Consider the following 72,089-nt stretch of genomic DNA (forward strand, 5'->3'; position numbering starts at 1 on the left):
CATTGATGAGATTTAATGGTGTTTTATTGTATGAATTGGGCCTGTGAGGCCATGCAGGGGTAGCTATGACTTTCCACTGATGTTTTATATCCAATTATCTTCATGCTGAGTGGAGGGAGGAATGGCAAACATGAGCTAAATGGTGCATTTCATATGTGGTCAAACCCACTTCTAACCTCAGGCTGAGCCTGAGTTGGGTTGTTACTTTCTTACACACAAGGGCAGAGAAAAGACTGCAGTCGTTTTAGTCTGTAAGAATAGGTGTATGTATTTTAAAACTTTTCTGAAAAAATGCTCCCACACTTATAAATCACAAGTGTCTTTTTTCTCTTTTTTTCCACGTTTTGTCTGATGCCCACAGATATTTTTCTTAACCACTTATTTTTATCTGAATGGTTTAAAACGGCTTTACTCGAACAAGCCAGTAGTATTTCTAGCATGTAGTACATATATGTTGTGCAAAAGTGATCGAAAATGATTTAAGCGCCCATGAAAAAAAAAATCTTGGTTGTAATTCACATCTGTGTTGGAGCAGAATTAATAGAGCTTCCATGGCATAATCGCTGGATTTATGACTACCTCTTCCCCTCAGTGATGATCAAGGTCACATCTGCATGTCTGACAACCATCAGTGTGTTCGATCTGTCTCTGTTCACTTCAGCACAGGCCCTATGACATAGACAGAAAAATATGTGTGCAAACAACAATAATGTGATTCAAGTACATATGGAGAACATAGGTAGGCTATTATGTCTTGACAAAAAGCTATTTAAGTAGCAGAAGAAAATAAATATTTTAGGACAGAAATAACGAGCAAATAAACAGACTAGACGGAATGATACCATTAGAGAAGAGAAAAATACTCGCGGATAGATTAAATGAATATAAGCAAAATAAGCTGTCTCAAGGCTCTCAAGGCCATATTCCCAACATGAAAAGTTAATAGCTATGAATTTTTCCTCTGTTTAATTTCTCAATACTTTTCAGTTTAATAAAACACAAAGAACTGCAGTGGGATGGAAGAAAATACATTTCCACTTAGAAAAGGCAATAACCTGAGAAAATAACCATTTTCAATTAAGCTAGGGTTCTGAAGAAACAAAGGATTTATGATGGTGTTCTCCTCAATTGTTTCAAGCATGACAATTATCTGCCAAACACTTGAGACTGCATTCAACTATTGCAAATCACACTTAATTGCTATGCATTGTATGTGTACAAACAGTGTAATCTGTGACTTACAGGTGTCAAGACTTTGTTTCCATTTATTTCAAAGCTTTATTTAAAGAACCAAATAATGAGTTTTATATGGATGTATAAATATTAGAAAATGAGCTGTCAAATATATTTTTTTTAACATTATGTGGAAGATTAAGACTCACTGACACTCACTCACAAAAGTACCAAAGTGTTAGAATAAAGTACTAAGATTTCAACTGTATTGACAGCCACAGGCAGTTTCAACTAAAGGAAGATACGCCTGTGGATTTTTCCCTGTGATTGCATACATACCTGTTCACTTAGGCGTCAGCACTCTGCTTACACTTTTGGCATTATGTTTGCTTTCGCAACACTTTTTTTTTTTGGTCATATACTGCTGTGACTGTCTCTACGTTCTCTTTTATCTGTAAACACATAAAAAAGGTTTACCTCTACCCAAGAACTATGTATAGATTCCTCCTGAGGGGAATTTATTATCATAAATTCCCACTGCCTGCTAGGCTTAATTTAGGGCGTCCTTTAGGGGAATGACAAGATCAGAGACTATTTTGGTGCATACGTTTGCTATCACAGAGTTAAACTCCACACATGATGATCATCTTGCAAGGAATTTATAGCTCAGTGGGTGATTGACTTAAAGTCTGTTGAAAAGAAAATTAGAGAGATAAAAATTAAAAATGTAATAATTGCATTACAAGCTAACTATAGTTCATGTGTTTGTTTAAATACCATTTAAATGTTTAAGGAACATTGTTCAGTTGTTCTTATCTAAAAATATTATCTCATTACATTACTTTTACTCACAGAAGTTTTCCACAGTCGTTTTAAAGTTTTTACTATTGAAAGTATTTATTGTTCTATGACAAATTGGGAAAATAATAAACAAACAAGCACACAAAAAATGGTAGGTATGGCAGATTTTTTTTCTATTAGATAAAAGACCTGAGTAACTACAGTTGAGTAACCACTAACTAGAGTTAATAGCTAAGAAAAAGGAAGCACATTCACTACAAACAAGTTATGCTATTGCTGTCACTGAAATACTGTTTCACTTAAGCCTATCAGCTAGCACTGGCCCACAATATGCAATGCTGAAAGGGTTATTCTTTCTTCATTTACATCTTTAACATCACAGGTATTTTCTTCTTCTCCTTAAGTTAGCTATAGCATTTTAGAGTCCCGTAAATGGTTGGTTTTAGAAGTGTGAGGCATTCCAAGACAATATGAGTACTTGTGCCAAGGAATAACTGTCATGCTGTATCAGGGGACTCTAGTGGCTGCATGGGTTTGTGATCTGATGAGATGGACTGCTTGTCATGTTTCTGCCAGATATTGAAAGAAATTGCCTGCTTGGGTAATAGAGCAACTGAACAGACAGAAGAGAAATAAAAAAAATGATGAAGTGAAACGCAAATGCCTCATCACGTCTTACTGCCACACACAGTCCTGATTATATCCAGCTGCATAGGAACACGTAGTTTACCAAGGCTTAGACTTTTAGAGGACACAAACTAAAAGTTTCAATCGAAGAGGGCTTTTGAAGGATTTAACAAGACTCTACATTCGCTTTTATGATGCAAATCAAAATCCTAACAATGATCATAAATGCTCCATAAAGAGTTAAGTTGACATAGAAGTTTGTGTCTAATCACTTTTTATCTTGTTACTATATGCAATTCTATTATATCATTGTAGTAATGGTTCAGTAGCCTAACATACTAGCAGATCTTTATTATTTGATGGTTTCATGTTATTACTTAATTAATACTGTTGTTTACAACATTTATATGCTTTTCATTTAATAAGCGTATTTTTTATTTCAATCTTGTTACCTTGTATTGTCTGTTTTTTTTACATAAGCAGTTAAATAGTGAAATGTGCATAATATTGATCTGTACATGAGAGATAAAATTATTGATGCACTTCCAAAAAAGAAGTGCCTGAAAATACTTCCCTTTTTTCTTTCATCATTTATTGATGAAAGTGGATAAAAGTGGAGAATATAAAAATATAAAATTCCTTCTTGTCACCCATAACCCCCTGAGACACACATAATTATATCACTTCAGAGTACGCAGGCCAAATACAAAGATAAAATAAGTCTATATACTTAGATAAATAAGCATGCAAGCTAAAATTATTCATGTTTTCTTGAGAGAAAATGAGTGATTTACTGTGCTTTTTGCGTTGATGCATTTACAGATGATGAATAGTTTAGTAAGTAATTCAGTCTCCTAATGAAATGCAGCTATTTGAGTATATTCAAATTGTTTTTTGTTTAATTGTTTCCTGAAATTGTTCTTCTCGGTTCATCATTGATCATCATGTAATGAACTGTGCAGTCTAGTCAAGTCACTCTGTCTAATTATTTATTAAAATTTGATGGAATTTTCACAACATCCCTAAGCAGCATATGCTGCCACGGAGACGAGAAGAAACATATTTGTTATTGGCGACTAAAAGAAATTATGATTGTGAATGGATCTGAATAATGAACTTTTAATTTGCATAAGTACTTCAGAGACTTCAGTCATCTATCTAAAACGCAGTTTGTAAGTCACAATACATGGAACTCAATGATAATTGCGAGAACACATGTCAATAAACATATTTAAAAATTCACAATTCAACAGAGATAGACAAGTATTTGCATATATAGCAATGGTTTTACAACTCTTTACATTTATTAATACTGCCTGCACCTTTAAGACATTTTAAGTCTTCACATAGCTTGCTCTTTTTAAGTAAAACTATTCAGGCAGTGATCTTTGTCAAACCTGTTAAACCTGAAGACACACCCTTCTTGTTCATTTCACTGAGGTAGACAATAACACCAGCAACTCCGCTTTTCATAAGATGGTGTGAGTATCTGTAAGGGTGAAGGTGCCTATCATCAGCAGTCCTTTAAGGAAAGTCTACTCTACAAAGAGAGATTAGAACCGACAGCGAGGTGACTCTGAAAGCAAAGGGTAAGACCATTACTCTTTTTCTCTACTCTTAATGGCCTCCTCTCACTTCCTTTCCAAGTTGCTTTCATGGGTGAGGAGGGTGATGGAATTTCATTACTTATGACTGAAATCCAAAGGAGTTTTGAAAGCCGGGTGAGATGGAAAGGTGCATTCAAAATGCCAGTATACCCTCCAGATGCCAGCAATCTAATTTACTGTCAGTGTTAATAAATGGGTAGCCACTGGATGGCACAGATAAGTTGTTACTTCACCATCAGGGTTATCACTTAATATCTGATAATGTCTTTGGGGAGCAATTGTATCCGACAGTTGAAACAGGGGGCCTCAACTCCTGGCAGGAGAGATGATCATCAGTGTGGAAAGATTGTTAATCTGTCAAATCAATGTGACTTCACTCAATAAAGTGTTCGTAAAGAGACTTAAGTTTAGACTGTAGTGTTAATGATTCACATTTGTGAAAAATGATCTCTCTTTAATGAAATGGGACACTTCTATGCATAATATGTTCAGCTCTCTGTTGTTTACTGACTAGACATATATCATTACACCGATTCAGGCAGTGTCCTGTCTGTAGACATTGATGTCACATTTACACTGAACCAAAATGTTTCTTTGTACGTTACTGGATTTTCTTTTAGAGCATATAATGTCTTGTGCAGTTCCAAGGAAGAAGCAATATTATCTGCATAATTGAAAGCATTCCTGCAAAACAATGTAAGACGCAGATGATAAAGAAATGAAACCCAGCACTGGCAAAGAAACACATTTGAGTCATGGCACACAGTGAAGCAGTGAAATCTTAACAAACACGACAAAGTGTAATAACAGCATTATGACGCTGGATGCTGGCTGTTGTTATTGTAAACAAAGCTCGTATTGTAAAGCCTGAGAGTGTGGGAGTCGCCACATAATTATTATTTTTTGAGGCGACTGAGGTCCTTCAGCATCTGCCAGAAAATGCTCAGGATTTTCTACGAGTCTGTTGTGGCCAGTGCGATCCTCTATGCTGTTGCATGCTGGGGGAGCAGGCTGAGGGTCGCAGATGCCAACAGACTCGATAAACTGATTCGTAAGGCCAATAATGTTGTGGGGATGGAGCTGGACTCCCTCAAGGTGGTGTCGGAGAGGCGGATGCTGTCCAAGATAAAGACAATGTTGGATAACACCTCCCACCTACTCCATGACATGCTGGTCAGTCACAGGAGCACATTCAGTGAGAGACTGAGATTACCGAAAAGCACCACTGAACGACACAGGAAATCTTTCCTGCCTGTGGCCATCTCCCTGTACAACGCATCCACTTAACACACTGGTTACTGCTACAACTACATGTTTCTTTTCCAGCTATTTATTTATGAGTGACTTATGTATGTATGTATATATATGTATATATTGTACTATTCTTAGTTAGCGTACTGTCTGTCATGTCTTAATGTTGGTTTATAATGGAGCACTGTAACAAAAAAAAATTTCCCCCAGGGATCAATAAAGTATTCTGATTCTGATTCTGATAATGCGCCCCATATAATTCCCTGTGGAAATTCTGCTATAATGAAGCTACACACGGCGTATTACATTTCTGCCATTTCCTTCACAGATCTAAACCATCAGCTCTCAAGTCATTGGACTAAGCTCAACTTTTGTCAGAACAAACACTCACAATGGGAAGAGGTGAAAGTGAAGTGTGGGAGGAAAACCCTGACGATGTTAAGCAAACTCAACCCAAAAAACACACACCCACAAAGAGTAAAAGCACAGAGAAATCGGGGAGTAGCTGTCCCGCGTGCTGCTTGAAGACAAGGAACTGCCTGATGAGCCCAGAGTGTGGCAGGGCACTTCAGATCTCCCGTGTTGTTGCTATGTGTGGAATGTGTCTCCGCATGTTTATTGTAAGTCCAAACTTCAGAAACAGCAAGCAGCTATGATACAGCATATAACTGGTTGGGTGCGCTGATGCTTGAATGGGAAAATAATTTCCTGCTTAGATGAGTATAATCATTGCTAACACAAATATATAACCCTGACATTTAGAGGGTGAATACATTTCATTTGTCTTTTTCTGCACATTGCAATTGAAATACAAGCCAAGTGGAAAAAAATCCACAGAAAACAAAATGATTATTTATGGAAAATTGTCTTCTTTTTCCTAATTTTTCATTATTATTTTCTTTCTTTCTTTTTTTATTTTGAAATTGCAGAGATGAACCTTGGACGACACGACCAACCTGGAATATATTATTATTATTAAATCTCCTCCAGCACTTTGCATGAAAATCATGCCATTACTCAAAGAAGATAAAAATGAAGTAACATATGAGAAAACATGTAAATAAGACCAACACTAATTATTAGTAGTCAATCAGTGGAAACACTGAGGTAAAGTGAATGTTACCTTATTATAAAGTTAAACTTTTTTAAAAAAACTTTAACACTGAAGCCTCTCGTAATAAAATCATGTTTGCTTAATCAGAATGCTACAGTATTTAGTCAAAGCAGTTGTATATTTATTTTTGAAAAAAATTTCATTAATGTAAAAAATAATTATAGTAAATAAACTGGCACATCTAAGTAGTATCTTATCTAGGTTTCTGCTGATGAAAAATGTTAACTAAAGCTTTTAGTAACATCCCTGTAATGACAACACAAGTGTGTCACCTGTACCAGTGCTAATAATAAAAGCATTTAATTATTTAAATACTTTATACTGTCAACGCCCTCACTTGAAGCCTGTTGGGAAATAACCAGACTAAGGAGGTATCTTCACATATTAACAAAAGACAGCTATGCCATTACTCATGCTTGTGAGTCAGACCCTTTCATGGCGTGCTATTGACGTCATGGAAAAGCCATTGAAGATTTTATGTCAATAACATTGGCAACTAGATGGTGGAGAGTTTTATAAATAGCATTTTTACAAAACTATCACGAGCCAATTCCAGTACTTTTTGGGAAGGAAAAAAATCCAGGTTGCTGGTTGCACAAAACTACTACCTCTTCCTTTTCAACAAGATTTCAGGCTCACCTGATCACTGCAAGGTTTAGTTGACCTTGTTGTGAAAAACCTAGTGGGAGATTCTGTGACACGGTTAAAAATAAAAATTGGCCACCATTAAAAGAAAAAGAGAATGACCTTTCTTGTCAAATAGGGCAAGTGAAACACACACCCCCTTTGCTCTCTGTTGCTTTACTTTTGACTCAACTGCTCATGTACCTGTGTGTGCACGTTTGATAGGGTTAAATTGCTTGCTGTGGCTTACTTGGCTTGATGTAGCTGCAAAATGTTGGTTGCATCTATATACAAAGCAGCTTAGCTACCTTGCAGGCTCATTGTTCTTACTGAAACAAGCTGTTCAGTCTAACTGCAAATATTTGGGGAATGTGGTTCTCCTCAATGTTGCCTTTTATAGATGGAACATCTTTCTTTTATTATTAGGCAAGCTAAAAAATCCTAATTTATCCTGGATTGTTGACAAAAGACTCCTCTTTGACGTAGGGCGAAAGAACATGTTGGTCCTATTATTGTTGGTTACAAAAAAGGCAGTTGTTTTGCACTCCCTTCCCCAGGAAAGCCAAATAAATTGAAATGGATTTGTTCGATATCCAAAAAAAATCACCTTCAATAAAGTTTGCCTAAATAGCTAGCTGATTTTCTGAGTCTAAAATGGCATACAGGTTGAGCTGTTGTGCTCACAACCAGACCACAGTAAGAAAATGCCCTGTCTTTCCAACAAATCCAAGAGTAGAAAATACTGTAAGGGACCTTATTTGTTTGTTTAGCCAAATCCAATGAGACAGTGTTTACCTTTATACCCCTTTATCTACATTTTCATACCTCTTTATTTCAAACTTTGAGCCTCCACCATTGTAAAAGTATCTATTTGAAAAAAGTGCATTAAAAATATGATAGATCTACTTTAAAGAGGATATGTGGCTACCCTACATATCAGCAATAGCAGAGGGTAAAAGATGTTAGAGCCTTATACTGAAATGCATGGTAGTGAGGAGGGTTGGTAATGGATATTGTTTTCTTTTTTAAACTGAGAATACATTGTACAGTAAATGGAGTTTATTAATAATTTTCTCAGAACATAAAATAAAGTCAGATAATGACAGCTGGGATAGGCTCCAGCGCCCCCCGCGACCCTGAACAGGATAAGCGGACGCGAATGGATGGATGGATGGATGGATGGATAAAATAAAGTCATTCTCACCCAAGTTGAAGGGAAGCGCTGGGGTGGAGATTCTGAGATTTTGGCGCTTTTTGTATGTGGAGTTCTGCTGAGTCAGTTAATAAAGTTGGAGTGAGACACTGAGACCTCTTCTGTCGTCTTTACATACCTCCACAATAGCACTATTTCTGCTGCTAACCTACAATCATTGAGGAATGATCATTTTGTTTGACTCTTTTTTTTTTTTTTCACAAATTACTATTATTCTCACACCACAAAATATTTGAAAAAACCCCAACAAAAATAAAAAAATAAATAACACGTATTGTATCCAAAAATGTACCAAATTTAATACAAAAATGAAAGTCGAGCTTACAGTCAGAAACGTGAAGGCAGTCAAATTCAGTAAACTCAAAGGAGTCAACAGGCAGATGGTGCACCTGAAAACCGGCAGAAGATGTTCATGAACAAGAGCAAACAAGAAATGGAAAAACAAGTGGAGAACGCAAATTATCTGGCTGCATATCAAGACAGCAAGAGTTCAGCAACAGGCTAAGAGGTAGCAGCTGGGTAAGCACTTACTGTATCTAGTAGATCAGGTGGTTGGCAAATCACTCTATTTTTTGAGTACTGGACAAATGAGCAATGTGCAATCTGCTGTGACAGAAATGAGTATGCATTTTTATTAGTTTTTTAAAGTTTGATTGTGATTTAAGGGAGATGAAATGAGCCAGAAAAGGACACAATATGTGATGAAAGCAAAATTTACCTTTATTATCAGGTGTCATGACCAATAAGACAAACACAATCTGCTCCTGTCAATCATTTCAGTGACCATGTGAGCTGTATTTATTACTTGCAGCCCTGTAGGTCAGCTGCAGATTCCAAATGCATCACATGTACATTATAGCAATGCTAATCAATAAAAAGGCAGAACATATTTTGTTATGCATGATAAAATATGTGTATGGATATTTATGTGTGTGTATATATGTATGTATGTATATATATATCATTCTGCCCTTATTGGGAAGCTCTGCTTTTCCTTTCCAGTTGAAAGCTGAATTAGACTGAACTATATAGAGTAATAATGGATAAGCCACCAGGAAAGTAACTGTGAAAATATAAAAACAAAAAGATATTTTGTCATTATGTGTGTGACATTAGTGGGTGGTTTTCTAGACTATCACTGTCAGCGCTCCAAAGAGCTCATCCTTGTAGCAGTGTCATTTCAAACACCACAGCTGACTGAGCCTGACTATGAACTCCAGAACCCTGGATGAAGCCCACTAAGATCAGCTCATACTTCTTCAGTTATGCCTCACATGGAAGCTTGAATACTGACAATAAATCATCTTTCTTTCTGCTTTGTATGAAGTGTCAGTGAGTACTTAATATCTTTTATGAACAGAAACACTACAGAGAACCCAAAACATTCATATTTGGCAACTTGCAACCAATTTATGAAAAGGTCTTTGACCACCACTGACTGCTAGAAATAGTCTACAGATCCTCTACCCTCCTCTATTATCATTCTTTACTGTAGTTCTGTTGCCATTTCATCTTTTTACTCCTCAGCAAACTCTTGCATCCTTCTTTTGCCGCATCTCGTCTGTGCCGAGTGCCACTGTGTCAGCGTAGGCATCACAATACAGGGGTGACATTTCAAGCCGACAGATTAGGGCCGCTCTCCAATTAATTTTGCTTTCCTTTGCCTGTTAAATACACAATCAAGCAAAGGCAAAATGTCAGTGAAACAAACGAGGTGCCGCCATGTGGCTGACAATTACCGCCAAGCACCTCAGAAATGCCAATATGTTAAAGTGGGAGCAGTGTGTGAGATGAATGGGGACAAACGGCAATCTTTGAGATGCCTTGTTGTTCCAACATCACTAAAACAGGCATGTCAGCGCTGCCAATGTTATCTGATCTAGTGACAGACAACATGTAGATGCAAAGGTCAAATTTCCTCAAAGTTTTTATCCGATTATATGTTACATAGCCACTAATATCTTTATTAATCCAAATTATTTGTAGAATTAAATGAAGGACTGCTGGTTGAAGAGAGGGAACTCGATGCATGGCGATTCAGAAAACAAAAATAAAATAGCTGAATACCAAATTGTTATTATTATCCAAATTATTATGAAAGTTATTAAAGCTTTAAATTGCATTTTTGTACATTTTACTTTACTAACTGCTCAAACAGGATTATTATTATCAGTGGTAGTAGTAGTATACTAGGCAGCACAGTGCTATCGTACAATGGCACTCAGATGTTCCTTGCTAATCACGTTAGCTAGTAGTCCGTGATAATGGTTGTTTATTACTGCCTAACTCTTTCCTCTAATTCATCATTTTTGAAAGTGGCATGAACATAAAACTTGGGATTTAAAAGGCTTTCTAAGAGGATTTCATGCAGCCTAAGATACTTCTTCAGAAAACTGTCTGTACTTACCCTCTCAGATAGGTGTACAACTTAGAGACTGGAGTATTACTTGAATATTAGATTGACAGTTTATATTCTGAACAACAGCGTATAAACCCTACAGGACAATATTTTTTAATATAATACTGCCCAATATGTTTTGGTTAGACTTATTCCCTCAATACTGCAGGTCAAATACTCACCACTGTGTTACAGGCAAGCACAGACATAGAAAACCTTACTGATATACACATGAGTAAGCCTTGCCAATTTGTTAAAAATAAATTCAGAATAGGTATAAAAAAGAGAAAAAAATACATTGTTTTTGGGAGCATAGCACTGTAATGTTGTCCACAGATGACCCTTTGTGGAGGAGAGTGGACTACGCTGAAGGAGAATCAAATCTACTACAATGAGAGCCAACCCACGTCGGGGCTGATCAGGATTTCAAGCTGTTCCTGTTGGATAGTGATTCATTATGAGCACACTAAGTCCATCTGTTGATTCTGCTCTAAGCCATGGATGTCTCTCTGCTACATATCTCATAGGGCTAAATGTGCCAAACCTGGGTGAAACGCACCCACCTGTCTCCTCCCACCCAAGAGAGGAATGGTGGAAAACCAGTCCTGTGTACTGCTAGAGGGCTACATTGTGTTTGTCAGGTTGAGGAAACAGAAATCCTCCTCGCTTTTCCAAGTTAGTTTAATCACCACCTTTTGCCAAAATGCACAGCAGGCCCAGCCTTTGATTGACTTGGCCCACAGTCAGCTAAATGCAATTTGTTGCATAAATGCTAAATCGATGGGTCCTTACACCAATAGAATGACACGGCAGTGTTACATGATAGTAGAGTCAAGGTTCTTCACAGCTTATGGTCATGGAGAGATGCCAAGATTCTGAAATGATTCCGAAATGCAAAATCTCTGAAATTCTTGCAAAAAAGCCCCCAAAACGCATCTATTTTATTTCTAGCTCATCTTGCAATTGAAAGCCTACATGAATATGTTTTCACAGACAAGAAATACCTGCTCACTTGGCACTTACTGACAAGGTCCATCTCTCACTGAATGAATACTGATTATATCATATTATAAAAGATCTTCTGATGATTAGACATCTCTCAGACCCACTGAGAGATGTCCGGTCACCTTATTCATCCACAGGGTAACAATTCATATATTCCCAGATACCTTGAACAATAAGACTCTGGGCATGTCTTTTTTTACCCTGAACTTTTTTTTCTCTTCCCCTTTTACTGACACCAAGAAGATGAAAGGGGGAAAAGTGATAAAAATGTTTGACTACGCACTGTTTGTGTGTGTGTGTGTTGCACTACTGTTTGTGTACGTTGTAGAAAGTGGGGGAGATGAGAGAGACCAGGACAGGGAAAGAGAATGAGACAGAGAAAGAGATGAGATTTGTGATCTCATCTGTTCACCCGGGGCCTCTCTCCAGAGCAGCCTTTTACTGTCGTCAATCATCTCCATGGAGACATCTTAAAAGTCTGATGGATGGGAGGCTTTGATGCATTTCAAACATGGCTCTGATACACGTTGGAGAGAATGTGGATGGAAGCCACTCACCTTGCGTTGGGCTTGATTACACCCCCAAGCAATAGAAAGAGTTGGGCCTCTAGTTAAAGTGCAGTAGTGTTACAGGTCACTCACAACAATAACAACTGCCAAGAATATACATGAGTGTTTTTTCCTTTTCTTATACCTGCAGTTCACATAAACAGGTAGAAATCTGCCAGCTTGGATAAAATAATGAGTACAGAGAGGAGAAATTCCTAGTGATTACACATAAATTACTGCATGTGTTGCTGGGTAGTCATCACATTACATGAAGTTTTCTTTAATAGAGTATTAGCATGGACTTTGACTTAGAAAGAAACAGTTTTAAATGTCACAGCCATGGTTCATGGTTATTCCACAAACTATTTTTTTTCAGATAATAAGACAGTCTTAAACATGTTATGTATATTGTTACCTTCAAACAAAGAGGATTGCTTGAGAAATACAGTGGAATTAATTATTATTGTAAAGGATTAGCCAATATTATGGTATTAGTATGAGCTTACTGCCACTGTAAAATTAAAATAAAAAATGCAAAATGTTAAGATATTAATATTTTATTTCTGGCAGATACATACATACATTTATTTCCAGATTAGTACCCCAGTACTCTCACATTCAGCTACATGAATGCCAATGTAATATTGCTCATGTATAACCACAGTGATTTTTAGTTGAAATTTCTTTGTAATTAAGTGGTAATATCTTGTTGTTGTTGTTGTTGTTTATATAATTCCCTCATTGTTTCCATCTTAATTTCTTACTATTAGCACATTATTATTCAACTAATAGTAAAATGCTGCTGAAATCAATTAATATGCTTAGACCATACCACTTATCCAGAAAGCATGCACAGCTTCAGGGAAGTATGAGCATTAATATATTTAAATGGAAACCCTCGAAACAGAGATCTTTGCTGTATTTTTCTTTCTTTTTCTTTCTTTTTTTTTTAAATACTTTTGCAATTTGGAAGTTTTATGTCTTTATGCTAAGCTAAGCTGGGTTAATATTATTGGGATTTGTACAGCAGCATCAATTTTCTGCTCTAACTTTTGGGAATGTGCATATTTCCCATTATGTCTCTTTAATGGATTTAGACTGAGTACGAGTTAATTGTAAAGAATCAGTTAATGCAGTAAGGTCTGTAGGTGCAGGACAGATATGAATCCGTTATCCTTTAACGAGGCAGGAGTTTAAATGAGGTTAAATAATAATAAAGTTTAGGATTTCTCTATTTCATGTAGGTAACTGTGTGTACTGCCATATAAGCAATTGTTCATCTGCAGTTGGGTCTTTATTTTATTTCAAGAGTCAATTTAAACCATACAATTATGTAGATTTTTAATTATTATACTTGAGTAGGAAACAGAGCTGTAAGTCTAAAAAAAGTAAGTCTATATTACTGTTCTTGAGTGATAGACTTTAATGTAATATACTGCAGTGGGATATACACACCAACAAAATGGACATGTGATGAAAAAAATCTATATTCTATAGGAAACACAGATGGTTTTCTGCTTGGCAGATACTACTGGTAGATGCCCTTGTCTGTTTCTCAAGAACAAGGTCTCTGTGCCTTGCATTCTCCCTTCCAGCAAACAAACAAAGCTGATGTAATCCTCAGCTTCCTTAAAGCCTGATAAGAGGGAGTCAGGGTCAGTAGGACAAAACAGAAGAAATACATTTGGTGTATCATTAGTGTCTCTCAGGCTCTGCGCAGGATTAGCTGGGCTGCTTTCATTGCAGTTTTACCGCCAAGACCAACTTAGTACTGAACTTTGTTCCTCACCCAAAGGATGTGGAAGTAGAATTCAATATGCTCTCACCTGTTTTTCTGAGATTTTGCAGGAAGTTCAAGTCTTTTGGCTTGCAGCCTTCACAGCACTTACTTTGTCAGCATAATTTACGGCCATTAGAACTGGTAACATAACAGTCCTTCCGAGTTTAACTCCAGAAAAAAAAATGCTTTCACTTATACCTAAGGAGGAAAAAAGACAGCAATGACGTCCCAAAGAGCATTCGGGGCTGTAGCAATACACTGTAGACATTTTAAAGTGTAGGATAAAAAAAAAACAAAAAACAACTTACCTCCTTTCTTGTTTTCACTCTTTGTTCTCAAAAATAGATGGCTGTCATTGATGGTGGTAGATTGCTGCTTTTTCTGAGTCTGTCAGTCACAGAAAGAAAGTTTTAGTCAGCTCCAAAGATGACATTTTACACCTGTAACTTCAGGTATAAAACTGCATGATGATTCTTAAATGATATCTCTTTATCACCTATTCAGGTTGTAAATCGTGTTTTTAAAAAGTAACTAAGTAATTAATTACTTTTGAAAATAAGTAATCAGTAAAGTAACGGGATTACTTTTTGGGAAAAGTTACTTGAAAAAAGTAATCAGTAATTAATTACTGATTACTTTTTTCAAGTAACTTGACCAACACTGGTCGGTAGTGCTCAGAATTATTGGGTGCTTTTATTCGAAAACAGACGAACAGAGTATTTTACTCACTCTAGAGATTTAGCCTCTTTCGTTTTTTTAGTCTAAGTCAGGGGTCGGCAACCTGCGGCTCTTTAGTCCTTATAGTGCGGCTCCCCGTGGTTTGGGAAAATAAATTAGAAGTATTTAGCTGAAGTGTATTTTATTTATGTTAGTTCTTCTTTTTTTTTAAACTTGTACTTCTAAATTGGAAGATTATTGTGATATTGAAATATAAAAATAAAATTATATTATATTATTTTCTCATCGCTCAAAATAAGCGTCACACTCGCGGAAGCCCGTGTACCCACCAAAACGCCGTGCATTTATCGAGACTTTCAACCCCAGGTAGGCCAATTATGGATCTTCGGATCCACATTATGTCAGCGGCTATTCTCCACTGTGAACTATGTTAAAAACAAACACCGCTCACGCCTCACAGATGACAGCTTATAGTCCTGCGTAAAGATGAAAGTGACTTTGTACAGCCCCGATTTGCAGACACTGTGCGCATATGGGATATGCGCAGCGGTTCAGGAACAGAAGTCCCATTGTAAACATATCACAACAGACCCGACAATGTTTGCATGAACAAGCTTTTCTGCGTCTCTTTATTGACCACTTTTCACACACGGTTGCTGTACGCATAGCCGGCTGTAGCTTTTCAGCTCACAGCCCGACACACACCAACACAACAGCATAGATAGCACAGACGTTAAGGCGGCGAGGCGTGATTGCGGGTGCCGCTCAGGTGTGTCCGACTCCCATACAGCGGCACTGCAGACCACACCCCGCCACACACATTAACCTGGTAAAATACATATTTAGACAGAATTTTGCAAATATCTATTTTTCATTTTTTAGCAGCATAGTGCTTTTTTTCCAATTATTTTTTTAAAAAGTCAGGTCAAGGCTCCAAAAGCCCAAAGGCGATATAAGGGTGGCGGCTCACAACAGTTTTTGTTTGCTGGATCATTTTAGTTCAGCTGGGTGTCTTTCCTTTTGTTATATTTCTTTAAGAGTTCAAAATGTGTTAATTACATAAATAAAATGTAACTTTCTCTGTAGCACTTCATGGATTTCATAAGCAACACACCTTAGTTGTTCACACAAAGCATAAAGGTAAAAAACAATATATACAGTGTTATCTTCATTTTAGATGTCAAAAAGTATTTGCGGCTCCCAGTGTTTTCTTTTGCGTGGAAACCAGGTCCAAATGGCTCTTTTGGTGTTAAAGGTTGCCGACCCCTGGTCTAAGTAGACTAATAAATGTTTAAGTGTCTCATTTTGTATCTTGTGTAATTTATTCTTTATGAAAAGTTCTAAAATTTAATGGGGAATCTTTTTTAAAAATATTCTAAAAAAGATTTTGGAAAAGGATAAAAGAATCTTGTAAACACTCCTGTCCCAGCTTGTTGAAAGAATCACATCAATTGGGAATAGTTATAACCGCAGCCAAGGTTATTGCTTCTTCAGAACATCATTTGTTACTGTATTTTGTGAGACTTTTCGTATGGCAGTATAACGACATTATGTAACTGTGAAGCTAAAAATAAAGATATCACCAAATAAGTGGAGCTATCCTATGCCATTAAGTCGTATGCTGTGACACACTAAAATATTTTCAGCAATTGCGAGAACAGTCTTACATCCGTCATATTTTTATTGTTGCGAACAATTGAGAAACTATGTTAGTTGTTCGTGATAAAAGTATAAGAACTTTGAAACCACTGGAAAACTCTTCTTGGAGCTTAGTCACAATCTTCCTCATGGTGTTTTCTATTTTAAATCCACCTTTTGGACATATGTCAGTACTTTAAAGTAGGCCAAAGTTACATTTTTATTCTTGGACTCAATTTGCAGACTATTAGGGGAAAAAAACATTATTTATCTTATAGTGGGCTTTGCAGCCCCTCAGTTCATCCCAGTGTCTAAAATTTGCTTTTCCTTTTATTTTTTGCTTCCTTAAGGGTCTCCTCCCTAAATTGGTCCAATGTCCATACTACTAACGGTCTCTGACTTTGTCTTCATATGTCATGCTTGTGCTTTTTACATCCTGTGCAGCTGTATGTACGCGGGGAGGGGGGGGGGGGTAAGAAGAAGGGATGACCCTGATGAAGGCCACAAGCCGAAATGCGTTGGTCAATTATTAAAGTTGTTCATCTTCCCTCAAGTGTTGCTGGAGTTCCTGCATTGTGAAAAGAGAGTGGTTAGCCTGGTATTCGGGTTAATGTAAAGCAGGTTTTCCAACAAGTTTCTGAAGAGGAGGGAGGAGACAGATGAACACAAGGCAGAAAGAACTCAAATGACAAGTAATTGCACAAGAGGCCTGGACTATGCTACCACACAACCTGGCAAAGACTGGATGTGAGAGCAGTTTGGATGGATTACAGGATCACCAGCCAGAGACTTCCAAGACAACTACTAGGCATCACCAAAGAAGCAGTTAGTCACACCCACACCCACATTCACACAGGGAAGAGAAAGAGAGAAGGCAAATCCACACCTGGAGGACAAGGGGTAACTATCACAGGTACAGGTAGAACTATTCACAGTGACATCACCAATACAAATAAGATGTACAAGTAAGTTAACATGTACAACACATTGACGCATTAAGTAATATACAAATAGAATGAACCAATCAATTAACGTCATTTATTACAGCAGTGACTATCCCTCCATGCCAGGCCTGCTTGTTTTGCATGCCACCTATGTTTTTCCAAGCCACAACACACCTCAAAACGTTCATGCTGTCTGACTCGTTTTCAGTCTTCATTAGCATCTGTCAAATGCAGCATGTCTCTTGTATACTTCACTCTCACAGGATGTTATTTGTGTGTCCATTATGGAGAGCCAGGTCGTGCTGCAGTGACCTCTGCAATATATTTTACAGAAAGCTCTAGTGGCCTTCAGCCCTCTACTCCGGCTGGAACATGCTGTGGTGCGACAGATGTCACATTAAGCAACGCATCCACATGCCATCAGCCTGCTTCCAAAATCCTGCCACTGTCACTTTGCAATGGCCTTTCCACTGGACACGTACTGGGCTGTATCTGTAGATCTGTGCGTGAGCATTAACCAGTTAGGCAAGGGTCTCCGAGGCTTAGGCCATCAGAGTCATATTGGACGTGTGCACATGTTTACACTTAAACACACACAAGGGCTCTCTAAAGTATCTCTCTGAAGTGCTGATATTTTCTTTCATCCCATCCAGACTGAAATGATCCGTGCATGCTTTTGGACATAATGGCGGGGTAATTTTGTTTCAGTGCTGTTATGTTTCATCTGAGAGCTACTACACATTATGCAATTAGGTTTTATTACAAAACAATAAAGCTATGCTTTGCTAAAACCACAGAGACCTCGGAGAGACAGATTTAAAAACCACTTTTCTCTTGGCTGACCAAAATACATTTTCAGTGCAATATCCTCAAAAATTATTTTTCATTTCAGTCAAACCTCATTTTTGTATCCATTATGTTATTTAAGTCAAAGATGAAATATCCTGCAGCTTGTGACACTTGACCAAATATTCTGAGAAACATCTGCCACGAAGCCCGTAGCAAGCTTTAGAGCTGAACCTGTAAAGATGGCAGTAGGAATATCTTCAGACCACTCCGTCTTTCTTTAGAAGTGCAGGGATTACAAAAGCTGTTGAAAACTGAAGAAAAAAAATCTCTGTGGATACTAATTACTTTGAAACATACAGCAATAGACGAGAGAAGACCACACAAAAGCAGAGGAATGATATTGATTTTCTCTGGCTTGCCAGCAAGTCACACATCAACCGACACAGTTATTCCAGAAGTTTTTATTTACTATCGCATCAGTGTCTCAGATGCTCTTCCCAACCTTTGTATAGTTTCCTCTGCACTTGCACACAAGCAAAAGTAACTGTTGCAGGCAAACAAACTTTAAAGGTTTTTTTTCCTTTCACCTTTAGAGCAGTGGTGTTCCATATGAAGTTTAATTTACCGCTTTATTTTTCATATATTTTGACCTCAGGTCCATCAATACCATAACCACATGATCATATCACTGTTTATGGATTACCAAAAAGAGCCTTTTAACAGTTAAAGTTAGAGGTTAACAGCTACAGCAAAACATATTTTGTGCATCTTAGATCTCTCTTAGATTTTATTTTTGTGTGTGTGTGTTGAATAAGGAGTGTTTTCATCAAGTTTTACATGTCAGTAACATCCAGACGTGCATTATTATTATTAGCTGAGAGACAGGCTAACGCCCAGAGCCACAACGCAGTGTGATTATGCTTGCCCCTGCAGTTCAAAACAGATGCTCTTCACCAGCACTGGCAGCATGAAAGAGCCCGAGGCAGGCAGCTATTTTGGGTAAATTAGTAAAGACAACAGTTGTTCCCCAGGTTGATGCTGCCACGCTGAGGTGTGGTGCAAGGCGACAGAGTGGAAAACACAGACTCAACCTGGGCAGAGCAACCCTGCGGGCGTTTGTCATTTGGAGGGACTCCAGCCGACAGGTGGCTGCTGTGGTCGACTGCTCCCCATGCACCTTATCCAGGTAATTAGCCATTCAGCTCAGGAACGCAGGAGAAGAGGGCAGTCATTGACAGAGACAGGTATAATGAAGACGGGGTTACTGTGGAGACATTATTTTTGTACACTTCATATTTGTGCATGCTGCCTCCTGTTCGACTAGCAGCCTCTGGATTTTACTTCATACAACACCATCTTTTACTGTCAGAAACCAGTTGCATGTTGCAGGTAAATTCCATAATACCCCTGACTTTCCATGTCCCAAGAGCTAGTTTTAACAGCTGGGGAGTGCAATGGCAGGTCATCCAGCCTTGACTGATGCCCAATGCACGTTGCCCTACAGCACCTCCTGCAGGTTGTGAGCCCATGATGCCTATTCGGGCTGACTAGGTCTCTCTCAAGCTTCCTCCTTGGGCCTGCCTTCAGGGTTGGGTGGCAGTAACCCTGAGTCAGGCAGGGTAAACTGGTCTCTTAGTCATATCTTCATGGGGGTTTTGTGACTCACTCATTATTTCACCCCTCATTTAAGACCAATGGGACACCCTACTAGGGCCAAAAGCCCCTTATAATTATGGAATTATGGGAATTATGGAATTTACCCTTACTGTGGTAAATTCTTCTACCACAGTAAAGGTGGCCATTGATCATGGATGCAAGCAGTGGCAATGGGCTTCCTCTGTAGCTGGCGTGGTTGGGCCTTCAGTCATTTGGGAAGGAACTCAGAGTGGAGCCACAACTCCTCAATGAAAGGAACCAGTTAAGGTGGTTCAGGAAACTGATTCTAATACCTCCTGAGTGAAGTGCTGTCAAGAGGAGAAATTATATCTTTCAGCTGGCTTGGGAATGCCTTGGTGCTTCTCCAGAGGAACTGGAAAAGCAGATGGATGGCTGAACTATCTGTTTCTACAATTGGATTCAATAATAGAATTCAAAATTGTAAATAATTACACTTTTGGCATACTATGCAAAACAACATGATCAGTGTAACAGAGTTGTAATAATACCTGACACTGCCTCCACAGGAACTGTAGTGACAGCAGTATGCTAGTAGAGCTCCTGCTGCTCCTGGGCTCTGTCTGTGCTTATACAGAAGGCATTCGTGCACAGTATTGAGTTTCTGGCCAAGCACGACGTGCAATTCACAAAAAGAGACATCAAGCAAAAATATATGCTTTAACTTACATTTATGGCAACACACAGAATATAATGATTTGTAACCGTTTTAAAAATTGCAACATACTGTACACCCTTTCTGTCACTGCTAACTGTATTTTCCCCTGTTTGTCTTTCAGCAAGATTATGGAACAACTATCAGGCTGAATTTGGTAAGTATTTTATTCTGTACTTTCAAGGAGAAAACACTTCTCAGTGCTCAGCTGATGGGCATCTTTCTCCTCGTAGTACAAGGGCAACAGCCAACTCCAGTTCATTATAAGCTTGATTACTTATTATGCTATTGTGCTCATATTTAGCATCATATACTAATTATATCTAATTGGCCAGTCAAACCCCAGTAACCCCTCCAGTGCTACATGAAACCATTGACCTCTACAAACAAGCATTAAGAACCTGTAGTGGTAATGGGTAGCCATTTTCCACAGCATTGTTCTAATAATGATTTCTCTATGCCCTTTTAGGGGTCTGAAGTTTTGTGACTAGGTCTTTTTTGAGAAGCACAATATGGTTGGTAGTTCACTGTTTGAGTATTCGCCACACAGTCAGAGTTGAACGTTCTATAAATGACCCAGTGGATAGTTGTGGTTGAGTCAGCTTTGAGGGGCAGTAAATGGGGAAAAGGAACTATGTAAATGGAAACCTGGCTGGTGGTGCTCTGTTGGGAAATCAGGTGGCCATTTGAATATTCAACCCCAGGGCCAGCGCTCTAATTCCTTTCCACTCAACATGCCACACAAGGAGAAAGGAAGTGACAAAATGGCAAGGAGTGCAGAGACAAGAATTTGCATTTTAATGTGCCTGTCGGAATCACTTTGGATAAGAGCTGGGAGTATGAGAAACCACATAACCCCAAGGGTCGCCACCATACAACCTATAATAGCCGACACCCAGAAAACAACATCCTGCATAAGAGGAAGTTGTTGCTAAACAGGAAAGGGGCTTGAGAGAGGAGTGTAAATTTAGATTTTTAAGATGGATAAAGAGCTATGTAGGTTGAAGAAAGATGGTCAAATATATTTTTGGAAAGAAAAGTTTCTGAATATGTCCTGTCATCAGCAACAAACACACAAACAACTCTTCTGGTGGTAAACGTTGTCATTAATTGCCGTGACAGTTAAATTCTGAAGATTGCCTTCCTGAAGGACAAGTGAATTTATCACATCTGGATAAACAACCAACTGTCTAAGCAACAACTGCAAGGACAGCAGCTAAAGCGTTCAAACACATAATTATTCTTTTCTATTTGTACTTAAAGCTATAGAAATATTTTAATTCCCCAGCTCAGCAACAATGAAGAAGCAGTTTTTTTTTCCATCTCCACAATACTAACAGAGGAAAACTACAATGTGACTGAAGAAGTTATTCTTAAAAGCGGTGCCACTCTCTTAATGTCCTCAATCACATTGTCAGCTGGCAGAAGGTGAGGTACGTATTGAACGCCTTGATTAAATCAGTTCAATTTTATCCCGTCGTTAGAGAGTGTATCTTTCCACATATCGATGGGTGTGTGTCATGCCCTGGCAGACGCAAGGACACTGAGTGAGTGGCACTCACACCTCCGCTGTCACAGATTGTCAGAGAGCAGACAGCAAGGCAGCAAGGCCAGACATCAGGATGCTATTGAGAAACCAGAGTCATCCTAGAGCAATGCATCGTTGAGGCTGATTCACCTCAGTGTTGAAACTATCTGTCTGCTCAAGGTCCTCTTTACAGTATAGATTAATGATATTCTCTACTTGGAAAACCAAATAGCCACCTCTAACTTTGTCTGTCAATAGCCTGAAAATGTAATAAATACATTTTCTTTAATTATATCAACCCTGAAATGATGAATTCTTTGGACTTTTTGCTTTCACAAAAATGACAAGACAAGGAACAAAGGGAAACTGAGGGCTTAAATACCAGGCTAATGATGATGATAGGAGACCAGTGAGTACACAGCTGAACTTAATCTAACTAATCACACACAGGAAGTGGAACAGGACAAAAATGCACACACATCAAGGCTAACATAATAAAAAAAGGAAACATGAACATGTACAAACTGAAAGGCCCTGGAGAAAAAAAACCCCACAACATTACCTGTGAAGTTTTTTGCATGTAATGGTGGACATGTGACAGTTTGTGCTGACAACGTAATGATGTTTATTGCAACATATGAAGTGCTTAGAACCGCTGATCAGATCGACAAAGCGTATTTCTGGAGTATAATGTTATTTGTTGTTGGATGCGCTTTTTACGCAATTTTTGCAAACCCATTGGTCGAAGGAAACCACAGCGTGGGACAAACTGGATGAATGATATGCAAGTAAAACTCCTTGTTTTTCATATGCAAAAAGACAAATTCTTGCTCTAGCTCATTTGGTTGCAATTCAATCAGTATTTTAAAAATAGTTCGGCAAATAGGATCGCGGGCTCTCCCATCAGCTTTTACGGGTTAAAAGGAACATTTAAGATAGGCTCAGTATTAGGTCCGATGTACTTCTAATCCCAGCAAAATGTCCTTAGTGAAAATGCCTGAGGCACAGTTATGTGTAGATATAAGTGGAGTCCATCTTCAACATCATTTGTCCATTATACCCACTATCCCTCGTCTGCAGATGTCCAAACCATCTCAGCCTTGCCTGTCTAACTTAATCACCAAATTGTTCAAACCAACACTTTACTATACTCCCTTCTAATCCTGTCCCTTCTTGTATCAACAAGAATCTTTAGCTCTTCAACTTTGCTACCTCCAACTCCACCTCCCGTCTTCTCCTGTCTGTTTGTCACCATCTTGGCAACTATCTTGAAAAAAACAGGAAAAAAAATAAACAGACACATTTTCCAGTCTATAAGTGAGAAAATGGGAAAGTGTCAGAATTTGGCAAATAAGCAGATGTATTTAAGAACCACTTAAAACAAATAACTAGATTCTGTGGGTAATAGTTAATGAGTCTGAGAGATTTTGCCATGTTTCAGTGGCATCTTGCTGTGGAATATTTTAGAAAACAGTCATTAACTGATGTTGGACAATAATAGAATATGAGCTTAACTGACTATAATTTCTAGTGCCAAATAGTGAGGGCAGGAGCTTTTAATCATCTAGCCGAGTAATCATGTTCCAAGTTGTGACACATGCCAGTCTACATGGCTACCACAAAATGAGAAGTGAAAACTGCTAATCAGCAAAAGCAATAATTTGGCTAGTGCAGAATCGCTCTTTAAACTTGGCGGCACCTTAAAAGCTGTAATCCTGTAATGATGAAAACATTTACTTCAAGGTGTGTCAGTATGGTTGTCATAAATACAGATGACAGGTAGAGTGCAACAAAGCACACTTCAGCTCACACCCAGTTCCACCCATAAATGACTCTCTGTGTGATGATAAATACAACAATCATATATCACTCAAAAATAGACATTTATTGTAATACAAATGTCTGCCAAGTCATAAACGTTGGATGGTAATCGCTCGTTTTTGTCTGTCCCTCTACACTGCCATGCTCCACTTAACTGACAGCCTTTTGTTTCATCTTTCACCATGTTATATCCCGAGCCTGTTCCAACCACAATTAATACATGTGCTTCCATTAAATGGAGGCTCTAATTTTATCTTTTACCTTTTGGGTGTTTTAAAGGCACTGCGATGGTGACTCATTGCAACAGTTCTGGTCCCTGTGCCCTTCACAGCAACCTCCTTTTCCATTCTAAAAACTGACATTTTGTCAACTTGTTTGCTTTCCCATTAGGAGTAGATGAGAGTTTCGACCAGTTTGGGTCTCTGCATTCAACACATAGTTGTCCAGCACAGGTTAGCAGGAGGATAGCCTCCAGCAAAAAGAGGAGAAATGATGCTCCCGGCTATTCCTGCGTTAAAGTCTTTTCGTCATGTGTCTATCTCTCTGTCTCATGTGTCTGTGTTATCTGTGCAACAGACCTGTCCAGTGTTTATTCTGTTCTCACCCTATGACAGCATGGAGAGGTTAAAGACACCCACGACACCGTGCTGCTGACAAAGCATCTTTTGCAGCAGTCTTTGTGCACAATCAACAAAGGTTACTTGTAGTAATATCCCTAGTTGAGCTAAATTTTTCAAAAGGAGCAGGAAATATAAAAGAGTAAGGAAGAATTGTTTGCAACTAAAGTCATTCAGGTGAGATCAGTCAAAACAGAGTCATTGCAATAATACAGTAACCAACATGAACTGCAAAGCCAGCATCAAATCCTGCAGGGTTTTACTGTTTTTTCCAGGACTTTGCTTCCAACATGTCCACAACTTTTCTAACTTTCCTTTGTTTTTTCTTCTCCCCGATTTCCCATTCACTCCATTTTCTACACATCCAATATCTTTCATAATTGTCATTTAGCCTCTCAGTCAGTCTGGCTTGCTCTCTCAGGGCCTCCCTTGTTCACTAAATGCTATACCATTCTGTTGTAATCTGACCCAGCCTTCCATGCCATTATTGCACCAGCTCTCCCAGATCCGGTCCTAATGCAATTGCAAAAGCTTTTCCACTTTCACTGTTTCCCCATTTTTACTTAATAAACCCCGTCTCATTGTTTTTGGGCCGCAAACAGAATTTCAATTCAATTTAATTCATGCTACTGCTCTGGGTTTTGCAGAAACAACATCGTTCTTGCTTTACCACTTTTTGCAAAGTGTCGTTTGTCAGACGCTGCAAATAGGCACATAGAATTTGAAGAATTGAAGATGATAAAATGAGATTTTGGAGAAAAAAAATGAGAAATGATGTTTTTAAATTTCATTTCTGTAATATGACATTTACATGGATTCCAATAACAATTTCAGTGTAACTGTTTATGACAGGGTTGGAGCTCAGACCTTAGCTGTTATTGACAAATGGTGGAACCAAAAGGATTAAACTTAGGTCCTTATATGTGATAACGGTCTTTTTTTATTTATGGTTTGTTTTGCTTTATAGCTATAGAAAATGACCAAAAGAGGAACAGTCAACATAATTAGAGCAGGCAAATCAATGCACAAAACTTCCAACTTTCTCTTCTCTCCATCAGGTCTTGTGCGCTGGGCCAGTGGGGACACTTAATTCAGCCTGCAGTCAGAGGAGATGAACCCACACTGTGTTCTTGAACATTCATTTCCTCGAGGGAAACAGTTCCTGTAGGCTTAACATGCAGCTGATGACTCCCTTGATTACCTGCAGCTCTTTCCACTTCCGTCTTGTTGTTGTCCTGCACTCTCTCTCACTCTCATTGGTTTCCATCCTCATTTGACCCTATTGATTTATCCCGCTCATTCTCCTTTTCGTATGTATTTGCACAGCTAATCTGCAGTGCAGCTTTGACCTATTGTCCAAACAATGAAGTGGAAACGAGCTGCAATAGCTGAATGAAAAGCATGGCAATTGTGTTTCAATTGTTCTACGTTAGCGAAAGCATCCATGTCAAAAGGTTAGCCAACCAAAATGCTCGCAGGCCTGTAGACAGCAACACAAAACACTAAGAAAGAAAAATCAGTATTTAGATATTTATTCTGTATAGGTTAGTTTACAAAAATTAAAGAAGGTTTGTAATGTTTGGATGAAGATTGATCCATAAATATCTAATCACTAGCTCTAGTAACCCTGAGCTGTTACATCTAAACACAAAAGCTCTGTTTCTTTTGTGGGTTTTCATTCTTCTAGTTTGGTCCACCTGAAGCCACACTGGAGAGGACACTGAAAACAACATTCAAAATGAATAAGACTCTGGAGTTTTTATTTGATTTTTTTTTTTTGCTCGTCAGAGAAGGGTAGCTTTTTTCAGCTGTGGTAATAAAATGAAAAATACTTCTGTAAGCTTCTGTAAGGGAAATTTTTCCTTAGGTGGGCTTACTAAGGGTCTGGTAGAGATCACTTGACAGAGTCACTCACTAGAGGTGCCTCACAGTTATAATATAAGAATTTAATGATTTAGTGTTCATCTCCTGGTGCCACAGAGCTATAGACATCCAGTTTTGTAAAAGCTTTGGAGAAAGGCCTTGCATAGTCAACATGCCTTCACTGAGTTGTAATCATTTTTTTTTTACTTTTACTTTTATTGTCACCATGCATGCAATGTCTTGTATTCAAAATGAATATATGGAATGTATCTAAGTAGCAGCAAACATGATTAGCTTGTACTATTATCCGTGTTATTGGAATGACTTTGCAGTGACAAATGGTAGCGATTCACTCTATTTTCCAACAACTATAGGAATATTATCATTGAACTGGAGTGTCAAGGCTGTGTGATGAGAAGCACACCTTAGGACTCAGACTTAAATGTTTTAATGCAAATGGGTTTGCTTGTGTGAATGATGGTAAGTTCTTGCGGAAGAAAACTAGCAGGTGATACAAAGACAATGAAACTGTTAGTTTGGAGTGAATGGAGCAGACACGGAGAGATTGGAACATGAGGAGGGTCTTGCACAAGGAGAAGGTGGAGTTACAACTTGGTGACATCTTTACACAAGAACCAAGTGCTAGGAATTAGTCCTGACTGCACTAGTGATGAAACAACCTGCAATGGCGTGAGTGGCAGGACTTGGGTTGATATAGAGTAGTTAGATGATTGAGTTGGGGGTGATTAGTCGATTGAGACCAATCAGGCAGTCAAGTGTGCTATCCAGAGAACGATGCCCAAGAGTGTACACAAACACAGACAGAACCCAAGAGGCAAGGCAGGCCAGTAAGGCAGGCATAGGAATTATGACAAAACCTCCACTACATGCTATTTCTTTTTTTGTTTTACTCCAACAATCTGATAAGACAGTTGTTCTTGTAATATTAGACATTTACTAAAAATGATTCATTCATCCTCATGTGAATTCGAAGCAAATTCAGCATAGCCAAGCTCTCTTTGTGTTAGCTGGCTTGACAAAACTGAACACCTGGGTCAAAGATAACAAGTATCAAGACAGTGTTTAACAGTTTTTTCTGTTAACCAAAGTGTCTGCTTCAAGCTCTGTGTACTTTCACACAAAGGAGGCCATTTGACAGGTCATCAAGTCTTCTAAGCAAAATGAATCAACTGAGCACTGCCAGCTGCTATCAGAAACACTATCAGGGCAATGAGTGAAAGAGGACTTATTATATTAAAATGTTTGTATTACCTCCCAGTCCATTCTCAGTGCTGTTGTTTATATGTGCCGTTGTCGTTTTAGATTTAAAGTACATGCACTTAAACATTAAAGATTTCAACCACTGCAAACATGCCCTATGCAGTCCTCTAAAATCCCACTTGTGTGTCGCATAATGTGGATGACGCTGTGTATCAGTTGAATACTGACTGGTTGACAAGTGTGCCAGAACAGGGAAGGGTGCAACAGTGGTGTTCACTGGGAATGAAGGAAACATCAAAATTAAAAAAAGTATAGTACAAAAAGTACAAAAAGGGGCCTCCGTGGAGACTTTTCACAGTTTTTAACATCAGTTTCACTTCAGCACTTTATATGTTAGAACTGTTTAAGAGTAGCCCACAAAGTGGTTGTACCGCATATTTTTTGAACTTGCTCACATCTGATAAGACTCACAAGTTATTATAAGACACCATTTGAATTGTATTTTCACTTACAGCCTAGTTCCAGTTTCATTTACTGATCGGTTAGATTAGGATTGGGCAAGATGTTAATCCCACATGCTGAACTATGCGATCAGTGCATTTGAGTATAATGCAAATGTAATGGAAATGAGCCTGACAAAGCAACCATGAGATAAGTTAAATTTTGTGAATAAAACACAAGCAGACAAGAAAATATGTGAAACTATCAGGTTGCCATGAGAGTCATATTTTGTAGTATCATTATTAAGAACTCTCCAGAGAAAAACTCCCAAGAGAAAGTTTCAAGTGGGTGCTGGAGATATGAAACAAAGTATCCCATCCCTACTCATGTCTATTACTTTCTCTTCATCCGTATTACACAAAAGGCAGATGAAAATGGCATGCCATGGAGACCCAACATTTGACAGTAGCAGTTTTATTGTCATTCTCATTATCATAAATCATTTGAACATGTTGGCAAAACTAAACCAATAATTAGTTGTGCTTGGCAGGGAAATGTCCACTTGGCTGCAGGGGATGCTCATTTGTGACTTTGGCACATGGCTTGCAGTTAAATTGTTTGTCTAATACTCTCAAAGAATTACTCCCCATGTAAGTCCAACCTGCATGTCTGGACCGCTCCCAGTTTGAAACACAGTTTTAAACACAGAACATTTTCCCACCTTAATTCAGATGCTGTGACAATGTTTAGGAATGAAATCTTGGCTATTACACCGTCTCTGAGCAGCACTGTTTGCAGAAAAAGACCTATAACTGTGCTTTTAATACCTCAGCCAGACCATTAATTTCACTCCCAGTAAAATAAATGTTCCAAAATAGTCCCAGCTATAAAATTCTAGCACCGTTTACATATCTTCTTTAGCTAATGTGAGACACAGTTCAGATCAGAACTCAATGCTCTGAGACATGCCTGCATGGATCATTACAAACTTCTTTTTCTTTTTGTCAGCATCATTATGATGACATGCTCTTGTGTAGCAAACAATTCTAATTTGAGACCACTGGGGGGAAAAAAATCCTTATGAGTTGCACTAGCATTTATTTTTATATAAACAGCAGATTATATGGCTTCTTGCAGGTGTTGTGGTATGAACCTATTGCTGAAAAAAAGGCACATTTAACATTACAAAATAAGGTCAGAACATGTTATTGTAGCTTTATTTTCATGTATAAGTCGAGTCAGAGGCTGTTTGCTGAGGTTCTGATGCCATCTGTGGGGTCAAAGACTCATTCTCCATCTTTGGTATCTTGAGCATTACCATCTGCTGGGTGTCAAGATATTTGCAGCTTTGCATCATGCTGTGTACTAATGATCATAATTAGATCATGGACATCTCTGTATAGTTGTACAGTCCTGTTGAGTGTCCCAGTGGACATTCCCTGGTCAGAGACAGGTATTCAGAATAAAACTTTGTAGTTTTAGTTTTGGTGGCCATAGGACCAACTCTGCTTTTTACAGATGTGTGGTGACCTCCAGCTCGCACTGGGAGAGTTTATGTGATTGAGATTAGAATTAACACCTTCAAGTCTGCTCAGCCAGAAAAGGGTAGAGTATCTGCTCCGAGTCAGGGGTGAGCTGTTGCTCAAAATGGAGGAGTTGAAGCATTTCAGGGTCTTGTTTACAAGTGAGAGGAGAGTAGAGAGGTAAACTGACAGTCTAATGTAGTGAAGCAGGAGCTGAGAGTGAAGACCAGGCTGTCCATTTACTGGTCAACCTATGTTTACAAGCTGTGGGTGGGAGCCAAAAGAATGAGATTATACTTATTTACTTGACTCGGTGTCAGAGATGGGGTGAGGAGCTCAGTCATTTGGGAAGGGGCTCAGAGTAGACTTGGAGCTAGCTGAGGTAGTTTAGATATCTGGCCAGGATGCCTTCTGTACGCCTCTTAGAGAGGTGTTTCAGGCATGTCCTGACTGGAGAAGACCCAATGACAGATCCATGATGTAATACAGAGATTATATCTCTCAGCTGGATCAGGAAAGCCTCAGTCTTCCCCCAGGAGAACTGAAGGAGGTGGCACAGATAACACCCACGAGATAGACGGATGGATGGATGGATACTTTATACTGGGCCTTTCTGTGTGGCATTTAAAAGTTGTCCTTGTATCTCTGTGGGGCCTCTTCAGGTACTCTGGCATCCTCCCATAGTCCAAAGACATCCATGGGATTAGGTTAATTAGGGAGTATGAATGGCTGTCTCTGTGGGTTTGCCCTGGAATAGACTGGTGACATGTTCAGGTTGTACTCTGCCTCTTGGCTTAAGGCCCCTGTGACCCTGAATGGGATAAATGGAAGTCAATGGATGGATGGACATCTTTTTATGCATTTTTTGAGTGTTTTATTTAAACATGGCATATATTTTACCAGCAATATTTGTTCATGAATAAAAGAGGTAACTGTCACGGGTTGCCGGGGCAAGCCGTGTGGGAAAAATTTAGGACCAGGAAGCGGCAGCTCTGGTGCAAGTGAATTTAATAACAAAAGGAAAATACAAATAGCAATGGCGCAGGTGAACATGAAACAGGAAAACCTAAACTGGGCAAAACTAACAAAACAAACCAGAAACGAAGATGCAGGGAGGCACAGGAAAATACACGGGAACACGGACGGAGAGAAGCAGACGAACCAGCAACGAGGACGAGGTAACACACACTATAAATACACACACCAGGAATCAAGGGATGGGAAACAGGAGGGGAACACACCTGGAAGACATCCCAGCTGACGAGGCAGGGGAAACATTAACAGAACGCACTGACATCAGACAGGGACCTTCAAAGTAAAACAGGAACACATATACGCAAAGAGACAGACTGAGAACGCAAACTAAACACAGAGACCTTAATACACAAAAGGGGACACCACAGGCAGGGGTAACACCAACAGAGGGAACACAACCCACACAAACTTAACACAGACTGGGGGACACAGAACATAGGAACATGTAATGTGAAAAAGGAGCACAAAAACCCATAATAATAATAAACTTAAACATAAACACGGAGTCACAGACTCCGGACCATGACAGTAACATTTAGACCAAACAGAAAAATGGGTATACAAACATTCACTTGGAAAGGAAGCAGTGACAGCAAGTAGGCTAATGCAATTTAAACAGGTTGCGTGGGAAGTGACATTTAGCTTTACACAAGAGTATCCACTGAAGTGGACTAGTATTAAAATCAGCTGGTATCAGCTGACCTAACAGGACTTCTGAATGAGCTTGATTTGAAATACTAAATACTGAATATGAATGAATATCATAACCGAAAGAAAGTCAACCTGATTTTTTTTTCTTTATAACAAGCCTGTTATTTCAGAAGAGATAACAGGTTTGATGATAATGAGGTTGACATTTCAAGTCCACCCCACCCACCGCCACCAACCCGCCACACAAAAAGAGGAAAAAACAAACACAAGAACGCACTGAATTTACAGTGTATAAGTATAAACTACGTGCATTTTGTTCATCAGGAACATTGTACTCAGAGCATACAATATCTTTGGCGTATTAAAATGTTATTATTAAAAGGGTTTATGTGTTCTTTGCATTTTTACCATCAGCAATATTTTTATTATCTCCAAACAAATAAATTCTCTTTTTCTTTCAGATGAAACAGTAAGCGGATAACTAAAAAACTGAAATAAAATTAGGCATAACTGTGTCTAAAATTGCAACAACTTCAAGAAATGACTCTAAACCAATTACTCTGGAAAGCTGGCTAAGCTGGGGTGTCTGTTTGTTTCTGCCTCTCCAGGAGAGAAAAAACACGATGCAATGGTGTTTGAAGTGAGACAAAAGACAACGTACTGCAGCAGAAGAAACTGAAAACAAACATTAGTTAGGAGATTTGTTCACTCTCAAAAAAGGGGTGGGGAGGAGTATATTTGTTTTTCTTATCCAGACACGTTTAGTGGCAAGAATAACCAGAAGACAAGCGAGTGAAACCTGCCAATTTCTGACAGCATTTGTCATGTCTGATATTTTGCATTTTAAGTTGACATGCAGTGAACCCAGCAAGAAATAATAACCTGAGCTCTTGAGAAAAATGCCTTGAGGACTACTATAGTCCTCACTTGCCCACTTTTTATGTGTCCCTTAATCTTGCAATGTCTCTTCCTTCTATTTCTCAGCAAATCCTCTGTCTTCTTTCCTCCCTTTATTTCCTCTGCTTTTGCAATCTTCTTTTGATTTTTCTATTTTCTGTAATCTCACAGAAAGTGTCAGTGCAGGACATCACGCTGTGTCACAAGCTGACATCTGACACAGGCCAGGCAGCATAGTCAATAAAGTCCTCTAATTGAGTGCCACTGGCTGCTGTTTATTGACAAAATAAGACCTGGGAATTAGGTGTGTCTCCGTCGGGTGCTCACTGCCCCGCTGTCCTCCTGCCTGTCGACAGCTGTCCACTTCCCATCCATCACCCGCTCAGCTTGGTTTGCTGTCTACGTCAAACGATAGTACCTTACTTGCAAAGCAACGACCATTCTTACCTTCCCTACAAAAGTACAGGTGAGCGGGTTCAGAAGCAAAGAAAGACAAAAAAATTACATGAAAACTGAGACGGACCGTCGAAATCAAAATGAAAGTTTTGCTTATTTTAGGGTGTGTGCGTGTGCGGCTGCTGCCTCCATCTGTATCTCTGTAATACCCATCAGAAGAGGCACCAGCAGAGAAGCCTTCTAACAGTAAAGCACACTCTTGGTAGTTAATTAGTGTTTATGCTTCTGGACACTATCTCTGTCGCCTGGCAAAAGCAAAGATAAGATTCCCGTTGCTCAAGCTCTGTCTTCCTGCTTAATTAGAGGCCAGGCAGAGCCTTGGGCTTAGATACAAACAAAAATCCTCTATCTGCCGTTCAATTGTAAACCACAAAGACGCTTATCACTCAGTCTATTTTTCCCTTCCCCAAATTAACTTCAGTCATGTGGTAATAGTTTGGTGGATGATCACGCCTGCTTGTAGGCATTTACTAGTCAGGTTATCTGAGTAAACATACAGTAAATCCCAGGATAAGTCTATTTCAGTAATGGCTGAGCACGGTCGCTGCCAAATGTCAACGTCTCAGCTGTGCTCCTTCATGTCTTTTGTATCCTCCTCCACTCTTTTCTTTCCTTTGCTTGAAAATCTTCTGCACCAGGTGGGAGTGATAAGGGTGAGATGGTAGCACGACTGGCTGCCGGACTGGATGTGCCACACTAGTAAGCCTAGGATGACAGTGATGAACGAGCCATCCAGCCTTCTGATAATTTGTCACTCACCAGCAGAGAGGGCTCCATTAATCAAAACAAGCATGTCAGTGCTGTATTTTCTAATATGCACCTCCTTTCTCCCACCTCCTCTAATCCTTAGCTCCTCCACTTTAACCTGACATGACTAACAGTAGGGTAGAGAGCAACAAGATGCCCATTTATTTTGTGATTTCTCTAACTAGTGGTGCAGGTGAACAGGCATGCGTGAGCAGCACAAGCTCATAGTGCAGCCCTTGGCACGGTCTTCTGAGGAATCACTGCCCTGGCAGGCAGCAGGTGGAGCGATGGGAGAGCTGGGAGTAAGCAGATTGATTGATCCATTGCAGCTGTAATGCATCAGGAGTTTCCCGGTGGAGACAGGCAGTGTGCAAAATGCTCAAATCTGGGTAGCAGGGCACAAATCAGCAGCAGCAGAATCTCCAGAGAGGTTCCCATTACCGCTGCTATATATAACAGTAATCTTGTTAAGCTTCCATTCTGTCTGGGCCCTGTCAGGGGGTTTGGTTCAGTCAATAAGTGACCCCTTGGACTGTAAATGAGATTCAGCCTGCTCTTTCAGGCAGGCACAAACAAACGTAAGCACGTGAACACAGACTCGCACATCAATACGTACAAAAATGATTACACATACGCAGGCATGTGTAGCCAAGCTTTGGATTTATTTGTTTTGTTTTGTTTCACATTGGGTTTGGTTTTGTGTGTGTGTGTGTGTGTGTGTGTGTGTGTGTGTGTGTGTGTGTGTGTGTGTGTGTGTGTGTGGAGAACAGGCCCTTTCTAATGAGAGCAGGGGTCTAACCTGTGAGCCCTTAATGACAACCATTTGGAGCTTTTTCTGTTTACCCCTTCATTTGGAAACCACACTTAATTAGAAATGGTTGCTTTTCAAGCAGAACAACTCGGGCTGTTGTTGCTAAAAGCCCCCCAAAGAAATTCAAATATTTTGGTGGGGAACATCTGCTGTGGCCCCTAAAGAAAGAAAAGGAAATAATATAAAAGGCGAGATTTTTGTTGTTGTTGTCGTCGTCGTGGTTGAACACATGTGGCTTAATTCTCTTGTGCCTTATGTTTAGATGTAATAGCTGCACATGTGTGTTCTCTTTGAATCAAACTGGATACCTGAAGATAAATAGACATGTGCGGAATGCTTTTCCCTCGTTGACAAACTGAAAATCCCCAAGATTGACAGGGGGGAAAAATCATCTAACTTTAATATGATACAAAGTCAAGTGAAGGGAACAGATAACAAAATCACATGCCAGAGCAGACATCTTGGCTCATGTTAATATCGTGCTCAGCAGAAGTCCTAGACTCAGGCTGTCTTGTGCCTCAGCCCACAGCGCCTCAGTGCTTTCACCCCTTTACCATATACCATGATTTACCCCCCAAGAAAAGAAATGAAAATTTCACTCAGAACCCCTCAGAGTGACTCCATTAGTCTGTGCCTGCCTATCTCCAAATGCCAGCTCATCTCTCAAGCTAGGCCCCCCAGTTGGACTCCAAACGCTGCTAACTGCTCATTCTTATGCATCCCTTCTGCCAAGCAGCACATCAACTGGGATGAGGAAATAGCTTGAAGTTTTCCTGGACTATATTTTTTTTTCTGCACTTGGAGAAATCAGAGGAAGCTTGTCAAGGTAGGTTTTGTTAAAAAGTTATGGGATTGGAGCTCTGAGGACCCAAATAAAATGGGAAGAAAGGGAAGGTGAGTGATTGAAGCGCAGCCCTGTGTCTGTGTGGGCTGTGAGAGATGATGAGTTTCCCTTGATATGAGGAATGTAGACTGCAGCTTGTTGCCCACTGGCATTCATAACACAGCTGAGTTTAAGGGCGTACTCCATTGTTTTCCATTTTAAATATTTTGCTCTCAACCTCCATCCTAAGGTTGTGTTATTGGCACAGCACTCTGGCCCTGTTGTATATCCCTTAGTCACAGCTGCTTTCTCCTGCCATCTGTCCAAGTGACGCTGCTTATTCTCAGAGTACAGGGCCCTGCCAAGCAAGCCCATCAGCCATACAATTTAGACATTAATGAGTGAAGGAACCTCAAAGTAGCTGTTGGACTCCTTTGTGTGTTCCATTGTGTGTCGCACATCCAACAAATATGTGTTGACTGGGACTAACACTATTAATGATTAAATGCTTTTAAGTACTTTTTTCCAGCTACTATATTTATTAAAACTGTACACTGTTCCTCTTCTTGTCAGTGCATGGGGTTGTTACTCAAGAAAAGTAATGTAGTACACATCCCCTGTTGCTTTTCTTAAAAGTAATGCAACTCAGTTACTTGCCACAGAAAATAATTTGTATCACTAATCGTTACATTACTTTCTAGTTTCTTTGTAAAAATGACCTGAAACTCATAATTACAATGTAAACCTACAGGTTTGCGAAGTCCCACACACAAACACCAATCCATTTTCTAACGAGGACATGGGTACGATCTTTTTCTTTTCAGGTACAAGCACAAGACCAGCAACACAAAGCAAAGATGAAAATCAGCCCAAAGACAGTCAGCGATTTTACTTTAGAAACATAACAAAAGGTAGAAACAGAAGCTGCACGCCTGACTGCTCATCACTGCTTTTGTTACCTGTTAAAGATCATGGTCTGGCTGCTGCGTCGGGGATGCCAAACACTCAGCTTTAACATCACTTTGGGTTCTTGGCAAGCTTTGTGTTAGCATGCTGTGTGCAGATGCTTGCAAAGAGCTAAAGTTGTGTTAGAAGTTCAGTCTTGTTCCTGTTCTGGATGAAGTTTGCACTTCACCATTTCACTCTTGTACTTTCCTCCTATAAAAATAAAAGCTGCATCACCGCCGCCATTTTCTTCCTCTCGCACATGAGCTGAAATCAACTGATTTTACAGCAAGAAAAAAAAACATGTTCGGTGTTTTTTTTCCTTGCTATCTGCCCGGTGCGCAAGTAACTGAAGAACCTTTGTAACATAACTAATGACATAATTGTAACCTTAATGTAATTGAGGTCGTGGTGAAGAGAGAGCTGATTGTAAAAGCGAAGCTCTCAATCTACCAGTCCATCTACATCCCTACCCTCACCTATGGTCGTGAGCTGTGGGTAGTGACCAAAAGAACGAGATCGCGGATACAAGCAGGAGAAACGAGCTTCCTTCAAAGGGTGGCCGTCCTCTCCCTTAGAGATAGGGTCAGAAGTTCGGCCATGCGGGAGGGGCTCAGAGTAGAGCTGCTGCTCCTCCACATCGAAAGGAGCCAGCTGAGGTGGTTCAGGCATCTGACAAGGATGTCCCCTGGGCGCCTCCTGGGTGAGGTGTTCTGGACATGTCCCAGCCGGGGAACCTTGGTGTTCCCCCGGACAAGCTAGAGGAGGTGGCTGGGGAGAGGGAGGTCTGGGCTTCTCTGCTTAGGCTGCTGCCCCCGCGACCCGGCTCCAGATAAGCGGAAGAAGATGGATGGTGGATGTAATTACTGTTTATAGTCCAGCAATGCTATCCATGGCTGTGTTACTGAAAAATGTAATGCGATTACAGTAACACGTTACTTTGTAACCCAATGCTGCTTTCTGTGCCCCCAAACTGACAGTCTCACTCTTTCAGTGAAGTGACCAGTGCATGAAATCTACTGTTTTGTTCGCTTGCAAGAAAAACCACAAAAAAAATCATAATTATTTCACCAGTTGTATGTGTGTGCGCTTGCATGTATGCGTGATTCAGCCTTGATCCTCCCAGAGTGGCAGCAGAAGACAATTACGATACTATTTTATCTCAGTTTGGTTTTGTCACCACAAATCAGATTTCACAGTGAATTATATGGATTAGGCCAGCAGCCGTTGAAGGAAAAACTAGTTTTGCTGTTTGCCAGATGCTGTCTGCCTTGTTATAGGATGCTGAAAGAAAAAAAAAAATGTAGCTCTGTTGGGAGAAAGCTCCACGGGAAAAATGTAGGAAAGAGTAAACAAGGTCTTATAAATGGTCTCTTCCACGCCATAACACTTTTTTCAAGTGCCAGTGTAATAATCATACTCCTGACCATCTACTCACTGCACTGCAACTGTCAACTCTATGAACAATGAATAGTTTTCCGAGGACAGGCAGATAACACAATAACAGCTGCTGACAGCTTTTGACAATGTTCCCGGGGAATGGAGTTCCAGTGCATCACATTTAAAACAGCAGGGTGGGTTACACACACACACACAAGAATGTAAATCAGCTTCTCCCTGCTAATCAAGTACTCCACTCCTCTGTATTTGTTAATAAAGCTGTCATCTTTTTAATTACAGTTCTCATTTTAAGTAGCTGGTTAATATACTCAATAGAAAACTCTACTCTCACCTCTCATTAGTTCACGGGTGAAGCAATAAATCCTTTACGCCCTGACTCTAAAATTTATATGGTTCAGAAACTCCAGAACATTTGTACAGTTTACAACTTTTACAAAACAGTTGCCCTTATCAAGCGCAGCAGTGAACAGCTCCAAAAAGCTGTCCTCCTGTTAGTATGCTAAATAAGCTCAGCTGACTGAGGTATTGCATATTCATGGCATGTTTCACTGCCACCAAGGATCCTGTGAAACCTCATTTTCACAACAAGGGACTTTCATGAACAGCACTTTCCTTTGTGTCTTTCTGGAACCATTTGGCCTTTCGTCTGTCGTTTCTGCTTAATTTGTTCTGTCAGAGAAGAGGAGTACTCATACCAGGGGCATGCACTATCTGCAGGGACTCATGGTATCCAAATAAGAGAGCGAAGAATGGAAGGCCAAACACGACAAGTAGCCGAAGCGAAAACCTCTGTGTACTTACAAGCCGCCGTGTTCCATGTTTTGCTGCATCTTGATATTCCAGCTTAGTTAGTAATGCTTTTGAATAAGTAATCACACTGCGCTCCCTCTTTTCACTTCGTACTACAGTGAAAGGAAGCAATGTCATGTTTGCCCTGTGCAGCACAGTGTTTCAGCTGGAGGAATATTTCCTGTCCACTTTTCTGTTTATGTCCGTTATTCCTTATTTTCATAAATAAACCTTACTTTACATTCATTCAACATCCATCCATCCATCCATTCGCTTCCGCTTATCCTTTTCAGGGTCGCGGGGGGCGCTGGAGCCTATCCCAGCTGTCATAGGGCGAGAGGCGGGGTACACCCTGGACAGGTCGCCAGTCTGTCGCAGGGCCAACACACAGGGACAGACAACCATTCACACTCACATTCATTCGCACATTCACACCTAGTGACAATTTGGATTAATCAATTAACCTATCCCCACAAGCTGCATGTCTTAAATAGTTAACATGGAAAACAAAACACTACCGTCAACAGACAGTCACATCTTAGGCTATGCACCCTGCATCTTATCACTGTTGAAGACCTATTTTGTTTTTTATGCGCTGAAGCTTGAGTGGAATTACTAATTCATACTTACTCAACAAATATTTAACCATGGTTATGTCACATTCAAAGAAACGTCCTGTTCTTACATGTAAGGAATTGTTCAGCAGATCTCCATCAGATAAAACACAATGTATTGAATTAGATAAAAAAAATATTGTTGACATTCTCATGCCTCGGCTCATTATTAGTCGCAAACATATAACAGGGCTTTGGTTAAAAGTGAGAAAGTCAAGTCTACCACCAGTGTTAAAACTAATGTGACGAAGATAAATCTTTACAATGGGTATTTTAATTAACTAGTGGACATCGGAGGCAAAAAAAATGGGAAGAATAGGTTGAAACTGGAAAATAAACCAAGGCTCTGGATGTAACCATGGTAGATGGCACTTGAAGGGGCATGAGGGCAGGGGAGTTCCTTTGGACTTTGTTGATTATGTAAATTATGGCAAGGTTGTCAAAATGAAAGACAATGGACCTCTTTGATCATTTGTGCCTCCAGAAAAGGGCCAAAATGACTTCTGGGTAGTTCTGGAAATTGTTATGAAAGAATTTTGGTGGAAAACCACCTTTTGCCTTAAAACTGTCAGAAGGAGCAGGATCTATGTAGAACTGATCACCATGTGGTTTTGATTTAAACAAGATGTGATGGCTAACTGTGTTAAAAAGCGATGGAATGGATGACATGAGGGAGAACATATGGAGTAGTACAGAGGTGTGCCAAAAGTGGGAGTACTTGTTATTTTATGCAGGAAAAGGCAAGAAGAAAATTTGGAATGCCAGCAGGGAAGAAGCCTAAAATTGATTCATTGGGGAAAATGGACATATGGCCTTTTGTGATTATGGATGGGGATCCACTTTGAGTCTCCTCGTCATTAACTGGATGATGCTTGGTAAATGGCTGATGTGCTGAGAAAATGAGAATTTTTCGTGGCCGGTAAATAGATGATACTTCTATAAGGGGAATATAATGTAAAGTGCACTCAAGGCACTTTTTACTACAAGCCACATTTGCATAGTGCTTTATTCTGTGCTTTTAAGTCATTTCTAACTATCACACACACCCACAGAATGACTGTTTGGGGTTCACTACCATGTCCACTGGAGAGGCCAGAGATCAAACCACTGAAATTTGAAATGGCAGACAATCCACTCTAGCTACTGAACATCCAGCTTGTAAGTCACTGTAGCAGTCAACTGAAACATGCACTACTATGCTAAAAGGCTGGATTATTGATGCAAGTACTTTTTGTCCATATATAGCGTACAAATAGCTAGAGAATACAGCAACCCAGTGCTAGCAGTGGCAGCACAATGTTGTTGAATAAAAGAAAAGGAATTAGCAGAATGTGCAGCATACAAACTGGTGCCACTGAGACCAGAGGAGGTTTAGAAATATACAGGTAACCTATTGATGGAAATAGCTGTAAAGGGAGGCTATGTAAGAAGAGAAACTGACATCAGACATAAGAGCAATCTGAGATCGATGCAATGCTTTGCTGCAATTTCTCTGTTGAACAGTATATTTCCTTAAAACAATTTTGGTAAGGGGATTGAGGATTGTTTGTAAGACTCCGCTTCATGGTTTGATTTGGGCACTAAACACTACTTTGTGTGGATTAGCAAAACACAGCTTTGGTTCAAATATGCAACTTCAGAATCACAATTAGTTTTGCTGCAATAATGCCCATACTTACATGTTAAAAATGTGACTCAAAAGGGACTTTTACAGTTATCCACTAGTTAGAAGTGAAAGATGTGTTTCACTGCTGCCTAAGCCTGCTGCATCGGGAGACAGACACCAAAGAAGAGCTTGTGCATTATTTTGAGAGGTTGGCGGCTTTGTCATAATTGCAACACTTGATGTCCTAGGGACGAGAATAGGCTCATCTAATCCGATTAGTCATATTTTTCAGCAGTCACCTGGAGAAAAAAAAAGGATCAAAATTTGAAATCGTATATGCACTTGGGTGATGGACAGAAAAGTCAGCTTTTCATCTCTCTCAGTTACAAGTCCAACCAGATCTCAGATGTTTCTCTGTACACATTGTCTACTGCAAACAAGGCTTATCTTGTCAACCTTAAAAACCTACCATAACTGCACAAATCAGAACATGTTGCATTTGGCAAATGAATGGTGAAACACTTATCATATCATTTTGTCAGCAGTCGTTTGCTTGTCCCGCTTCACTTCTGCAAAGCCCTCCTATATTCTCTGCCTTTATCATTACCACCGGCTCTGCTGTGACACTGCAGGGCCTATGACACCTTTTAATATCCAAGTAGAGTTTTGTGGAGAGGGGAGGACAAAGCAGACAGGCCGAAAAGATAGAATTCATTATTCAGGCCCTTCTGCTGCCTGCTCCTGCTACTGCTTTGCACATTCCATCTCTCAGCCTGTGAAATAGGGACCCTGCCTGTCCTGCACATCACTGTGACCCCATTACACTGCCACATATACAACCCTTTGATGAGAGCTGCTGCCATGGCTCTGCTATTCTAAAGAGAAAAAAAATCATATTACAATTTGCCATCCCATGCACGCGCGCGCGCACACACACACACACACACACACACACACACACACGTATTAAATGTTTTTAGAATTGGGTTTTTTTTCAGTGTACATATTTGATATTTAGTGGAATAGTTAGACATATATTAACAGAGAGAATGGGAGGAGAGAAAGGAAAGCTGGAATAGTGCACAGCAAAGGCAAAGATTTTTCCTTTGTTCCCTGTGTCTTAAAACATAACCCTCTTCAGGGCGATAGAGCAATTCTTAACTCAGCTCACCATAAAACCTTGCATCCTAGTCTTTTCATATTGTAGGTCTACTCACTGTCTTGTCAGTAGTCCTGGATTGAGGACCTCTAACATCACCTTTCCACCCACTGTATTTGCTGAAATAGGTAGATGTGGGTGTCTCCACAGTGAGACAACATATGAAAAAGGAGAGTTTTTCAAGCTGGTTAAACAAGACAGGTCGACTGGAACTGTGACTGTTGTTACAAAGGGCTTTTTTGTTTGTTGCTTTTTTATTTTGTAGGTCTTTTTTTTTTTTTTTTTTAGGAACAAGCTTTTCTTACATTCTTTGTTTTTTGAGCAGTTTTCTTGGTTTTATGGCAGAGTCATATACACATGCTCCAAGCTCTCCTTGAGTTGCTGCTTCTGTGCTGGTTTGCTCTGTAACCTCCTTCAGCTCTGTCAGATTTTCTGCTAAGATTTTAAACTGCAGGTAAAAATTTAATGGCCTTATCCTCAGATTAGGAAAAGATGGTGCATTTAAATCATGCTTGTAGTCCACAATTGCAAACCAGTTACTCCAGGCTGCTGGGTTTTGACGACCAAGGAGTCTGAAGAGTAAAAGTCGTAGCGTCCGTATCTGAGCTTTGGTTATATAGCCATGCTAGTTATGAAGTTTTGGCATCTCACTGATATGAGTAAGATCCACCAGCTTTTCTGCCTGAGCCTACGCTGTTTAAGTTTACCCTAACTGTTTATTTTACATCCTTTCATATAGCTTAATAGGTCACACTGTACCCCTTAATAGCAGGTGTTAAACAGTTTAAATACCATCACTCCCAGATGGTTCCCGGAATTACTTACTTTATTATTGAGCTTTCACCTCATTAAATCACTTGTCAGCTCCTTAAACCTTTTATTAGGCAGAAGAGACAAGATTGAAGGCAGCAATCTGTGCGAATTAATTTATTCCGACTACATTACAGTTAAATGCACAGTTTTCAAAATTTTTACAATGATTGAAAGTTCATTTATTGATAAACATGTTGACCTTCTTGTGGCCTGAAGCGATGAGGAGTGCAGGGTGAATAGGAGGAGTTCTGTTAAAGCAGAATCTCTAACAGCAGCAGAGAGAAACATACTCCTGTTTGGGATTTTCAACCAGCTGTCGTAGGTGTGTGGCCATGCCAGGCCAGGCCATCAACTTTTGGGAGTGACACAGGATTGTTACTGAAAACTATGGAGTCCAGGACAGACATACACACATTCCTATATTCATTTGCAGTTGCACAGCTACTTCAAAAACAATTACAAGTTGTCCCTTCATCTTGAAAAAAAAGTGTCTGGTCTGCAGGGTGAGAAGTGGTTTCAGTGTTAGAGGAAAATGCAAAATAAGTCAGGGTCCTTGTTACGTAAGACATAAGATCCCCTGAAAACACAATTTGTGAAATACGGTAAATATCTAAAATTTCCCCTTGTGGGACTAATAAAGGTATATCAAAATCAAAAATCTAAATATTTTCTCTAGCTGTTGCATATCAATATAAGAGTATATTGAGTAGCAGTATTTCCACATGTTGGTCGTAGCTTCTTTCAGGGATTCTTTCAGGCTTTAGGGTTCAGGTTAGAACTAGTTGTATGGCGAGGATTTAAGATGTGCATGATCTCCATGACATTTTATGATTGTGTCTCTTTCAGCTCCAGTCTGTGTGCATTTCAAGCCTGAATATAATTTTGAAACTAAATTTATGTTGCCTGTTGTGAAGGTTGTTGTTCCCAGAGGGGTTTTTTTTCTGATCGCAGCCAATGTGGGTTTCTGTACACCTTTATTAGAAATCAACACAAAAACTGTGAATAATACGACAATATTCAGTATCTTTTAACATCCACAATTCTGCCTGCAGGTCTATATGTGCAAAGTATTACCCATTACTACCTTAAGAAATGGCTGGCCAGCAAATACATGTTTGAATGTGCCCATGTTTCCAGCTATAACAGGTCAAATATGCTGATCATATCAAAATCCACTTTTTTGTTCTTTTTTCATATCATCAGGCTGTATGACAGTATTGTAAGTGGCAGATTATGAGGGAGGAAGAAACTGAATATCACAATCACAATCAAACTTAACCACATGGATATCTAAACACTAACAGCTGAAACAAACCATTCAACAGCTGCTCCTGGAAAACTGATGTATTCTGCATATACTGTGCTGTTTTGAGTGTGAAAATGATGTGTTGTGACTTGGGGGTTTAACCTTGAGGAATATGCAAAAGCTGTAGTGAATAATAATTGCTATGAGTCATGTAGTCATGTGGGGTATGGTGGAGTTTAAAATCAATCATGTCAAGCTGTTTAATGCAAAGACGGAGAGAGGAAAAGTATTTGTCTGTGAGCCCCTGTGCTGTTTGATATGTGCATGGCATTGAGGCACATCAGTTCTTAGTTGACTGACAGCATATGACGATCTCATGTTTGCAGAAGAGGCCTGACTGCAGCTGTGGGTCCAGTGAGGCTGGCTCAATCAAATCTAAACTGTCTGGAGTGTCTCTAGAGTTCTTCCGATGGAGGACAGATGTGGTGATTGGATCAATTAAGCAAAGGTAGTATATTTAAATTTAAAAGTCTATCAGGCTGCTGCAAAGCAATGGCTGCTTCTTCTTTTTTTTTTTATTATTCACACTGTACAAACACACATCAGAAAGATCTATGTCTCCTTCTACATTTGAGTATCCTCTGAAAAAATGTTCTTATATGACGGTAAAGTCTGTCAGCCCAGCACGAGATACTCAGAGCTCGAATGCCAGTCAGTGTAGTTCTGAAACTGCTGCATCTTCAGTCAATCACTTGTGTTTTTGAGCTGCTGTGCAAATGGCAGTCCATTTGCACAGTATGACTCATCACCATTGTCATACCATAATTATAGCATCTGGCCACAGTGCCAGCCCTCATGCTGACGCTGTAAAAAAGAAAAAACCTTAAATATGATGAGGCTGTTTTTCACCTTTTCCAACTGTTACCTATTTCATTCCCACGTCTGTTGTCTTATCCATAAGACCGACTCCTTCAAGACACTTGATGATAAGAAAGCAACTTATGCAACTCTTGTGCAAAGGTAATTACAACAGAATCATTTTGGTCACATGTTAATGCATACCTATATTTCAGGGCAAATAAGCTACATGCTTAATATAAATGTGTAATATTTACAGCGGTAACATTTGGCATCTAGGTCCTGATCTCCCCACAGGAATATGTTACGTTCAAGGATAACCACCCACTAGATATCCTTTAAGTGCAAACTCCTAACCAAAAATAAACAGAGAATCAAGGGCATAATCAGATCTCCCTTGAATTACCTACAAATTTCTTATACTTCCAAACTGCCATTGCTAATATGCTTTGTAATTGATTCTCTGGCCAAAACCCTTAGATTCCCAATGAATGAAAATAATAGCTCCTTTGCCTGTCTTTACCCAGCCAGCTAACTTATCCTGAAGTTTCATTTGGATTTTTTGTTTTTGTTTTGTTTTGTTTTGTTTAATCCGCTTTTAGAAATTTACCCAACCCCATAGCTTACACCTTTGCCCAGAATCCACCCCGCCGGGAACTACATGTTAAACAAATGCAAATTGAAACAATTGTGATTGGCCCATTTTATATCAGTTTGGTCTGCTTGGTAGCAAACATGCCAGTATTTGTTTCACAATCTGCTGCTGTGCGGATTGCAGATTTGTGCAGAATGCAGGAGACTGACACTGCAAATGGAAAGCAATATTTATTGCTGGTAGCAGGTCTGATGAGAGAAGGAACAGAATCCAGACACAGCAGGATAAGCACAAATCAAAACTAGCATGGTATACTCAGGAAGAAGCTCAAGAGACCAAGAGATACAAATATAAACACTTAACAAGGGAGCACAGAGGAACTGATGCATAATCATGAAAACAGGAACACACATACTGTGGAGAGTACTACTACAACTGCTAACAAAATACCTCAGTCAAAATACAAGATAACACCAGACTAGAACTGTCTGCTCCCCCTTGTCCTCCATAGGCCTGTACTATTAAGAGAGATTTAGTCTCATCCAGGCATCTTTGGGTTTAGCTTGAATCATAAAATAATTGCCAAAAGATTCTAACTTTTGGAAACTGTGGTGTTTACTTAACTTTTAAATAATTACATGAATTTGTATCATATTTTCTATATCTTGTATTTGGTACATTTTATTTTAGGGGAAAACATGCTGATGATTTTGAGGTCTCAAAAACTCACAAAATATTATATAAAGGTACTTTAAGTATGTTACAGGGTTAACTTTGGTGTTTCTGTACTATGAAGATGCTTCACTTCTTACCTGTTCCTTGGTCATTTATAGTGGAAATGTGAATAAGTATGAAATCAGTGCTTGCTGACCAATCGGCTCTTTGTAAAATAGCATTATTATTCCTGGAAAATCCATGAGACCTGCAAGCATTGATGGTAGGAGGCACTAAAGTTTACTTGTTAATAATGAATATGAGTAATGAATGCAGATCAGTAGAACCAAGTTCATTCCTTGATGGCGTTTTTTTACTGTTGGTTGCAGCTTTACAACAGTTATATTGTTCTATAAACATGCAACCTGTCACGGTTCTGGGTCAGTTTTGACCCAGTATTTTGAGTTTCTCGTGTCTTGATTTAATTTTGTATTTTGTTATTATTGCCGGTTTAGTTCAGTGTCTAGTCTGTCTCAATCGGTCGAGTCCGTGTCCTAGTAAAGTGTGTCTTGTTTTCTGTTTTACTTTGAAGGTTCATGTTCCTGTCTAATGTCAGTGTTTCTAGCTTTGTTCTCCCTGTCTCATTAGGTGTTATTCCTCCCAGCTGTGTTCCCCTTCTGTCTCTAATTCTTTGATGACTTCCTCAGTGTATTTAAGCCCAGTCTTTCTTTGTGTCAGTGTCGCGTTGTCTGTGTGGTCCGTCTGCTTAGTTTATTTTTGTATGCTCAGTTTAGTTTCTGTTCCTTTTTTCCAGCAATAAAAGCTGTGTATTCTGAGTTCATGTCTGCCTCCGAGTCCTGCATTTTGGGTCCTATCTCCCTGCCCGTCCGCACACAGTCATGACACAACCATAGTCCTAGAAGGCACCTATTATAATTACTGACCTTATATCAAATCTGCAGATAGACTAAAAAATATCATTTATGTTTGTATATTGATTCTTTCCTCTCTGAAGCTGCAGCTGAAAGAATACAGACTAAAACTGTCTTTGGAATGAATGAATTTGATGAAATACAATAATCAGATTCTCCCTTGTGTCAGTGACAGAGCTGTGATATCGGTAAGTCTGTTAACTTGCCCAGTCAGCATTTACGCCGGCTCTCTTTTTTACTGTTTTCAAATATGCTAGTTTTTTTAATACAAAAGGTCTTTTCTAGCCTTACTGACCAAAGAGATTAAATGCACATACAGTCAAACAGCCTTTTTAACTTTAACACTGCACAGTGCTTTTCCTCTTCCACACACTCACACTTTGTTACTGCTTTGTTTGCAGAAGCTGTGTTGCACATTTAACCTCTTCATATTTTTCTAAAGTTACAGTTTGATCTTTGTTTGCAACATCATGATACATAATTCTGATTGGTTGAATACTGCCAGTTCCACCCATTTCATTTGAATGCACATGCAAAACCTTCGACTGACATACTGAGTTGCTAACCCGCTTCATGTGACTGTTTATGCTGATAAGGGAAACAGCCTAGGTTTGTTTTACTCGCGTCGTAGCAAAGAGCTTTAGTCCAGAACTGCTTTCTATTACTAACCAGTAGCTTCCAGGAGTGGGCGTGATCTAGGGAGGACTCAGGCAGCCAGATGTGTTTTACATCCCCAGTGACTGACAGTATTTAAACCTGCCTTTTATCTTCACTTGGTGCCAGATTGTTAACCTACTTTATATGATAGTGTTGCTCAGCCTGTTTGCAATTCAGATATGATCTAGTTACCTGCTTGCCTTGTAAACCTAGATTTGTATTTACCTGCTTGTCTCCTCCTCCTCTTAGAGGATTCTGTCTGGTGTACCTGCCTGACCCACTCTCCCACACACTCTCTGGAAATAAACATGGACTTGAAGTTGACCCTGTATCAAAGAAGGAGGACAGAAACCTGTGCAAGAAAAGAGACTCCTCCAACTGAGTAACAAGCTACTTACCTAAATGAACATTCTGACTTTGAGATAATTTTACATTTACCTGATTTTAGAACAAAAATCTTTCCTGAGTTTAACATTTTGCTTCTGATGAAATATCTTAAGTTTTGTCTGCTTTGGTGATTAAAGTCTTTGAGCCTGTGAACATTCAGCTTTAACGAAGATACTTGGTTCATTTCTGTTGTTTAGAAACAACATTGAGTAGCTCATTAAAACCTTGTGAAACTGCTCAGTGTGACCTGCAGTTGAGTCCTTTTTGAACGGTGACAAACCCATCGTTAGAAATAACGTACACAGAGACTCAAAGGTATTAGAAGCAAATTAAAACAGCAATCTAAAACTTTAAGCACTAGAACCAAAACTCAACTTGAGCATATTAACCAAGAATACAAAACAGCTGGGAGCGTGTCCATTGTTACCAGGTGCACCGAATGTCCTGTGGTAAACTCCTCTTAAGGCAACTCGAACCATGCAGGTGACATGCTGTGTAGTAAAATGAGTATTAATTAGAACCCAGCAATTAAGCTGAAGTGCAGCAGCAGTCTGAGAAACCCTAATTACGGAAATTAATGGCTTCAGATAATGTGTTCTTATGTGGCACTTGTTTGATTGGAGCCTAACAGCAATGTATGGCTATAAGCTTGGTAGGCAATGAGTCTGGCTGTGTATATGAGAAATAATAAAAACATGCAATCTCAGTTACCAGTAATTAACTCAGCCAACACAAGCATTGAGATCATTATTCACAGTCAAACTCAGAAGATATCTAAGAGCACAAACAAATGGAAATATCCATAAACAAGTGCATGAAAGAAGCAATAGGAGGTGCATATAGCACATTATAGTGCATGCATATTTTCATGGGTAGAAGCAAACTTTAGAGGGTGGGGCTTTTGTTTGTTTTTGATAGATTTATCTTTTCTGATCCTAGTTTGAATCAAAATTCACAGTTTTGTTGGCATGATATGCACTAGAGTTTTATTTCATGAGCTACACGATGCACCCTAATAATGATTCTGATTACACATTGATTTTGCACCTGCAAATGCAAACACAATATTTGCACTGTGGTGTTAATGATGTCGCTACCAGCACCAAACTGTATTTGACTCCTCAAACTCTTTGAAATGGCATAATCAGGCTGATGTGGCAGGAAGTTGCTCTTGAAAAGCTACTATTGGGTTAATGTAGTTTTTGAAATGCTAATGGGAGCAGTGGCAACAAGCAACGGGACAGCTTTTGGGTGAGCATGCTGCGGAACAATGAGCAGAATACTGACAGCTTAACTACACTGACACGACTGAGAGTGTGGATATGTGTTGCTGTTACAGAGATACAGGTGAAGCAGGGGGACTGGAGTTGGATTGCAATAGTACATAGGCTTAAAACAGAAACATAAATATGTATTTAGCTTTCCAGGAATCCTTCTATGGATTTATTTCAGTTTACTAGAAACCTTGCATGTCTTAGCTTTAACTCCAATCATCTGAGTGCTTTTCATCAACATAGAGCCCCATTTATCCATTTGAACAATTCCCTGAAAGGATTCAACATTAATTAATCAGTATAATGAAGTTATTGTGTTAGTCTAACCCTTTCTAAAGGTCACTAGGGCTCAGAAGGCTGTGGCGACAGTCCACATGTAGCATTCCAAACTTGGCAACCGATGTAGTCACTGACACCGTAAGCGATTAAAGAAAATCATCAGCAGTCATTCAGCTTTGGTGGGTTTTTTCCTGTGCACTCTACAAGTCTGTAATTAGAGGTCCATAGAAATCATTCCAGTTTGAAATGCAGAACTACAGAACATTAGCTTGTGGATAAAAATTTTCAAGTACATAGCCAGTGGAATACACAGAAAAAGCATAAAGCGTAAGCACATAAAGCCTGAGGAAAGAGGGATTAGCTAAACATAACAGCAATTTTATTTCTCATCAAGCTTATAGTTTAAATTATTATAAAAAGATTTGCATAATGCAAATAACAGGTAGTGATGCCAGAATTAGTAAGTGGGCAAGTTAAACTGCAGAGATGATTCTGTGCCTATTTAATCAAGTGATCTACTTAGGCAAACTCATTTGGGACTTCTGTGTACTCTTTTTATATCTATCCAAACAAAAATGTTTGCTGAGGCTGCAGACATCCAGCAGGATATGCTGTGCTTTGTTTCACAATGTCAGAACTGTGTGCAAAACAGTGATAAGGGTTCAGTGCTTCACTGTAAGATCAGTATTAGTCTTGCAGATATCTTTTCTAGGATGGATTAATAGATGCTATTTAAAATATTTCAGAGGAGATGTTCATGCTCTGATAAAGAAAAGATTCGTCACTATGGAAATGTAAACAAAAACACCACAGGGTGCCATTTCATGGTTTCATAACACTCAGTGTCATCGTTTTACAGTGGCTTGCAAAAGTATTCGGCCCCCTTGAACTTTCCCACATTTTGTCACATTACAGCCACAAACATGAATCAATTTTATTGGAATTCCACGTGAAAGACCAACACAAAGTGGTGTACACGTGAGAAGTGGAACAAAAATCATACATGATTCCAAACATTTTTTACAAATAAATAACTGCAAAGTGGGGTGTGCGTAATTATTCAGCCCCCTGAGTCAATACTTTGTAGAACCACCTTTTGCTGCAATTACAGCTGCCAGTCTTTTAGGGTCTGTCTCTACCAGCTTTGCACATCTAAGACTGAAATCTTTGCCCATTCTTCTTTGCAAAACAGCTCCAGCTCAGTCAGATTAGATGGACAGCGTTTGTGAACAGCAGTTTTCAGATCTTGCCACAGATTCTCGATTGGATTTAGATCTGGACTTTGACTGGGCCATTCTAACACATGGATATGTTTTGTTTTAAACCATTCCATTGTTGCCCTGGCTTTATGTTTAGGGTCGTTGTCCTGCTGGAAGGTGAACCTCCGCCCCAGTCTCAAGTCTTTTGCAGACTCCAAGAGGTTTTCTTCCAAGATTGCCCTGTATTTGGCTCCATCCATCTTCCCATCAACTCTGACCAGCTTCCCTGTCCCTGCTGAAGAGAAGCACCCCCAGAGCATGATGCTGCCACCACCATATTTGACAGTGGGGATGGTGTGTTCAGAGTGATGTGCAGTGTTAGTTTTCCGCCACACATAGCTTGATTTTGGCCAAAAAGTTCCATTTTGGTCTCATCTGACCAGAGCACCTTCTTCCACATGTTTGCTGTGTCCCCCACATGGCTTGTGGCAAACTGCAAACGGGACTTCTTATGGTTTTCTGTTAACAATGGCTTTCTTCTTGCCACTCTTCCATAAAGGCCAACTTTGTGCAGTGCACGACTAATAGTTGTCCTATGGACAGATTCCCCCACCTGAGCTGTAGATCTCTGCAGCTCGTCCAGAGTCACCATGGGCCTCTTGGCTGCATTTCTGATCAGCGCTCTCCTTGTTCGGCCTGTGAGTTTAGGTGGACGGCCTTGTCTTGGTAGGTTTACAGTTGTGCCATACTCCTTCCATTTCTGAATGATCGCTTGAACAGTGCTCCGTGGGATGTTCAAGGCTTGGGAAATCTTTTTGTAGCCTAAGCCTGCTTTAAATTTCTCAATAACTTTATCCCTGACCTGTCTGGTGTGTTCTTTGGACTTCATGGTGTTGTTGCTCCCAATATTCTCTTAGACAACCTCTGAGGCCGTCACAGAGCAGCTGTATTTGTACTGACATTAGATTACACACAGGTGCACTCTATTTAGTCATTAGCACTCATCAGGCAATGCACACCCCACTTTGCAGTTATTTATTTGTAAAAAATGTTTGGAATCATGTATGATTTTCGTTCCACTTTGTGTTGGTCTTTCACATGGAATTCCTATAAAATTGATTCATGTTTGTGGCTGTAATGTGACAAAATGTGGGAAAGCTCAAGGGGGCCGAATACTTTTGCAAGCCACTGTATATGTAATAGAAAAAAAACTATTAAAAACGAGTTATTAAAAATTAAACAAACTGTCTTATTTTTCATTCCATAAATGATCCCGCTTATTGGGTAACCGGAGTCCTATTTCTGCATAAAAGTTTTTCCTGATGTGTCCCATCATCAAGGAGTTCAACATGAAGCACTAATTATTACCCAGATATCAAATTATGTTCCTTAAAACATGTTTGTTGATATTTTTGATATATATTTTCATGAACTTAAACTTAATAAACAATGCCTTTGATTAATTGTTGACCAGTTGTTACAAACAGTTCAGTGGATTTCATTTGTTCACCACTAAAATTCTTTAAAAGAAAAAAAAAAAAATGGTGGTTTTTTTTGGTTGGTTGTTTGTTTTTACATGAAAAGCAAAGACACCAGGAGAATATTATTGATTGTGTGTCTTACTGATTTATACTCTCTAGGCCCTCTGAACTACTTCCAACATGTCTTATTTGTCTTATAGTAATTTGGAAAGGATTTAATCTCTCAAAGATGCACCAAATTGTAAAAGACTACGATGGACAGGCCTTTTATGTTTAGTGCATTTTAGTATTCTGCAAAAAAACAACTTAATTTCTGTGATGCGGGACAAATTTTGTTCTTTGTTGCTGTGTTTTCCTTTCACATTTTCCTTCAGAAAGACTCATAACAACCTATCAAGCTGAATTAAGTACAGCAGCTGTTTAACGCTCGGCCATCCACCTGCTCCGCCCCCCTAAATTGCAACTCCTCTAAAAACAAAGAAAAAACATGGTGACTGGTTACACTCACAACCCCATTTCCTTCTGTGCCATTCTTCATTGTTCCCTTGAAGCTCGTGAAATAAAAATTGCACACAGTTCTGCTTTGCCTTCTTTGATTTTAAATATGGTTCAAATTGTTTCCTTTTTGATAATAATCTGGAACCAACTGTTTTTGCACTCGTGAGTCGCTGCAGAACAGCTAATGTTGAAAATACAATTTCCTTTGAGTTCTCAAAAAAGTTGGTAGTTGTGGATAGTTTCAACATGGGCATTAATTTGTTTTCTGTATACCGTTTGCCTCTACAATGTTGTACAGTATGTGGCTGTGAGAAGAATACATAGAGAATAAGCTCTGTGTTTTTTGTATATCAAACAGTATGCGCATTAAAACAATTGTGTATGTTTTTCATGTCGTCCTGTGGATATGAACAAGTAACCCAACACCCATTATTGTTTGTTCTCGAAAATGGTTTTGTCTTTTCATGTAATCAGCTTCCTAGTAATTATCATGGACTTTTCTTCATGAACACAGACAGATCTTTTAAAAGCAGGTAAAACGTGAACTGCTGTGAGCTTCTTCCTAGCTAATAGCTTCAATTTTTGTTTTCCTGTGTGTAGTCTTTATATTGTATGGTAATGGGACTGGCCTTTTGCTGCCTGCATTACACAACTCCAAAGCTCAGCTTTTGTGAAATGAAAATGAGCACTAGATAAGGAGAGATGCTTATATTACAAAAGGATGAATCAGTAGGAAATGGCAGCTGATGCTACACACTGTAGAAGAGCCAATTAATTCATTTGTAGGCTGTCATCCCTTCTATGCGGATTGCAGGTATAGGTATTTATCTTCTTTTGGATTTTTGTTTGTGTCTTGGACTGGATTAATGCATGGATTTGTGTTTCATGTGCCAGGTGGTCATGTGGGCCCCACCTGCTGTTTGTTGACACCGGGTGACAGCCACCCACACAGCAGCCATGGGCTTGAACACACACAATAGAGGGAATTACATTTGCCTCCCAGTGAAATGTACACTATAGCAGATCCATCGTCATCCAACGGAAATATAAATATATAAAGTAAACGCATTTAAGAACATGTCAGCACTTGTTCTTACAGCCAGCAAGTGGAAGTAATATGACAAAAAGGGATGAAGGAAGATGCAAATCAGTCTCTGAGGTGTCATTTTGAGCTGTGAAGCTGTGAAATTAGAAGTTTATTGAACTGATAGTCTATTACAATCATGTTCGAACAAAAGAGTATGAAACTAGCACATTTAACGAGTCAGTTAACACGAGACTTGATGACTTGGTCGAGAATGGGCAGCTTTGCTAGTTACGAAGTACTTAACCAGCTGGGGCATGAGTGACACAGTCCTAGAGATTTGTCACCTGTGACCATGGTAACCGTTTGTCACGACTGACACGTGTATTCCCCGACTGGTTGGTGAGCGGTTGCTATAGGATGATGGTAGCTATTACAATAAAGCTGATCTAAAACAGATATAAAGTGCCCTTGCAATTGGTTTGGTCACTGGCAGGTTGCCATGGTCACCTTTAATTTGCATGGAAAATGCCGACCTGTCTGCAAACACTAGTGAAACTGTGAAAAGTATGATTTAAACTGGAAATGGAGACTGATTGCATTCAAACTGAAAGCTGTGCTTTCAAAATTTGTTGGTGGCAGCATTTCTGGTTTCTGTTTCTTTTAACAGTTTCAGTACAGCTGGGAGAGTAAATCGAGTCAGCATTTTCCATGCACACTATGGGCAATCGGGGTTATTAGAATACAAAACAAGGAGAATTTTGATGTAGTGCCTTCTGTGCAAATGATTTCACCTGGTAAAAGCAAACCATTCGGTGGAATACACATTTTTCAATAGCGGTGCCATGCATCAGAGTTTGTGCTAGTCTCCAGGCCTGTGAGGCCTAAAATATTCTTAATCGCTAGCAGACATTATTTATGACTTTTAATATCTTGCACTGGCTCAGTTTTTTTTTGCCTTCCACATTTTTTTGTAAAAACAATTCCACTCAAATCAAGGCAAAGCAAAAGTGTAAAAATCAGGTCAAAACTGTAAAACACACACACACACAAAAAAAAACAGCTTAAAAGGCCAGTATAAGTTCTAAATAGAGAAACCACTTATCCATTAAGCTTTTTGAGTAAAAAGCAAAAGAAGACCTTTTCATTCATAATATGGTGTAAATTAAAGAGCCAAAAGAGAGCACTAATGGGAATGTCTGAAAGTCAATGGTTAATCGTGTTGCCAGAGTAGGCTACAATACAGTATGTGAGAACAGCATGTGGGCGAGGTGTCAGAGGGTTTCGTTGATAGTGGGAGCTGTATTATCTTTAGCTCCAAGCACCAGTAACAGTCAGCGATAGTCCACTCAGTTGTATGTTCCCTAGGGACAGAACTCCTTAGAGAGAGAAAATTGGAGGAATAGCTATGACTGAGTGGCATAGTGGCAGCTCCACCTCAAACAGCCCATTCCAGACTCAATTACCACACATCTGCACCCCCGCTGCCAGCCCTGGCAATCCTAGGAAATGCTGGAATGGTTGTCCAAAAAAAAAAAAAAAAGCAGCTTTATCTTTGGCTGCTCAAGTAGCAGAACACCTAAGGGTTGGAGTCTAAGCGCTGGGACTGAGACTGAAACAAATGAGGTCTGAGATCGGCATTTGCAGCTTTTCATAGGTCTAAAATGGCCTAAATCCAGAGAGAATGGGGGAAAAGAAGGCTTGATTTGAAAGGGAGATTCAGTTCAGAGATGGAAACATGAGCCCAGCAGGACATTGCAGAACGTTCTCCCACCCTGTAGGAGAATGATAAAGTACTACTGCATATAACACTGACTTGTTTTACAGAAATGCCCGGCCTCTCAATGGGCTTTGCAGAACGCAACCATGCAGGACTGTCACTGGAAAATTTATAGCCTGAGACACAAATGAAGATGCCATGTTGTTACACTAATTTAGACCCTTTTATGCCAAGAGCGACTGTGTCCATAAATCCCTTTTCCTCCTAACAGAATGGCTTTGTATTTTTCTTTATAGTTCTTTGTATTAACCTGATTAAAAAGCTGCTAATTAGGTGTCCCTTTCAGGAGATGTCTTTGTGTGTCAACATTCTTTCATTATTGCAGTCAACAAGTGTTTGGGCACAGTGGGGGGTGGCTTGTCTCCCATGAAAGTTGGAACATTATGATGCCAGCCAGCTCGCTATTTAATTACCTTCTCTCTTTCTGCCCCATTGATTTACATTGTGAGGCCTTTAATTATACAATTCATCACCTTTTAAACATGAAAAACGGTGTAAAAGCACGCTAATTAAACCTTGTCAAAAGGTTTTCTGCAAGGCCCCAGTAAATCAAGCAAATGGGTTGTGTGCACTGTGTGTATGTATATACAGTATGTTGTTTCAAGGGTTTTTTTTTCTGTGTATTGCCATAAATTCCACTTAATCCTCTGCAGCAAACTAATCGGGCTTTTGAAAGTGTGTGTCATGAATTGATTTCAGTGCTTTCCTTGTTTTCTATTTGTTTGGTGTCATAATGAGGAGAAGGTAACAGGAAGACGCTTACCCATTTTCATCCAACATCACTGGTGTGTGTGTGTGTGTTAACTATTATGAGCAGTAATCAATGTTGTTGTTCTATGACTTTGCCATATTATAAATGTATTTAAAAACAGGATAAGTCATTACCATTTTTGCCAGATTTTCAATCACAAAAAAACCCTCTATACCTTGGACTACTACAAGCTTTTCTATTAACTGACAGATGAGTGGGTTGATCCCCAGCTCTTCCAGTCCATATGTTGAAGTGTCATCTGGCATGCTATTGAACCCCAACTCTCCCCCAATTTATCCATCAGTGTGAACTTGTGTGTGATAGTTACATGATGAAAGTGCTTAAAAGCATGAGGAATAACGTGCTGAATATGTGTGTGTGTGTGAATTGTGGGTTACCGACTGCGTATACAGTCAGTAGCTTACTTACTCTCTTATTAGCTTAATAGCAATGCTTCTCTATCACAGAGCCCTGCTGTAAACACAACTGTAAAAAACATTTTCAAGTTATTTTAATCTTTTGTTCACCTGCTGCTTCGCCCGAGCCAGTATTTATCCCAGGCTGAAAATAGTCCCAAGTGCATTTATTTGAGTGAAGCTTACTTAAGCCAATGTTGGAGTGGTCGATCAGGTGTGTCTGGAGCATTCCCATTGGACTGCTTAACTGTTGGACCAATGTTCCAGTCATAAACAAAATATGACTATAAAATTATTCACGTTAGTTAATCAGCTCTAAAACTAGGCTACACCCTCCACTTTCCACAGCTGTGACACTGCAGCCTCGTGATGGTAATAAATTGGATGAATGCTACCACGAATCCCCCCCCAACACACACATGCTTTTAGATTACTGAAGGAGGTGGGCCCATACAATTGTTTGCTCATTTCATTGTTTTATTTGAAGTTTTGGAAAACAAAGAATGGACTGAGGGAAAAATGAGGCAGAGGAGCTGAAAAGATTGCATTTAAAAATATTTCAGATGTGTATGTTGACCCCAGCTGGAATGGAGTCCAGTTCCCCCACATCACTGAGATGAAAAAGTGGTTTGTGGAAAATGGATGGATGGATGGATGAATTTGAAAAATGCTTGTGTATGTAATAAATTCCCGCCTCCTCCAAATAGTTTTTTTCACTTCTTGTACAGCAGGTGACCAGATCCCAAATGACGATAACAAGGAAATTATGACTCCTGAGAGAAAGGATAAAGTACAACACCAAAATACGTACCTGAAATGATCAAGTGATCAAGGACTTCTGTGTGAAAACCTAGATAATCGGTTTGTGTTATGTCAGTATCACTGAAGAGACTGATTAAAAACAGTTCAATTGTAATAAAAAATACTGACAGTAAACTGACACGTTAGTTAATCTGTTTCCTCCAAAAAGGAAAAGTGGGCTGTCTGGCCTTGAACATTAAACTACCACCACTGCTGAAAGCAAATACAGTGAATGGTTTTCTGAGCATTTTATAATTTTCTTTAAAAATGGTTGCCCTATTTCTTAAAAATGCTGGTCACTGCTGAAACAAATGTGCTTTGGGTATAAAGCCACAACTTACTTACTTACCCAAAATCCATGACCTGCGGATGCCCTAATGAAATGCAGTCTCACAACCATAAGTCAGACAGTGAGAAATACGTTGTCTCTCATCTCCCCTCACTTATGTGAGAATGATGAAAGATTCAGCTTACCTTGCCTGCCCTCTTTTCTGATGCCTCGCACTGCAAGCAGCTGTCACCACTGTGAAATGAAATAGTCACCGGAAAGATAAACAGCACAAAAATGCACAACAACAGCTCGTGCTATTTTGTTAAGCTTTCCCGCACTGATACTGCTGCACAAAGGGTAGATGTCTTCTTGATTCAGTCAGTATAAGTCAGAACAAGAGACGCTCTATGCTTTAACATTGAGAAGACGAGGTCAGCAGTTCAACTGAGTGCATGTCTCGAAATGAAATTGCCTTCTTTTTTTTTAATATATATTTATATATATATATATTATATATATATATAATATATATATATAATATATATAAATATATATATACTCATACGAAGACATAATGAAATGCCTAACGTATGTAATATCACTGAATGTTGTTTAATGTAGGTGAGAGGTCTGAGCTTATTATGTGTCACTGTATGGAGAACGCCAATCAAGTTTTAGAGCCATTCCACAAGGACATATACACAGACACACATGCTCCGGTGTAACTCATGCTACTGTGATCTCATTTTAAAGTCTTTAGTTTCAGCAAAGGAAAACAGAAGCCAAAGGTGATTTTGGATAACCTTGCCTGGTGTATAATAATTTCATAAAATTCACTTGTATTCCTATGTTGTGCAGCTTGTATCCAAAGGCAAGTCATCAGTGAATTAATTTGAGTAACTGGCGAAATATTTGGTGTCGGCAGAGATCTGGGGGCTTTTTAAATGTCACCTTCTCTATATTCAGGAGATGCTGAGGCTTTTTAAATGGCACTGCATTAATGATGTGAGATTAAATGCTCAATATCAAATAGAGGCTGCTCCAATTACAGTTTGTTCAGTTTTACTACGGCGTGGCCTTCAGTTTCCCTCCATGAAAAGCAACTTACAAGACACATCGAGATGGCGCACGTTAGCAACACTCCCGAGATGATATGTGCCATTTGCAGTGCAATCCTTGCCGGAACAAAGGCTTCTTTTGTGTCTTCCCGTTCTTGATCCAACATCAGTGACCAAATTGAAATCCTCTCCTCTGTACTGACCTGCAAATATCTGGGGACATGAGATAGGAGTGCTCACTGCCTTGAACAATGCCACAGAGTTAGGCTCTGATTCATGCTGAAAACGGATTAATTTCTCCACAAATTAACTGCTAATTCGTCTCTTATCTTTGCCCCAGACTCTCATTGAGTGAGTTGCCTTTCTCTCCTCTGCCCTGTTTCTCTCTCGCTCGTGACTCTGACTTTGTTAAGCTTGGGTGTGAGCTGTGACTGGAACTATCATTTGGTAGTCTTCCCCTTGGGTCTATTGCACGGAGATCTGAGACATGTCCCTCACGTCCTCATTTCCTTTTCTGTAAGTCTTCTACAAGCTAATTTGCCCCCCTTAGCTGCTTAAATATTAAATGACAGTTTAATACCGATTCAATTAGATGTGTGAAGTGCGTGGCAGTCGTGCACTCGGAATTAGCACAAGAAAAGTAAATATAGAAGCCTATACACAAAAACATGATCTAATTTACCACTTGGTGGGACATATGTGAGAGTGACCTTTGCTTTCAGATGACTGTATGATGTCTGGGACTGCTTATGTACGGTGGCATTACTGTGTTTTTCTAATAGCAACAAAGGAGGAGAAAGACAGCCACACATCAAGGTCAGCCAAGAAAAGAAAGAAGAAGAAAGCAGTGAATACTTTTTTGCACTAAAGTTTATACTTACAGCTCTATGTGCCCAGATCTTAAGGCTATCAACAGCTTCCACCGAAGAAGCCTTTCTGACAAGGGGATACAGTGAATAGCTCAGCTAGATAACGTCCCAGCATCAGATTAGCAGCACCTAGCTCATGGAAGGAAGTGTACCACCATGTCTGCCATTTAGCGAACTTTAGAAAGGACAGCAAGAAAGGACATGGATTCATTCAAACGCACGACTCATCATTTATTCATGAAAAGTGAGAAGGGAGTTCACAGCTTTTTTCTATGCCTTATAAAGAATGATGTGTATCTCGCGGGGCGATCATGGTTTATGTATCCCCTGTTACATATTTTGCATGGACTAATGGTGAAATTAGAAAGTGCTTACACAAACATAGTAAAACTCACATACTGTATGCATCTAAACTCAGACTATATGGGCTGCCTATGCTTGACAAATGTTGAAGCTTCCATACATTATCTAACAAATTTCAGAAGAAAATCTCTGCCTGTCACATGATGGTTATGAGTCCCACTGGGACGCTGGTGTCTCCATAAATACTTTGACTTGACTCATTTGAAATGTCCTTTGAAGTCAAAAGTGACTCATGCTGAGATTGACAGTGGCATTTAACTTCACTTGGCAGCTTCTCACCCTTTCATACCTTTATTAATAAGCCAAACTTATTATTCGCTCAAACTCCCTTAATATTGAGATAATGTGTCACATCAGGTTTTTTTAGGAGTCATTTTTCATAATCACTGCGATAACCCTCCTTGAAAGGGGTGGCTGGGTGCACAGAGAGCGAGGGTCGGCGAGGTAGCAGCCAGGGACAGCTGTAGAACTCTATAAATGAGTATGCTAATGCTGACTGACATTTCCTTGAATGGCAATGAGGGAGAAAATGCTTGCTCCCAATTATCTTAAACGTCAGTGTAAAATGGGACTGTATATCCATCTGGGAATAATTTGAAATAAATGTAAAGGATTGCAGTAAAGCAATAAAAAAAAATGCAGATAACTAAGGAAAATGTGACTAATTGAAACCAAGAACCAAGAACCTGGATGCTGCCTTGAAATAGAAGTACTTTATAAGTACCTTATAAAGAGTTCATTGTGCTCTTATCTCTTGCATTTCTATGATATTTTTCATTTTTAAAGGAAAAAAACTGTTTCAGTTGCCTAAAAATAGCAGTTAATAACCAGAGCTAGCCTTTACAGAGCAAATGTTTGTCTGCAAACATAACATTACGATGGTGGGAGAGTTTTGCACTGTGTGTATATTATGCATCTGCATGAATGCTAGTTTAAAAAGAAGTCATTAATTATTAAAGAATCTAATAGATCTTTTAATATTTAGGCAGCTTGTTCTCAAAATTACATTGCTCTGCCTTCTAATATAAATGTTACATTTCTAATGACTCTATTTAGAGATAAATGCAATTACTGTTATGTAGAATGGCAATGTAAATATATGTCAGGAGGCAGAAGGGGTGGAAAGAGGTTGCCTCAAAGTCAGAAGGACCTGGGCTTGAATCCACTGGCTGGGTGGGGTCTTTCTCTGTGGAGTCTGCATGTTGACCATGCTTACACCCAGTTGCTCCCATTCTAAATTGGCCATAGGTGCAAATGCCTGTCTGGCTCTCTGTATATCCTAAAGTGGATAAAAGCTTAAGAGAATGAATGAAAATGTAGTTTACCAAAGCATAAAAATAATACCATGGACACTTTTGAATGTGTTACCTTGATAGCATTAGGTACTTAGATGGCTGGCCTTGAGTGCTTGTTTTGAAAAGAAATATTTTGCTAGCTATTTGCATGTAAAAACCAGTTGGGTGTGAAAATTATCCCACATGTCTACAAACTGAGCCTAAAACCAGTCATTTGGGCTTAAAAGGAACTGTTCACTAGATGTGCTGCTGAACTGCAGCTGTAGGTAGGCCACAGACTGTTTTCACCTGAGTGTTACAGTCGCTTCAAATCCATTAGTTGGAAAATGCTTTTTAATTATTTATTTAGTTCCTTTGTTCTTTAAAGTCAGAAATAGTGTCAAATGTATTTCTGTAAACTAGTACACCCATATGAACTCAAGGGATAGGGTGAGAAAAATTATGAGAGTGCGTGAATAAGCCACGAGTGTTGGAGAAGTATTTGAGGGTGGGTGTGGGATTACATGAGGCCTCAGCGCTCATGTAATCCTATTGTTTGCAATGGTGATAGATGAGGTAAGAAAGGAGTGTATTACGGTGTTTGCAGATGAAATTGTGATCTGTAGTGAGAGTAAGGAGCAGGTGGAAGAGAGCCTGGAGATATGGAGGTATGCTTTGGAGATAAGAGGAAGGAAATCATTAGAAACAAGATAGAATATATTTGTGTAAAGAAGAAGGAAACAGCTGAAGATGAAACAAGTAAAGGTAGTGAAGGGTGATGAGCTCAAATGTGCAGTGCACTAGAGCAGTGAAGAAGAATGGAGGTGGGTGGGGAGTGGGGGTGGGTGGAGGCAAGTGTCAGGAATGATTTGTAACAGAAGGATAGCAGCAAGATTGAAAGAGAAGGGTTATGAGATGGTAGTAAGACCTGCTATGATGTATGGTTTGAAGATGGTGGCACTAACAGAAAGACAGGAGGCTGAGCTGAAGGTGTTAATATTTTCATTAGAGGGCCAGCCCAGGTTGAGCAATTTGGAAATAAAGTTGGAGAGGCAAGGCTGACATGGTGGCAGATGTTCTACTGTGGCCATCCCTAACAGGAGCAGGAGAAAGGAGGAGAAACGTGTATATTCCCAACATGCAGTACAGATGAAATTATGACACATTGCTTTCATAAATACAAAAATAGTTTTAGATGATTGGTACGCAACATGATAATGTTGTAATAGATCACGTTTAATTCTTTTTGTGGATATAAATAAGGTGCCACTTTGTAAAATTAAAGTGACAGGATGCTTTGATAAAGTATTGTAGGTGGCTAATGTCACAGTCCATGTGTCCTTCTGCGCTGGCGTTCTGTTTCTCTCTCTCTGTTCCTTCCCTGCCTGTGTTTGTATGTGCGTCTGTGGTTGTGTGTTGTTTACCTGTTTTAGGGGCAGTTCCTCTGGGCCTTGCCACCCACCTGTTGAGAGTTTGCTGATTAACTCATCTGCTCCTCGTGTGGTCATTAATGCTGACTGTTTAAAGCTGAAGAAACCCCCCAGTCGTCACCAGATTATTGTGTCCGCAGGAGGTATTGTGCTCTGGCCTCTGTCCTGTTTGCTTATTCCTTTCTATTCCTTGTCTCTGTGCAGACCTCTCCAGCCTTTGGATACAAGCAAGTATTTGTAACAGTGTGTGTGCCCACAGACTTGCCTTCAGTTCCATAACATCTCAATCAGTGTTTTCTCTGCTTTCAAAGCTACCTGTTCAACGTGTGTTGAACTTTCTGTTCAGTCAGTTCTACAACAGCTAAAGGAAAAAAACAGGTCATTTATGATATGTGTATGATTCAGATATTTGTTCTTGACTCACCTGTCATGAATTTCTCCTTTATTATTTCCTTTACTTATTTTATATTTGTTGCAATCTCTGCTCTCATCTTTGAAATTTAATCTCAATGTCATTCTTTTAAGCTGGATGTAATTTTAGCCCGTTGCTAAGCGGTTGCAAGGCAACCTCAAGTTATGATAATTTGTAATGTATAACTGAAGTTTTGTGGGCATAAATTAGTTACTAGTCATGAAATGACAATACTTTTATAAGATGTTACAGGCGTGTAAATAAACAAATGGGTCATTTTAGCCCATTGCTAGGTAGCTGCTAGGCAACACCATGATGCCAAAATTACATAGATAATAATCATCGGGTGCTAAAGCTTTGTGCTGACCAGAGATTATATGAAAGGAAATACATGCTGTGACTTCAAGCAACAAAGTCCATTTTTACTGGTGTGAGAATTGGGCGGGACTTATGATTAATTTTTCTCATCTTCCAGCTGAGCAACTGAAGCAACTACCAATGAGCACGGAGGATACAGTTGATTAATACATTAGCACATTATGGTTGCCTAGGCTACTACTGGCACGTGGAATGTCGGCAAATGACCAGCTGTGAGCTTCAAAGACTGGAATGATGAGCAAATCATTTCTAGCGTGGATGCAGCTTAAGATGTAACTGTGTGCCAAGTTTGGTTCTAAACTCATGATTATGTTGGAGGAGTTGGCAGACAAAAAGTAGTAATATATGCATCTATACATTATCTTAAGTAAGGAGAATAGAAATGCTGAGTTATACAAATGTTGCATCCTCTCCTAAATATAATCCTGGCCATTTTGTTACCTGTGTGGAGCAAGGATTTCCCCCCCTTGACCTACTGATTAAAAAGCTCCTTGTATGTTATTTCAATTGGAATGTAGACTATTCGTCTGGGAGACAGAAAGTTGTGCATATTCCATATCAGGCTAGTCATTAATCCTTGTGTCATGTTTTTAGATTAGGGTCAGCAGAATTGATTTCTTCTGTGGAGGTTAGCAAGAATAACAAGAAACAGAGAAACAGGAAAGCCAGCAGAAAAGATGAAAGCACAACAGCTGTAATTTTTCATAGTCATCAGAGAAACTCATACACGTATTCATGCACATACATTTATGCATGTGATATAAAAATATATGTATTATGAGGTCATCACTCATTACATGAAACAATTATTGGCTCTTTTACTGTTCTGAACTAAGCGAGATAAATCTACGGATTTCAAAAAAAATAAAAGCAGGGGGCCGAGTCAGGGTGAGTTCTCATTTTTCCCCATGTTTTTCAAAATATATTCTTTCTCCACTGGATAAAAGAGAATAAGAATAAGATTGCTTTTCCTTTGCGTTTGTCTAAAATTCATAAAAAAGTGTTTCATGCATGAGAGATGACATTTGATTTTCTTTTGGATTGCAGTGATTGATATTGTAGTTAGAAATCCCAAGGTGCAGATGTCTGCATAAAAGCCACTTCATAACTTGCTCCATCTTTGAACAGAGGCGGTGGTTTACGACACCAACTCTCTGCCATCTATAATCCAGTTTTGAGATCCCTTCCCAGACGCCTTAACGCCCACTCACATCCTGGGCCATCTGATCTCAGGAATTCGCATGATAAGGTGGGGCCAGGTTTCACAATGAACTCACCCGAAACTCTGGCTGATTGGGACCCACACCCAGTTTCACACCTTGGCTCAGGCGATTAGAGGATCATCAGGGGGTCCTTTTGTCCCTCTGTGGGGGGTCACTCCCACTAGGTTTATATCTGGGACTCTCCACCATTTGACCTTAGAACTGAAGAAGCTTCTCGGATGAGAGGTGAAACGTCTTCAAGTAACTTAAAGAAGTCCAGACGCTTTTCTTTGCAAGCTCCTTTGACAACCTACATCTTGCTACACTCCTTCTTTGCTGTGCAATTGCATTATTATATCTGTAGTGATAATCAAAATGTTTTAGCATTAGCTAACAATTAACAATGGTGCTTTTTTTGTTTTTTAAGAGCTGCCCTTTATTAAAAGGTGCAACATCATACAAATAAAACTGTCCAGATTTTACTTTAATTTTACTCTTTTTTAATACTTTACGTTACATCTACAGTAATGCCCTCATGTTTGCACAAGGTATCTCTGAAATGTGAGAAAGCTGCTGACCCTTCTTCAGCACCAGAATTATTTCTCTGAAGCTTTTCATTGCTAACATGTTAAAGAAGTTAACTATATTAAAAAAAAAAAACGGAATTTAGCAGTTTGGTTATTTACTTGCTAATGTTGTCTCTGTTTCCATGTGTAATAACATGTCTATCATAGCTGATCTCAGAGCAGTGAAAGCAGAGCCAGCGGCAGCTTGGCTATCACACTAGTCTCCTATCAGTCTCCCTTCAAAAGCCTCAGGTTTTCCCACAACTTGCAAACAATCTGATTTCTCAGATTGAAAAATCACAGCCTTTATTGAACGGACATAGGTACTCCCATGAAAATGACAGATTCCAGCAATGTTGAAGAGACGGAAGCAATTTACAGGATGGATTCTAACAGAAATCATGTAGACAGAAAGCTGTTTGATTTGTATGGTGAGAGACTTTTTGGTATATTTTAACGGATGTATAATGGGAAAGCTTGCCTTCCTTGCACTGTTAGAATGCCCACGTTGTCTCGTGTGTGATTATTGTTGACACAAGATTTTTTTTAATGTCAATTAATAGTGAGAAAATCTATAGCTGAGGAGGTTTTGTGCAGGTTGTTGATCCTCTGTGTTTTCGTCATCACACAGTTGCAACGAAATGAAAAAAAAATATGAAAATGAAAAGCTCTTTGAATCTATTTGGGCTGGACCTCTCAGTAGGCCAGTTATATTCTTTAGAAGCAGTACCAGCATATTTGAAATATATTCCATTTCCTTTTATTGAATTCAAAGCAGCTGAGGTCTGTTTTGTCAAAATTCCCATGGTGAGTGATTCAGTTAAAAGCACATGCTGGCTTGCCGACTGACTGCCTGGCTATTAAGGAGGGTGTACTGTTATATTCAGGTATGTAAAAAAGCTCTGGGTAGTTCTGAAGCATTTTTTTTCTTTTTAATTTGCTGAAATGTGTGTCTTTTGATGGAGGAGTAGAAGATGATGTCTGGAGCAAAGTGGAATAAGAAGAGTGGAGGGATTTCAGGGAAAGACAAATGGGAATGAGGAATGGGCCGTCGAGCCCAGTGCTCAGCTAATGGATCATGTGCCTTTCCCTGGAGTGGTTGGCCTCGCCTTTTTTTTTTACTGACCATGGTGCTGCTGCTCTGTAATTACCTGCAGTGAAGGGATAGCTGCTGAAAGAGGGGCCAGAAAAAGAGTAGATAAAGAGGAAGTGAATCAAGACTAACAGAATGAAGGACCAATATGATGTCAAAAGAGAAGTTGTGGGTGATTTTAACATCCATGTAGATGCTAAAAATGACAGCCTCAACATGGCATTTAATCTGTTATTAGACTCAATTGGTTTCTCTCAGAATGTAAAAGAACCCACCCACCACTTTAATCACACTCTAGATCTTGTTTTAACATACGGCATAGAAACTGAACATTTAACAGTGTTTCCTGAAAACCCTCTCCTGTCTGATCATTTCCTGATAACATTTACATTTACAATAATTGATTACACAGCGGTGGAGAGTAGACTTTATCACAGTAGATGTCTTTCTGAAAGCGCTGTAACTAAGTTTAAGAATATAATCCACCCACTGTTATCATCTCTCAATGCCCTGTACCAACACAGAGCAGAGCAGCTATCTGAACGCTACCCCAACAGAGGTCGATTATCTTGTTAATAATTTCACCTCCTCACTACGTACGACTCTGGATACTGTAGCTCCTGTGAAAACTAAGGTCTCTAATCAGAAGTACCTGACTCCGTGGTATAATTCTCAAACACGTACCCTAAAGCAGATGACTCGTAATCTGGAGAGGAAATGGCGTGTCACAAATTTAGAGGATCATCATTTAGCCTGGAGAAATAGTTTGCTGCTTTATAAGAAAGCCCTCCGCAAAGCCAGAACATCTTACTATTCATCACTGATTGAAGAAAATAAGAACAACCCCAGGTTTCTCTTCAGCCTGTAGCCAGGCTGACAAAAAGTCAGAGCTCTTTTGAGCCAACCATCCCTTTAACGTTAACTAGTAATGACTTCATGAACTTCTTCACAAATAAAATTTTTATCATTAGAGAAAAAATTACCAGTAATCATCCCACAGATGTAATATTATCTACAGCTACTCTTAGTACCATTGATGTTAAGTTAGACTCTTTTTCTCTAATTGATCTTTCTGAGTTAACTTCAATAATTACTTCCTCCAAACCATCAACCTGTCTTTTAGACCCCATTCCTACAAAACTGCTCAAAGAAGTCCTGCCATTAATTAATTCTTCGATCTTAAATATGATCAACCTATCTCTAATGATCGGCTATGTACCACAGGCCTTCAAGCTGGCTGTAGTTAAACCTTTACTCAAAAAGCCATCTCTAGACCCAGCAGTCTTAGCTAATTATAGGCCAATCTCCAACCTTCCTTTCATATCAAAAATCCTTGAAAGAGTAGTTGTCAAACAGCTAACAGATCATCTGCAGAGGAATGGCTTATTTGAAGAGTTTCAGTCAGGTTTCAGAGCTCATCACAGCACAGAAACAGCTTTAGTGAAGGTTACAAATGATCTTCTTATGGCCTCTGACAGTGGACTCATCTCTGTGCTTGTCCTGCTAGACCTTAGTGCAGCATTCGATACTGTCGACCATAATATCCTATTAGAGCGATTAGAACATGCTGTAGGTATTACAGGTACTGCACTGCAGTGGTTTGTATCATATCTATCTAATAGACTCCAGTTTGTGCATGTAAATGGAGAGTCCTCTTCACACACTGAGGTTAATTATGGAGTTCCACAGGGTTCAGTGCTAGGACCAATTCTGTTTACATTATACATGCTTCCCTTAGGCAGATCATTAGAAGACATAGCATACATTTTCACTGCTATGCAGATGACACCCAGCTCTATCTGTCCATGAAGCCAGATAACACACACCAATTAGTTAAACTGCAGGAATGTCTTAAAGACATAAAGACCTGGATGGCCGCTAACTTTCTGCTTCTTAATTCAGATAAAACTGAGGTTATTGTACTCGGCCCTGAAAACTTAGAAATATGGTATCTAACCAGATTCTTACTCTGGATGGCATTACCTTGGCCTCCAGTAACGCTGTGAGGAACCTTGGAGTCATTTTTGACCAGGACATGTCCTTCAATGCACATATTAAACAAATATGTAAGACTGCGTTCTTCCATTTGGCAACATCTCTAAAATTAGAAATATCCTGTCTCAGAGTGACGCTGAAAAACTAGTTCATGCATTTATTACTTCCAGGCTGGACTACTGTAATTCATTATTATCAGGATGTCCAAAAAACTCGCTGAAAAGCCTTCAGCTAATCCAAAATGCTGCAGCAAGAGTCTGACAGGGACTAGAAAGAGAGAGCATATTTCTCCTGTTTTGGCTTCCCTTCATTGGCTTCCTGTTAAATCCAGAATTGAATTCAAAATCCTGCTCCTCACATACAAGGTCTTAAATAATCAGGCCCCATCTTATCTTAATGACCTTGTAGTACCATATCACCCTATTAGAGCACTTCGCTCTCGCTCTGCAGGCCTACTTGTTGTTCCTAGAGTATTTAAAAGTAGAATGGGAGGCAGAGCCTTCAGTTTTCAGGCCCCTCTTCTGTGGAACCAGCTTCCAGTTTGGATTCAGGAGACAGACACTATCTCTACTTTCAAGATTAGGCTTAAACTTTCCTTTTTGCTAAAGCATATAGTTAGGGCTGGACCAGGTGACCCTGAATCCTCCCTTAGTTATGCTGCAATAGACTAGGCTGCCGGGGGATTCCCATGATGCATTGAGTTTTTCCTTTCCAGTCACCTTTCTCACTCACTATGTATTAACAGACCTCTCTGCATTGAATCATATCTGTTATTAACCTCTGTCTCTCTTCCACAGCATGTCTTTATCCTGTCTTCCTTCTCTCACCCCAACCGGTCGCAGCAGATGGCCGCCCCTCCCTGAGCCTGGTTCTGCCGGAGGTTTCTTCCTGTTAAAAGGGAGTTTTTCCTTCCCACTGTTGCCAAAGTGCTTGCTCATAGGGGGTCATATGATTGTTGGGTTTTTCTCTGTATCTATGAAGCGCCTTGAGGCGACTTATGTTGTGATTTGGCGCTATATAAATAAAATTGAATTGAATTAAACTTAAATCCTCACTGTACCCTTCATGGATGTTTTCACTTTCCTGAACTCATTCCCGAAGTACTGTAATATTAATTGTATTCCCACGGTTCACCTTTCGTGGTCTTGCTGTTTCGCGGATTTTTTTGTCCAATTTTGCATGTTTTTTTGTTTTTTTTACAGCACATTGTGTTCTGATTGGCTGTAGACCATTGTCAATCAATCTCGTGCCCTGTCTCCTCTACAGTACAGAATGCGTTCAGCTTGTCAAATTTATCTAAATCGCTAGCAGTGTGACTCTGAAGTGCTGTACTGTATGTTTGTAAGTTTTCTCCAACAAACACAAAAATGTCGATGAAATGTTTTGCACTGTTTTATTCTATAATACTAGACTTATTTTTCTACGAAGGTTTGAACTTTTAGTGTGTTTAAACAAGAGAGAAAAGTGTGAAAATGTTCATGCCTGTCGGAGAAAAGTGTATAAAGTGTGTAGTGAGGGGTTTTACAGCCATAAAACATCTATAATAATTGTTAAAAAAAAAAAAAAGTTAGCTACTTCGCGGATTTCACCTATCGTGGGTTATTTTTAGAACGTAACTACCGCGATAAACGAGGAACCACTGTATCAGAAATTATTTACTTTTAACTGACATCATATTTTATAAAATTATATATTTTGGGAGAAGGGGTGAAATATTGAAAAATGAAGGTGGTGTGTTGGCCAAACAGCTGGTTAAACATAATAGTGATTTCTCAGAGATGCTATAATGAAAGTCCCAGGTTCAGCCTGCACCTGTTCCACCTGCCTGTTTTATTAAACTCCTCTCTATGATCAAGGCTTTCCTTGCTAACATTCACACATGGAGTTATTAAAGGGTTTTTCACACTGGACTCCATCTTCTCTATGCAACACATGCTGGAAAAGGTGGTCAGTAAGAGAAAATGTATCTTTTAAGATGGTAAATCACAGAAGCTTGAACGTTTGTGAATGGTAGCTCTGTTTCCACACAAAGTGTGACTTGTAATTGATTTAAGAGCAGTGAAAGCAGAGCCCGTGGCAAATTGTCTATCACGCCCCCATCAGTTTACCATCAGAGGTTTTCCCACAATACACATGTGCAAACAACCAGGAAATACTGCTGGCCTCTTAGCTTGATAAGCTTCAGCCATTGTTAATGGGACACAGACATGCCTGTAAAATGTAGACACGCTACAATTTTCAATGGGATCCAAGGCAAGTGTGCTTCCAGCAATAATATCCAGTGGAAACAATCTAAAGAATGAATGCAAACAAGAAAGAAGCTTTATGGAGGAGTGCTGTTTCAGATGAAAGGAAAGAGAGATCTCTTTCACTCTGGTATGTAATGACTGATATCTCATTTGACCGGGCAAGCACTCCTTGTCTTGCTTTTCCTGATGGAAGTCTACAGCCACCAGAAGTACAGTAACAAGTATTTGTATTTTGTTAAGCTCCACCTCTGGAAACTGTTAAATTTATTAAACAAGCCAAAAGAAAATCTGAACTTCTGTACCTGACCTCTATCTGCAGATAAAGAATACAAAGACAGTATATAATAGATGGACAAATCCTCAAAGCAAGGTTAATTGGTTAGAGTGGTATGTTGAGTCTGGAACGACCACATTTCCAGTCATTCCTTTGGTTACAGTTTGCTTTAAGTGATGTTTAGATTATCTGCTGCAGAAACATTTTGTTGTGCTACATTAAAGTAAGAATGCATACGTTCAGTCAGTGATACAGAAAATGTATAAATGGATGTTTGTTCTTGATATGCTGCAACGTCTCTTTTAAACTGCTGGAATTGCAGCAGTTTAAAAATAAAATTAAAATTAAATTAAAATAAAAATTAAAATAAAAAATAAAATTAATTTCACTTTCTAGCAATAAACTAATGTAGCATCCAAGTCTCTCTTTTATTAGATGAGAGGATGCCAGAACTGAATACACCGAGTAGCCTAAAGTTTCAGACCCCAGTGTGCAGCTACAGAAGAAAATTGAAACACAGAGAGCAAAGCAAGCAGTAAAAGAAATATATTAATTTGACATATGTTTTCCTATTTAGTTGTGATAATTAAATCATATGATTGGCAGATTTCTGCAGCATTCCTGACATGCTATTTACAACAGCAGTGTTGCAGTTTTATAATTTATGGTCTTTCCACCTGTTTCTCTGTTAATGTCTGTAAAATGGGTAATGTTCAGACTGATTTTGTGTGGAAGAAGAGTAAAGGGAGAAGCCAAATGGCCCCTTTTATGTGACTACTCAGAGCCTGCGCGAGCCTGGTGTTTTAGGTTTTGCCAGGCTAGCTAATACAAAGAAACACTGGCTATGTTGAACTTGCTTTGTAGTCCCTCACTCTGGTCTAAAAAGTAAAGCCAACCAAAATATTTTCAATTTGCATATTTTCTTATGACAGGCTAAGGGCAAAACACTAAATACTTTCTTGATGAATTTATGGTCTTAGTCACAGGTTTTAAGTTAAATCAATGGATGACTGTGTTAAGGTTGCTGACCTCTAGGGGCTATATGTGAGATAGCTTTTTCTCCTCCTGTGTTGGATATCTGTCTCATAAACCACAGCTGAGATGTGTTGCAGCTCATCAGCCACTGCATAAAAACTGCCATCTCAAAATGCCACGCCCGTTTTTTGGCTTCAAGTTGAAGACGGGTCAAACATACCTTTAAGCATGCACTTACACTGGAATTAGTGGATTCAATAGAGAATGGCTCAAACCGTGGAAGAGAAGGTGGAGGCTCCCCCCCTCTGGTTTGACCACAGCAGGTGTCCCTGTCCCCTCCTCAGCACAAACCTCAGGCTCATCAGACAGAAACTGAAGCGGCATCCTCCGTTTCCACTTCCAACAAGAATACACCCTTTTCAACCCACTAACCACACGAGCTTATAATTCACTCTTCTTCATAGATTTAAATACAGATATTTCGTAATGGGAGGCAACTGCATATAAATCATCTTTCCTACACACATCAAGCCGTTATATGGTAGGATAAGCTTTAAAAATCTACCAG

The 72,089-nt window shown here is 39.4% G+C and overlaps 2 long non-coding RNA genes across 2 annotated transcripts; both read left to right on the forward strand.

Annotated features, from left to right (window-relative positions):
* The first annotated feature begins 4,019 nt into the window (after positions 1-4,019).
* LOC102299100 lies at positions 4,020-8,070 on the forward strand. The gene is made up of 3 exons (XR_315266.3): positions 4,020-4,190; positions 5,788-6,079; positions 6,389-8,070. It is a non-coding gene; the product is annotated as an uncharacterized LOC102299100 (long non-coding RNA).
* A 9,041-nt stretch (positions 8,071-17,111) lies between these two features.
* Positions 17,112-27,624, forward strand: LOC121815080. Its single transcript, XR_006054776.1, has 4 exons — positions 17,112-17,370; positions 19,222-19,376; positions 20,644-20,676; positions 25,544-27,624. It is a non-coding gene; the product is annotated as an uncharacterized LOC121815080 (long non-coding RNA).
* Positions 27,625-72,089: the final 44,465 nt, after the last annotated feature.

This window comes from Haplochromis burtoni, unplaced genomic scaffold (genome assembly GCF_018398535.1).
Source record: "Haplochromis burtoni strain Fernald_Lab_line unplaced genomic scaffold, NCSU_Asbu1 Contig_6, whole genome shotgun sequence".
Classification (NCBI taxonomy): domain Eukaryota; kingdom Metazoa; phylum Chordata; class Actinopteri; order Cichliformes; family Cichlidae; genus Haplochromis; species Haplochromis burtoni.